Source organism: Miscanthus floridulus, chromosome 2 (genome assembly GCF_019320115.1).
Source record: "Miscanthus floridulus cultivar M001 chromosome 2, ASM1932011v1, whole genome shotgun sequence".
In the NCBI taxonomy this organism is placed as follows: domain Eukaryota; kingdom Viridiplantae; phylum Streptophyta; class Magnoliopsida; order Poales; family Poaceae; genus Miscanthus; species Miscanthus floridulus.
The window spans coordinates 12,888,518-12,955,691 of record NC_089581.1 but is presented as its reverse complement, the minus strand read 5'-3'; the positions used below and the strand labels follow the sequence as shown (position 1 = coordinate 12,955,691).

The window sequence follows — 67,174 nt, the reverse complement described above, 5'->3', positions numbered from 1 at the left end:
TTGGTGCAATATAACATTAAACAAGCCCAAAGTGAAAGAGACGTTAAAATAAAGGGGTCTACACAAATACTTTGTTAAATAAAGATGATCAAACATTACCTATCTCTTTATATGACGACAAAATTCTTTACATTATGCAACAGATGGGATATGATATATCTACTGGCCCGTCTTTATGTGATGGCCGGGGGCAGCTCGCACCTTTCGAAAAGTTGTTGTCTCAGGCTCAACTCAATGCTCTACATCAAGATGAAGTGTTGAAAGAAGAGAAATATGGTTTAGGCTATGAAGTTAATATGACTTCCACTGAACCTCTCGATGCTACTGAAGCCTCTCCACAAATGGAAGGACGGAAATCAACCAACTACTGATGAGTTGGAAGAAATTAATATTGGCACGGACGATGATCCCCGTCCAATCTTCATTAGCAAACGTTTATCCAAAGAAAGTAAGAAAGAATACCATAAATTTCTTTCTGCAAATAAAGATATATTTGCTTGGTCTTATGAAGAAATGCCAGGTTTAGATCCAATGGTGGCTGAACATAAATTGGCCGTCCGAAAGGATGTCACTCCGGTGAAGCAAGGACAAAGAAGATATCGTCCTGAACTTCTCCCGCAAATAGAAGCTGAGGTCGATAAACTCATTGCTGCCGGGTTTATTCGAGAAGTAAAATACCCGAAATGGGTGTCTAGTATTGTACCCGTTAAAAAGAAAAATGGGAAGATACGTGTGTGTGTTGATTTTAGAGATTTAAACAAAGCATGTCCAAAAGATGAGTTTCCAATTCCGATCTCTGAAATCCTTATTGACGCCACTATGGGGTATGAAATATTCTCCTTCATGGATGGCTTTTCTGGCTACAATCAAATAAAAATGTCGCCAGAAGATGAAGAGTTAACAGCATTTCGTACACCTAAAGGCATATTCTGTTATAAAGTCATGCCCTTTGGATTGAAAAATGCGGGTGCCACGTATCAACGGGCGATGGCCATTATTTTAGATGGCTTATTGTATGAAATCGTTGAGTGCTATATAGACGATATTGTGGTAAAGTCTAAGCGCGAGAAAGATCACTTAAAACACTTGGAAGAAGTGTTTACACGCCTTAGAAAGCACAAATTGAAAATGAATCCTATGAAGTGTGCCTTCGGGGTGTCCTCAGGGAAATTCCTGGGTTTCGTGGTCACTAAACATGGCGTTGAGATCGACCCTACTAAAATAAAGACAATTGTCGACATGCCTCGACCAACAAACTTGCACGAATTAAAGAGCCTCCAAGGCCATTTAGCGTATATTAGGAGATTCATCTCAAATTTATCCGGGAGGTGCAAGCCTTTCTCTCGGCTCATGAAGAAAGGAGTCCCGTTCCAATGGGATCAAGCATGTCAAAATGCTTTTGATGATATAAAGAAATATTTAACGAACCCTCCTGTGTTGTGCGCGCCAATTAAAGGGCGGCCACTAATCCTCTATACAGCAGCTATGCCAACTTCATTAGGCGCTTTATTAGCACAAACCAATGATGAAGGGAAAGAGGTCTCACTATATTACTTAAGCCGCACCCTGCTGGGGGCAGAGTGCAACTATCTGGATATAGAAAAAATATGCCTAGCACTTGTATTTGCAGCTCAAAAACTCCGTCATTACATGTTAGAACACACCGTGCATCTCGTATCGAGAGCTGATCCACTCCGACATATTTTAAGTAAAATGACATTATCAGGTAGATTGGCCAAGTGGGCGATGATCCTTTCACAATTTGATATTGTATTTGTGCCACAAAAAGCCGTTAAAGGTCAAGCTTTGGCTAATTTTCTAGCTGCACATCCTATACCTGACGACTTTCCCATCGACGATGATCTACCAGATGAGGAAGCCTTCACCACTACGGTATCTAATCCTACGTGGCAAATGTATTTTGATGGCGCTTGCCGAAAGTCGGGAGCAGGTGCAGGAGTTGTATTTGTCACACCTGATGAGGCGATATTCCCATATTCTTTCACACTCACTTCGGCGGTCTCAAATAATGCTGCTGAATATGAGGCGCTAATTATTGGGCTTGAGATAGCTCACAATATGGGCTTAAACACACTCTCTATATATGGAGACTCCCAATTAATAGTCAATCAATTGTTGGGAACATATACAGTAAAGAAAGAAGGGCTTGTACCTTATTTTAAGAAAGCAAAAGAACTAATGACTAGGTTTGCTGATTTGAAAATTCAGCATGTCGTAAGAAGCCAAAATGAGAAAGCCGATGCATTGGCAAGCTTAGCTGCCAGCATGTCAATAAATCCATGTCAAACTATGGACGTTCATGTGGAGGAGCGAAGAGTTCTTCCCGTACTTGCTGAGGAAGAGAATATATTATCTACTTCGGCCATGACTATAGATACGTGTGAAATCGAGATGGGTGATTGGAGAACACCTTTTCTGGATTATTTGCTCCATGGATATTTGCCCTTGGATTCTAGTCAAAGGTCTAGGATCCGAAAGAGGTCAATTAACTATACGTGTATAAATGATACACTCTATCGACGCTCTTGCGATGGCATTTTGCTACGTTGCCTTGCCGGTGGTGAAATAATTGAAGCTTTGAAAGAAGTTCACTCTGGAGTATGCGGCGCGCACCAATCTGGACCAAAGCTCCATTACCAATTAAAACATTTGGGTTATTATTGGCCTACAATGTTTGTTGATTCTATGGAATTCGCAAAGAAATGCCATGAATGTCAAATACATGGTAATTTTATACACCAACCCCATGAACCGTTACATCCAACCAACATGTCTTGGCCCTTTGAAATGTGGGGAATGGATGTAGTCGGGCCAATAAATCCCCCATCCTCTAAGGGGCACAGGTTTATCCTTGCCGCGACCGACTACTTCTCTAAGTGGGCGGAAGCCATAGCACTAAAAGAGGTTAAAGCAGAAAATGTGGAAAATTTTATAAGGACGAACCTTATATATCGGTTTGGGGTTCCAGCTCGAATCATATCCGATAATGGAACAAATTTTAAGAATCGGCAAATAGAGAAAATGTGTGCCAAATTCAAAATTAAGCACCATTTCTCTACTGGCTATAACCCATCTGCTAACGGTCAAGCGGAAGCATTCAATAAAGTGCTATGCAAATTGCTTAAAAAGGTTGTCTCGCAAAACAAGAGACATTGGCATGAAAAATTGCTTGAAACTTTGTGGGCGTATAGAACCACGACCCGGACGCCAACGAAAATGACGCCTTACTCGCTTGTATATGGAGGAGAGGCGGTCTTACCGTTGGAGGTGCAAATCGCCTCCTTACGCGTTGCTATCCGAGAAGAACTCAATGAGGATGAACCGGCGAAATTACGCCTAAAAGAACTAGATAATCTCGAAGAAAAACGGCTTCAAGCGTTGCAAAATTTGGAGGCATACCAAGCTAGAATGTCTCGAGCGTTCGATAAATGTGTAAAAAGGAGGTCGTTCAAAGAAGGGGATTTGGTTCTCGCAGTTATTCGGCCTATGAACATCACACATAAGATGCAAAGTAAATTCGAGCCTAAATGGGAAGGCCCATATATTGTAAAAGACGTCTACTCTAGTGGCGCTTACAGAATCATATCTCCGGACGGGGAATATTGCCCACCGCCGGTAAATGGAAAATTCTTAAAGCGTTACTACGCGTAAAAACCTCCATTGCTTCATGAGGCTAAACTGAAGTCAAAAAAAAAAAAAAAAAAAAAAGAAATCAATCATATGCTCCATTACTGCATGAGCGTAAACTGCAGCGCCAAAGACTATATAAAGTCCCGCATTAGCCTGACCTGCGAGAAGTAAACATACATGGCCATTGCGTCATAATAAACTAGCTAAAGTGCTAGTAATCAATAAAGTTTATTGTATAAACACCACACAAACTTCAGTGCATAGAGGTGCAGGATATTAACGCACTGATCATATACAATAAAAAAGAAAGGAACAGACAAACAGGTTTCTCAAATGCATTGGAAATAAACAAAGATCCCAATGCATATCTGAATTAACAAATAGTTCAAAAGATACCAACTAATGATTTCAGAACCAAATTAAATATGACGACGCAACGTCCAGCAAATGAAAGCGAATAAATGTTCAGAACTAATTTATTCAGAGTCTGATTCGAGACTTAATAAAGCTGATGAAACTGGATCCATCAGTCGGCTGTAGGGAGTAAACGGACCAAATCACCGAGCAGCTTCTCGGCCTCCTGAGCAGGAACCATTGTCTTCGCCTCAAGGTTTTTCCTAGCCCTTGTGCTGGCCTTTGCAGTGGCGTCACATAATGCCTGCTCCTGTTGCTTCACCGCTGAATCCAGAGCAGATCGAGTCTCAAGAAGTTGTCTCTCTTTTTCATTTAATTCTTGCAAGGCACGGTTGAGTTCATCTTTCTTCTTTTCAACCGATACTATTTCCTGGACTGCGACCTGAAGGGCATGTTCCCTAGCTGAAAGCTCCTTTTTGGCTTCATCAACAGCTTGGTCTACTTGCCCTGAGCTGCTTGCTGCAAATTCGGAATGAGCTTTCTGCAGTTGTTCAGAAAGATCAATCAGCTTGTCCAACATGGCCTTGATCTCAGAAATGCTAGTAAAGTTCACAGGAAGTTTAGCTGAGGTGTTTTGCAGGGCGGCACGACGCTCAGACTCTCTCAATGAAGTGACACTCAATCCATCAAGGACCTTTTTCACCACCTTGCGGGCAGCTGTCAGGAACACTTCCTCAATCTCTGAAACGTCCATGCTTTGCGTCCCCTGAAATTGCGCTTGGCTTGCGGAAGGACGATCAGGCGGCTGCTCCAATCCTAAACAAAAACCGAATGACATATGAATATAAAAAAAAATGAACAAAATATAATAGTTATTAAAAAACATTCATGAATATAGAAACATCAAGTGAATCAATGCTAGAAAAGACTCCCCGAATCATGTTGCAGAGACTTTTATAAAAAAAGAAGAAAAGAAAAGTCCCCACCGGGTTTCGTGGTAACGATAGATGGAAGAGGCTGAAAATTACCTCCCCTTCTCATTATGCCAAAACCTGCAGCAGTTGCATTGTCATCGTTTTCATCTTCTAGATAATCATCATCACTGGGAGACTGATTATGACCAGCAATGTTGGGGGCACGATCAAGAGGGACCTCTCCAATGTCTGGATTAAAATCCTCATTCATATTAACAAAGGCTTCTGGAGCAATAATATCAAGGGATGGCTGCCCTTGGTTCTCTCCGATGATGGCAGCTCCAATGACTGGGTTGGAATCTCCATCCTCATTATCGAAATCAAGCTTCCGTTTGGCTCGAGGCTCGGCACTGGCATCAGGAACGATAGGGTTGGGAGATGGTTGCCCTTGGTTACCGCCCGGCGGCAAGACAGCTTGATTTTCTATCGCCACCTGATTGTTCACTTGGTTCTCTTGAGCTGGTGGACCTTCAACTAAAATAGGCATACAGGAAGAGCCAGCAGCAGGATCGACATAGGAACTGCGTCTTGGCTGCAGAGATGAATGTACAGATTATTAAAAATAAATGATGACTCGTGAAGAAAGAATGAAATGAGATATTAAATTTGCTGATATTTTATTTAAAAAAAAAAAAAAAGGGGGAACGCATATACCTGAAATGGTCGGATGGAAGGAAGAGTCCCCGAACGCAGAAAGTCGCATAGTGCTTTTTTCCACGGACCAGTGAATTCCTCTACTTTTGATTTGATGAACTCAGCATGCTGAGCACGGCGTTGCTCAGGTACCTCATGCACCACAAACAAATCATGGTGCGAAAGCCGACGACTGACAATAACATTGTCAACTGCTCTCTTCTTCCTGTCTTGATATGGTACCTTACCCACAGCAATACCATGGCTCAGGGCATCCAAAATGGAGTTAAAGGGCTCTGAAAATTTCTTGTACCACTTGAGCCAATGCACTGTGCACTGGCCAGTAATGGAGTCATCCGGAAGAAGAGGCAAGTTATCTTGCACAGGACGAAGAATGTGCCTCCAATAAGCATGGGCGATTCCAAAATCTTCTACGGTATATAAACTTGCTAGTGGAAGGAATGGGATCACTTGGTCAAGTCTGAATTGACGAGCCACGCGATCCGGGTGGTATGGCTCTGCAATGCATAGTCCAGCCCGCCTCCAAGGAAGCATACCACGACGGAGAGATAGATAAAATGTGTTGCGGATCCATGCTGGTGGGGGTGCCCTTGCTCGATCTGAGAATTTTGGCTTGTAGGGAGACCAAAGAATGTTGGCATCTTTACATAAAAAATCAAATGCCCCTACAGAATTAAAATGTGTGGGAATTCTGAACATGATGTTCGCCATCATCGGCTTCTTTAAGGCATGGTTATAGGCTGGAACGTGTGCACCCCGCATTCTATCACCAAAGATATTTTTGAAATAGGCCCCCATCCAGCCTATGATATAATGAACAGACCAACTCCTATTCAGATAAGAGGGACCAACTGGGTTTGTGCTGATCAGTCTCAGTGAATAGTACAATGAGCATAGTGCTGGCTGTGCTAGAGCATAGCGACGACCCATAGCCATCCAAGAGGCCATCACAAACACCCCTGGCCGAATCAGAGATCCTCCTCCAACGACAACAAAACTACAAAGCCAAAGTGCCAAGAAAGCTGCTTTGCAGGTAAGCGAAGCATCAGCATCGTCAGAATTAGGGGGTCCTCTTGGTGTATTATGAAAATGATCACACCATTCTTGAAATGAAACTTCTCCTCCAACTTGCAATTTATCCCATACCCTGAGAAGCTGAGACAGACATTTGGGATAACATAGGAGAGAAGGGTCTTGCTCATGCCGAGAAGGAACAAATTCTTCATAAAACTCTCCATCTAGAGGTAAACCCGCAAGCCGAAGCATATCTAAGAGAGTTATTGTACGCTCACCATCAGCGAATATAAAGGTGTTTGTTTCTGGATTCCACCTCTCTAAAAAAGACCTGAATAATGAAAGCGAGATGGAATAACGGCCCAAGGAACAATATATGGCCCCATAGATATAATCAGTACCTTCCCCATCTCCTTTGAGATTTGTACAGTGATGGTTTAGGACTGCAGTACCCCATTCCACATACCCTGAAGGAGTTAAAACATACTCCATGCTATGGTATTCCCATCCAAAACCCTGAGATATCATGCGATTACCCAAGGTGTATGCTTGCACAGATTGAGGCGAGGGTGCATGGGGATAAAAACAATGGCCACGGAAAGTTGACACCCTTCTCCACCCACGAGCACTACCGTCCCTCTCGCCTTTCTTTAATTCAGTTTCTATAATCACGGGGTTGGCCTCATCACCAGATGCTGGGATATATGTGTGAAATTGAGCCACGCAAGAAAGCGGCAGCCTCTCAAATGAACCAGGAGATGGCTCATTCGTCTCCATCTACAACAAAATGCCGATGACACAAGGCATCATACACAGAAACCATCACCATTTCTTTTACCTTTTACGGGGGTAAAACCAAAAAAAAAATGATTGCCGACAGAATTGCGAAAATGTTCCTACCACATATAAAGGTAGATAAATTGGCAACACTAGGGCTCCAAAATACAAGCCGTACGTAAGAAAATAAATGGATATATATATGCAATGAACAGGTTCCGAGGAATTTGTCCACGTCTGTCAGATTGTTAGAAAAAAAGGGACTAGCCTATGACTGATAAATCAAATAAATTCAACTCAAGCCATCTAGGAATACAAACACAAGCGTGTGCTCAAAGCATGATTAAATAAATCAAGTACGACGACGGCCGGATGGAGATTAGAAGAATTATACCTTTCGTCGCCGCCGGAGGTAACGGCAAGGAGAAGTCGGTACACCAGACTTGGAATATCTTACTTGAACGAGCCTCGATGAACTGAAGCAAATCCGAGGAAACTTCAATAATGTTAGGTAGGAACGATGGAAAGATGAGAGAGGAGCTCAATGAAAGGATATATCACCGTGGACTAGGAGAGATTGAAAGAGCAGATATTCGGAGAGTCCTGCGCCGCCAAGCTTCTCGAGTTAAAAGCAAACGTGACTAACCAAGTCCTATTATTTAGCCACGAGCCTTCCCACCTCCCGGCATACTCGGGAGTTCAGGTTTCAGGAGCATTTTTTTCAATATAAAAAAGGGGGGGACAAAATGAAAATGATGAATGAATATATATCCTTCATATATCCGGCACGTACGTAGGATACGGAAGTCCGTTCAAGTGCTATACGACAAATATATTTCCCATATAAAACAAAACAGAGGAATACATAATGAAATATAAAATAGCTCAATTTTCGAGCTCCGGATCCGTAAGCATATATTTTCGCATCCGGACCTCGAGGGGGCATCTGTTGGCACAAATTTTGGCCTACCTAAATACATGTGAATATTTATGCCATGAGAGATAAAATAATAAATAATTCAGATGGTTATATGCCATATACAGAAATCATAAAATAAAACATAATTGAAAAGAATGAAATTAATATATCTAAAAGAGACGCATGACAAAGATGAAAGCCTATGCAAATATATACCCGTCGTATATATTTGTATACCATATATTGTTCATTCACAAAAGGAGGAGAGATGTATATTGTTTATCTACATTCCAAGGAAATAAAAACATATATATAGAAGCAAATGCGTTTGGACACGCACACACGTTGGGTTAATTAAATTATGGCCATGAGCGTACGTGTGTATATACGATACGTATCTGTACACAATTGACAAGCTAGCTAGCCAGCACATATACGTAACACACGTACGTGCATGCGGCCCAGCCCACACAAGAAGATGTCGACTGTACGTTCTCCATAATTACTTTGATTAAAGAATAAATAAACGGCCCAAAAAACCAGTTGTCAGGCAAGGGGTTCAAGAGTTCACAGTTGCGCGCCTTACACGTTCAAACAGGGCTGCGTCTGGTCGACACCGCTCGCGCACGACTGCACGATCTCCGCTCCCGTTGATTCAAACTTTGGCGCCGGCACCGGTTAATCAAAGGAAAGAGCGCCAAAACACCACGGAACTGCTCTTGCTTTAGGCCTATAAATACATGGCCAGTAGTAGAGAGAAGCCCGGCTCCATCTGCATATCGCCTCCAGGCTGCCCCCGCTCCATCTGCATATCGCCTCCAGGCTGCCTCGCTGCATCACTCAACACATAGTGCCGTCAGGCTGCGCTAACCGCCCACCGGAAGTTCACCGTCGTGCTGCTGCCCTCCGGCGTCGTCGAAGCACACATCAGCGGCCCCTTCGCAAGGAGCTGCTACGTCCGTCCGTCGGCCCCTCGCAAGAAGCCGCTGCGTCGTCCGTCCGCCGGCATCCCGAAGAAGGTGAGCGGCGTTTCATGGCGTTCTGCTGATCCTCTTCCACGTCTTCATCTTCACGGCTCCACGGCGGCGTCCGGCAACAACTTCATCAACACCATGATCAAGACCTCGTGCGCAACCTTGCTCTCTTGAGCAAGTTGCCATGAGATGATCCAAGGCCCTAAGCCAGATTTGTTATGCAAACTGGATAGGGAAGAGCCTTGTTCTCGTGAACAAGAGCTATCGTCTCCAAGATCAAGACCTCAGATGCGGCTTGGCTCCATCGGGCAAGTTGCTATGAGATGTCTCAAGACCCCATGCCGGATTTGTCGTGCAAACCGGACAGGGAAGAGCATTGTTCTCTAGAACAAGAGCTAAAACCTCAAACATGCAAAGATCTTCATCTTCTGCAGTCAATCTGTGCATGGGTTCAAATCAACAGGAACCTTTGCTCGGAAAGACACAGAGATAGATGCAAACTCCATGCAAAGCGCTGCCCATATGCAGTATATGTGTATATGCAGTCCTCTAGACAGTTGTCTTCTTTGCATTGCATAAGTAGCTAACCAGCGTCTACATGTACATGTGATGTATATTAGAACAGCCATACTTTGTGAACTAACTAGCTTGCATGCGCCTGGAGTGCGTCATCGATTGACTAGCCAGCATATATATATATGTGCACATATACCTATATATCGATCCAGCCATGCATTGCATATTTAGTCCATACATCTGCACGCCGCTAGCAAGTCTCGGCATCAAACCATAGCACAAGCCACATGAACAGAAAAGTGCCAAGCTGATTCATATACCTGATAAATTTGTAAAGATAAAATAAATTAAAATCAAATGATCGTCATCCTAATAGTCGCCGTACTATCCAAAGTTAATAAATGAATTAATATCCCCTTATGTGCTTAGGTGGTCTTCATCCTTGAACCTAGATCCTGCTGTGTCACAAAAATGAATCAAATAAAATTAGTCCTTCCATGCCAAATCCCATGCGTCCATGCCACGTCCATCACCCAGATGCTAATTAACTGGCTGCGGCGTTCTGGCTAAAATAAATAATATTTGTCATAGTTTCCCGAAACCAGTCATACATGCCAAGCATAGACTCTCTATAAATACCGTGCACCATATGGGCACGTCAAATATTGCATCTCAGTTAGACAACATTCATATATGATTGTGCCTAATTAGCTGATAAATCAAAAACCAAACCAAATCAAATTTAAATAAATGAGATTGCACGTGCTGATCCACGGTCAAACACCATGCTATTAGTACGCACGCTGACCTTGATGAAATAATATATATAATTACATAGACCCTGGCCGAGGCCGGTGACGCAACCTCGGCCATAGTAAAATAAACGTCGTCCTAGCTTAAGCCCAAATGAAATATCGCACCATATATATGATGAGTGCATCGTATATGTCAAAATATGTTAATCCATGGTCTCGCACGAGACTATATCAAATTTAGTCTCTAAGATAAATCACGTCCATGTATACGTGATATAATAATGAACCAAGTAAATTAATGTCCCTCCGTCGACATTAGCATATGTCAAAATGCATGCAAGGCATCTATGTCCAATCAACTAAGCAGAAATCATATGCCGGGTTAGTAATTAAGACCTAGCCTTATGTCATGGTCCAAATAAATAACATGATATACACTCAAAATACGCATGAGTTAAATACATGCATACTCAACTAAAAGACCCAAACAAGCTATCCGCCACTCATATATTTAAAAAAGTGAAGTAGCTCATCGAGAAATTCATATTCATCCATCGGCAACTACAAGACTGAAGAATTTGTTTTCTTTTGTAGTTTGTAATAGGAAGCCATATGATGTAATCTTTATTCATCATGTAATCATGTTGGAACTCTTAATCAGGGGTTTTCTCTTCGGAGATGTAATTAACATAATTTTTATGAAAATATAAGAATTATGGAAGTATGGACTCGCATTACCTGTTCTTTTATATTTGTCCCGTCTAAATTCACCAAAATTAAATTTGTCTCTGCTGACGTGGAGGCGGGTCGTTAGCCGCCCGTTTTCCCGCCATCAGTCCGACCAGTTGATCGGTGGAGAAGTTCGAGCACCAGGTGGTCCGATCACCTAGACGATGACCCTAGAATACAAACATGTAGAACGGGTAGTACATGATGTAAAAATATATGAACTCCAGAGAAAAAAATAGTGTATGTAGCTCGGCGATCAGTTGGAGCGAAGATGTATTTATATTTAATATAAACCGTCCAACCAGTTAGTGTGTAGTTGAGTCTCCATCCCTAGCTAACCCATTAACCATAATGCGGAGCGCGAAGCCCATGCACATGTAGGAGGAACAGACATGACCAAGGAGTCACTGCCGACCACCCATAACGTAGAGCGCGGAGCCCATAGCACGTGTAGGGAGGAGCCAGAGATAGGGTCATCTCTGGAGGCATCCGAGCATCAACATGATTGTTCGGGGGTTTGGAAAATCATTTGAAGAGCAAACATAGAGGAAACAGGTCAGAGAAACATTATGGCGATATACAGAGATTAGAGAATATTTAGAAGAATATTAAAACATGACTTTGCTTTAGGCAAAAAGTCTAGTCGGCGACATATAGCGTTATTTGGTCGGCGAGAGGATGGACGTCTTTAACTTGGTCGGCGAATCTACCCCTCTAGGCATGTTAGTAAGTGGTGGCAGCGTTGGTGAACCCAAAGGGTAGGGTCATAACCCCTAGAGTTTCCCGAGCAGCCTCTGATAGATCTAATCGATTGATGCAATCAGATCATCGTTGTTGATCTGCCTCCTCTGGTAGCAAGGAAGCGGGCAGCGAGTTGTTGATGAAGGTGACCTCGGAGGTGGTTCCAAGATCGGATCTACAGTCACAGGTGTTGATGTAGCCAGCGATGAGTCATAGCCATGGACCGACATGGATCTCCACGAGATTGATGACGAGAACGCGCTGTTGATTTGAGGTCCATCTGGCTCGCCATAGATCAGCACGCACACCCCTACCTGGCACGCTAACTGTTGACAAAAGATGCTCGGTAGCCCATCGAGGGGTATCCCGCGATGGTAGATTGATCGGTGGAGGTGCGCGTGATCAGGAACCGGATGGTGACATAAGGCGCAGAGACAACAATTTAGACAGGTTTGGGCTGTCTGATCGACGTAATACCCTATGTCTTGTGTGTTTAGTGTATTGTATTGAGTATGAGATGTATCAATTGTGGTGTCCACTCGAGGACCTCTGCCTCTCCTTATATACTCTGGAGGGGCAAGGTTACAAGGAAAGTAGCCTATTTGGTACTATACAATATCTTATGGTGCACGCCGAGCAGCGCCGTGCACGCCTGCTGGGCCACCTCCGATGGTGCGGCCTATGTTTTGTCTTGTGGATACCAGGGGCCATACCCCCACAATTACCCCCACGGTTCTTTTCCACGGTAGCAAATATAGCCAATCGTGCTTCTTTATTCACCTATATCTCGCAGGTGACAAAAAATCACCCGACTTCTACCGATCTAAGCATGGCTAAGCATATATTTGATCCTGAACCTACACAGGGTTAAAGGTATATATAACTGGATAAGGTAGTTCTATGCATCAAGTGTTTCCAATCAACTCTTATAACCTAATGCATCAAACATAAAGGATTCAAGTAAAGTTTTGTAAAATATAGGAGACTTAGAATGCTTTGGGGCTTACCTTTGAGGAAAGAGATTGGCCTGTGATCCAGGCACTCAGGGAGGTCCTCAAGAGTTTGCTCCTCTTCTCCTAGTGCTGTGGTCTGAGGCATCTCCTACTGATCCCCCTCTTCTTCTTCGTTGAACTCCAAAAGGGTTATCCCTTTGGATGATCCTATATGCAAGAGCATGAAATAAGATATCATGAATGTATATATAATGACATGTATAATATGATATGATGTGACGAATGCATCCTCATAAGTGTTTTCAATAGCCTTGTATTAAGATGATAACAAGTTATATTTTTCTTTACTTAGTATGTGCATATCTCTTCTCTAATAACTTAAACAAACACTTATGTAAATTATTTTCTGGACTACAAGATAGCAGCCACTTGTTTTGACCATAACTGGAGTTATACACATCAAAATAATATGATTGTGGACATTCTGGAAAGCTTATGAAATTGCCTACAACTTTATTTTCATCATATTAATGTGATTCAATAGTTATCTAGGTCAAACAATTCAATTATTTAGATCCATCTAGAGAGCAAGCATTTCTGATAGTAGATTTCTAATAGACATAATTCTTAAACCATACGGCCTATGACTATAAAAATTTAACACAAGGTAGATCAGTAAGTTATCTACAACTTTGTTATTAACCATATTTACAAAAAAGATTATTATCATCATGAAATCATCACTACAAGAGAAACTATACATGCAGCCAACCTAGTTAAATTATAAGACAATAATTAACTAGTTGCATACAACCAATTACTTCTAAGCCTAACTAATAACATCAATAGATCATATGCTTCACATGCACCGCAGAAAGCATCATGGTTAAACATAACTAATTTATTTATATTCATTTATTAATTTCCTTAGATAATAAGGTGATTTAAAGGATAAATATTTCTGGTGCTTAATAAATTTTGAGAAAATGACAATATCCTACAAATGACCTTAATAGTCCACTGTACAAAGTTTATGCCCTTTGGATAAGTGCAGCTGCCTCTACAAAAATGACAAGTTATATAGGCTTATTTTAGCAAAAATAGTTAAACATAGTGAAAACTGTCCAATAATAGATTTAATATTTTTCGTACTTTCCTCCTAGCATAAAAATATTGTGCAAAAAATTATATAATCATATGTTATGTATTTTTACCCCAATTAATTTTACTAGAAACTAGCAAATAATTAGGATTAAATATGAGGACCATATTTCAAGTATGTTTACTGTAGGTTTAGTATTTTTTTAGCTATAGCATGGCAACATAAGACCAAAAAATTTGGAATTACAATTTTATCACTTTCCTAGCTCAAGTTATGTCTTTTACAAGATATGAACTACTTTAAAAGTACTTATTTTGCTCAATTTAATTCTACCTAAAAATACCCTAAACAATAGATTTCATATTTTTATCAAATAGTACACTTCAAGATGAAACCAACAAAATTTGGTTCACCCCATTTGGACACACCTAGCTCTAGATATGAATTTTGGAAGTTTGCATTCAAACCTATGAAAATAAATCTAGAAAACAATTCAAAAATCGACTGACAGCTGGGGCCTGCGAGTCAATGGGACCCACATGTTAGCGACACAGAACAGAGGTGGGGCTTGACCAGCGAAGAGCTCATCGACAACGAGGTCACCGGCGACGAGGTCGGCACCAACGTGTTCCCCATCCTATTCCACACCTATAGGTACCCTTGGTTTGCTCGAAGGATCACCGGAGCTAGCTCATCGGTAAGCATGGCGGCTCAGTGGCGGTGTGCGATGGTGCTTCGGCCATCCTCGGCAACGGCATGGCTAGATGAGCACGTCTAAGCGTCTACGAACCTTAGCGGAGCTCTACGGTGTGGATTGAGCCACAGTGAAGTGCGATGAGTTTCGACCACGTGCATGGTGGCATGGCGGCGCATAGAGCACTGCGGTGGTGTCATTGCTCTGATGAGATGGTGGCCAAAGGTAGGTCACCATCATTAGGGAAGGTGCAACACCTCTAAGCGACATAGTAATGGGTACCAGAGCGGGCTAAGGGCAGTCAGTGAAGTGAAGTCGGCGGCAATGAGCACGTGCTAGCAGCCATGGTGGATGCGCATGGCGGCGTCGCGTGTTCCCACATGACGGCGGTGGTAGCGGTTAAGCAACATTGATGTGAGCATCTATGGCCTAAGGCGATGACGGAACCATTAAGGAGGTAGGAGGAGCGGTGGAAAAGGTTGGCCACGGTGAGCTCAGAGCTTGCTAGCGCTCCGTGGCCATGGCGGCGACGACGACACGTAATGCAATCTTACCCTTACTCAAATGGTGGTGCTAGCGGGTTGGCAAGGTGGAGGAGGTGGTGGCAGAGTTGTGTGCATGAGCTATTGAACAATGGCATAGTGGCAGCAGTGAGCGAGCTCAGCGGAGGTGCGGCGGTGATGGTGGCACTATTTTTCCACTTGGTGAGCGCGAGAGCGAGCGAGAGAAGAGAGTGAGGACGTGAGTGAGGGCAGGGACGTTTGGCGGCCTCTTGAGTGCACACCCAGCCGCTACATGGCCTAGCCCCGGTGCGTGTATGCCACGCGGCAGCCATAGTCTGTGGTTGGTCGGCCACGACACCGTGCTACCCCGACTAGTTTTAGGCCTACCACCCATGACTGACAACGCAAGTTCGTGTACCTATAACTCCTAATCCGTGGCAATTTAGCAAAAACTTCCTTAATAACTATTGTAGAGCTACGTGAGATCTCCAACTTTGCTTTAGGAACTATCATCTAATTCTCACTGGTTTACAAACTACATTGTTCTATAGTGAGGTACTTTGAAACTGAAAACAATTTCAACACTTAGAAAATTTCTTGTCACAAAACAACATTTTGTTGATACTTGTAAGCTCTATTTGACCATGTTAGACACTGAATTAGCTCATGACCCTTAAATAAAGTTTATTACCCATGATAAGAACTACAATTTTTATTTAGGTCACACAGCCATGTAAACAATCTAAGCTATTATTCAACTTTGGTCAAACTAGTATCATGAAAATAACATTTCAAATGAAACCAACACTTAGAAGCAAAATTGGCCCATGTTATGAATACAAACAGTATTCCATTTACCATCCTAGATGTGTCTAAAGTGTTTTCATAACCTCACAACTATCTCATATATTGGTCATACATGATTGCAAGCATAAATGTATATATATAATCAACATTTCATGTGATAATATATAAGAATGAGATGAAATTTCATATGCTCATGTTCATGAATGCTTGAATGATGCTTGTGCTCATGAAATGTAGGTGCCAATTGCAAAGCTTAACACTAGGGTGTTACAAATTTGATGGATACTGCAGCAAATCTGACCTAAACTGTTGGTATTAGCACGTGAGAGCATTGGACTCGGGTAGTTGGCCTTTGCACGTGTGAACCTTTGACTCAAGCTATCGCTAGCCTTCATGCTACATCCGATGCGAAGTCAGGCCTTTGGACAAAGACATAATTGATTCGGTGTATCTTAGTGTTTACACTAGAATTTGGAAGAAGAATCTCAGAAGCTCGAGCGCTCCCAAGATCATGTCAGCAAGGGACCAATTGCGTGTAGATCGAAACTAGCTGATTTGGATGCAGCACTAGAATCGACTTTCTTCAGATAGCGCCAGCAGATAACAACAGAAGCAATGATTGGCGCTGGGACGAGACATGCTGGACTCTACAAAAAGGGAAAGTTTAGAGTCCAAGTTATCTTAAATTAGGAATATTTTCATTATACCAAAGATTGTATTGAGTCATACTTGAGTAAGGTTCGTTTTAGGCTCCGGGTATAAATACCAAACCCCGGCTATTGTAAATCATCAACCAATCAAATACAAAGTCAATTACTTTTTTCGGCTCCGGCCACCACTTAGGAGTAGGAGTAGAGTACATCTCGGTGAGTCCTTCAGCAAGTATGGCTGCATTGATCCGGTCGACCTCCACTGCTTGTCTGTAAGTACCGTCGTGGTTTATACCTCTGTTCGTATGGCCGCATCAATCTGGTCGACCCCCACTACGACTCTTCTCTAATTCAAGTATGTCCTGTGTGATTCTACCTCACACCCCACTGCTTGAATTAGATCAAGATCAAGTTATCGACTCTACCTTAGCATGACAGTCTTTGGTAGATTCATTAAGTTACCGATATTGCTTATTGCTTTCATTGTTTATCTAATTATAGCAATATCATTATGCTTGATTGAGATTGATCTAGATCGGCCTTATATCTTGCTTAACTCATTGTTTGCTAATTTAAAACTGATCTAATCTACATCTTAAGTGATGAGTTATGTTTTTATTAGCTATTTTGTGTCAATCCTAATCGTGCATAGCGTGCGGTTAAGGCATGTCTGATCTTGAGTAGATCTATTAGCTAATGAAAACTGTTCCATGGCCCGTCATCATGGCCTGTGGGATTCTGCCTCTCACCCCACTGTTGGCACCGTGGAGCGGGGATCGTTAGTTGGTAGACCCGTTTCTGAGAAGGCATGACCTTAACTGTGCGCTATGCCTGAATCGACTGTTTAGCCGATATCGAATGCTTTCACGAACAATTCGCATTACGAGATCATTGAAGTAGAGATAAGTTGAAAGACATGTTAGCCCCATGATCTTGTTATTGTATTACAGCCTGCATGATTCTGCCTCATGCCCCACTAATATTAGTAATAAGTTAGGGTCGTTGAGTCTATTATTGTTTCTACGGCCTGCATGATTCTGCCTCATGCCCCATTGGTCATGACGATAGATGAGATCTAACATGTTCATTAGATTTATCTTTATTAAACGGTTAAGTGATGTCGAATTGTTTCTTTATATAAAAGGAGTTCGGTTACTTATAATCATTGGCTCAATACAAACCGATCACCGCTGATACCTTATTGCCATTGATTAATATTTGCTTAAATAACATTTATCTTGAATGATAACCGATTCTTCTTATACAACCCCATGAGCTTTAACTGATTCATTCTTGTAAATATGCTGGGATAGACTATTTAGTCGATCTTCTCTCATATCGGCTCTCAGAGCCGCACATTCAGAACTGTCTGGCAACACCGGCACGTTCCGCCCTTAATTACTGATGAGCTTTCTCTCCTTGTCAATTGCAGGGTCAAATTGACTGGCACATCTCGGGAGGATTGCGCAGGATCGACCACCCTTGCGCTAAAGATAGGCAGATCTGCTCCATCGAGCGGACCCTTCCGGCTTGCTGTGTGTGTCCTCGGCCCAGAGACGAAAATTTTGTGTCGACACATGTTTCTGGCACGCCCGGTGGGACACCACAATCGTCATGATGGTTCACAACAACGACAGCATCCTTATGGTACATTATGAAGACCTACCTGACAAAGATAAGGATACCATCAACAAGGCTATAGAAGAATTTCAGAAAAAGTGTTTGCTGTCCTACACCAAAACATGTGACAACATAATTATTTAGAAATTTCCACTACCAAGAGTTCTACTACACGGGCAGACAGATATGGTCGAAGCTGAAGACAGGCGTTTCTTTACAAAAGCCATAGACAAGTCTGTTCGTGATGCCATATCAAGCTGCAATGAAGCTTTCATTGACGCATTTCACGACGCCATGAAAGAGGCGATTCATGGAATTCCAGTTGGTCAGGTTGGATCGACTTGGTATAATATTCCAGATCTGTCGACTCAAGGGACTAATCAAGTTGGTACCAGCCATCAAGACGCAGCACCAGTTGGTAATGGTGACATCCGGACACTTCAAGGTTCATCTGAACAAACTTCAGGTACAACTATAAATCAGATACAGTACAATCCTAGACTATCAATTTAGCATGTGCAACAGGCGACGGGGCAAAGTCAAAACCAGATGATCAATTTTGGCACATCAGGCCACATACCATTATCGACTCAGAAGATAGCACCATCAGTTCAAAGGATTCGTAGAGATATAGATCCTTATGTCTAAAATCAGAGACTTCAAGCAGCAAGCCAGCAAAGGACCCAACAGATTGAGATTCCATAAGGCTATCACTATGGCACGGATTATAACACCCTCCACATGATACCAAATCTAGGATATCAAGGCACACGGTATTTCAATCCACAGATGGGTTAGCAAGTACCGAGAAATCCAAATCCGCAAGCTGACGAGTTGCTGCTCAAGGTGACTGAGATGATGAAGAATCAGTTCGGTCTGAAGCCAAAATGAATGACTTTTTCGTATAAACGCCCATATCCAAAATGGTATGATTTGGTCACTCTTCCTATAAATTACAGGCTCCTAGAATTCGCTAAATTCACTAGTTAAGATGGTACAAGCACAATAGAACATGTCAGTCGGTATCTTACACAATTAGGCGAACCATCAGTTGAGGATGCCCATCGAGTTCATTTCTTCTCTTTGTCCCTATCAGGGCTGGCCTTCACTTGGTTCTTATCACTACCAGTCGACTCCATTGCCAATTGGGCTGACCTAGAGAAAAAATTTCATACATATTTTTACATTGGGACTAGAGAGAAGAAAATAACTGATTTGACAACCATGAGATAGAGGACTAATGAATCGGGCACTAAGTTTTTTCAGAGATTTTGAGAGACTAAGAATTTTTGTTTCTCATTTAGCTTGGCCGATGATCAGCTAGCTGCTCTAGCCGTCTAAGGAATGCTGCCAATGTGGAAAGAAAAGCTGCTAGGATAAGAGTTTGATAACTTGAGACAATTAGCTCAACAGGTGGCAGCGCTCAATAGCCAATTCTAGAGTATGCACAGAGATACCCGATTCTAGAAGAGCACCACAGTAGCCAAAGCTTATGATCCATACTCAATTGAAGATGGCTATGAAGATGAAGAAGAGGAGGTTGCTGCAGCTTAAATCAATTGGGACAAGAAAATAGTAATGGTGTCAAATCCTTGGGGAAAAGGAGTCGAGGAGAGCTATGACTTTGATGTCACAAAATCAGACAAGCTCTTTGACTTCTTACTTGAGAAAGGCTAGATCAAATTGCCGAACAATCATGTTATGTTACCCCCTGAACAGTTGAAGAATAAGAAGTTCTGCAAGTTCCATAATGCTACTTCTCATTCCACTAATGAGTGTAGAATTTTCCAGCAGCACATACAGAGGGCTATTCAATAAGGGAGGCTCAAGCTCGATATGCCTCGAAAGATGAAAGTTGATGATAATCCTTTCCCATGAGATCAAAATATGGTTGATGTTGGGATATTCAAATGAAAGACTAAGGTCCTAACATCGGCCAGATTGAGAGAAGCCAGAATAGTTGATCCCAAGATGCAAGTATTGGCTGATGAATACAGAGAGATTAGAAAACATCATGATCAGTGGAGGAGCCGATATGAGCAGGGGGAAACATCAAAGGATGGAGCGACGAAGCCGCGAGTCACGTCTCAAATCCTATTGAATAAGTGGCGGCGGCAGAAAGAAAGAGATTATCAGTGATGGCTAGAGGATCAAGAATACCAGCGTCAATTGGAAGAAGAAAGGTATGAAAGGAAGTAAGCTGAATCGCACTGGAATTGTTCTTTCTTCAGATACTGCTGGAACAAAGGTTTGAAATTGCCTACCAGACATGATTGTCCAGAATGCAGCAATTAATATTGGGAGTTTAGGCAATCTCAAATCAACCGTCGGTCTATCCATACCCAGGATGCATATCATCATAATAGCATGTATCGGCGCTTAAAAAATAAAAGTATTTATGATCAGCTGGGAAAAAGAGTTGTTGACCAAGACTGGGCTGATCATGAAGAAGGAAGCAACCAGAGGGAACATGTCTGGCAGGAGGATCAATGGTGCCCCAGAGGATTGACAAGAAGCCAGAAAAGAAGGGTACAACGCCTAAGGAATAAAGAGATGGAACATGCTCAGCCATCTGGTAAAACTCAAGTGTGGCGTACCAAGTAAACAGCCGATAGAAAGCAACCATCGGCTAATGTCCAAATGGCTTTTCTGTTGCCATCAGAATTCAGAGCTTCAGCAGATCAGGAAGTTTATTCAGACTTCGATGAATCAAAGTATGAAGAGATAGTTGCCAAGTTAACGATTGTGCAGCAAGCAATATTTAATAAGCCAATCATGCATCAGCACTTAAAGGCTTTATATATGAAAGGTTTTATTGATGGAAAGCCGATGAACAAGATGTTGGTGGATGGAGGTGCTTTTGTCAATCTTATGACTTACACTACTTTTTGTAAACTTGGCAAAGGACTAGGAGATCTGTTTGAGGCCAACATGATGCTTAGAGACTTCAGAGGAAATACATCCAAGACCCGGGGGGCAATAAACGTTGAATTGACAATCAGGAATAAAACTCTGCTCACCACGTTCTTTGTCATCGATAGAAAAGGCTCATACAGTTTACTCCTCGGTCGTGACTGGATTTATGCCAACTACTGCGTGCCATCAACCATGCATCAATGTTTGATCCAATGGCATGGGGATGGTGTCGAGGTGGTTCACGCTGATGAGTCTGTGAATATCGCAACAGTCGATCCAGTGTTTTAGAAGCTAGGAGACTTCGAATGCCTTTCTGGCAAAACATGGGAAGGAGGCTTCATCAGGATTAATAATAAAGGCCAACAGCCGGTTCAAGCAATCGGCTTTGAGAGTTTGTTTTGATCAATAGTCGTGGCGTTGCGTCGGTCATTGAGTTAAGGAAAAATAATCATTGAGTCTTGGAGATGGGTTTAGGCCGACGCACGTGAATGCTGAGTTAAAGTGTAAGTGCGATTCAAAGTTAATGGATTTCTTAAGAGAAGTTCTATTTCACTTAATAAGATGCTTGACTTGGATTGATCAATCATTTGATCTTTTAGAATGAAAAATGCATGGAGAAATGTTATCCTAACATCTGGATCTGATAGCTGATTCGTTCTCGGCTCCAATAGCTGATACTAGGAGTATCGCCTCTAGTTCAAAAAAGTGAAAATCTTTAAAGACAGCGAAAGCCGATACGATATGTATCGCCTATAGAGCAAAAACAAAAAGAAACATTCACAATCATGCACGAGGACATTGCAATGAGGCGCATTTATGAAAGAGAAGTCTTTGTTCATTGGTTTCCCTAAGTACAAACTAATCAAAGACCTTGTTCACCACATCCTGAGTGGATGTGATGTTCACTACAGCCTCCGCTGCCATGGTGAATTCTTCAAGTAGGTCCTCATGCTCCTTAGGGCCATCACCTACTGGGAAACCAATCTCCATGGCGTGGAGCTTGTATCCCATCCAAACCTATGCTGTGGTCAGCGCCACTGATGCGCCATGGCAGACGCCGTGGAGTGCGATTTCCTGAACCCGTGCCGGGATGTCTTGAAGACGAGCGTCGATAGAGGAACCCCGAGAATTGACGGCATCCACAGCCGCGCTCACCGCTAGTTGGAGAGATTCCAACTACGCCGTTAGGGCTGGTGATCATAGAAGAAGAAGAGCTATCAAGATAAAAACAATCGAGATCAAAATAAAGACGTTCCTAAGGCTCATCATACCTGCCACCACGGCATCCGATTCAGTCAGCCATGCTTGAGCGGCGTTAGCCTCTTCCTCGGCCGCATGAAGAGCGGCCTAGGAAACCGCGAGGCGGATCTTCAGTTGGTCGGTCTCCCAGGTCGCCTTAGAGTAACGGTTCTAGGCCATCCTCCACTCATGAAGGTAGCGCCAGGCGTCGTCGTCGTTGTAGGAATTAGAGGAGTCCGATGACAAGGCCAGCATAGAAGATGCGGCGTCAGAAGGCCCACTGGCCCTAGGAAGGGGACGGAGACTATCATTCACAACAAATCTGTAGGTGAGTCAGAACTGTTCATCATCATAAACAAGAAATGTCAATCTCACCTCATGCACCGGAGACGCTGGTTCATCGGCATATTCTCTACCAGGATTTCCTCCACCGCACGTTTGCCTCGGTGGTCTTCGCCAGCCATGAAGAGTGATCGGATCTACGAAAGGGAGAGAGAAAGGGAGAAGAAAGAATCGCTGCAGGGTTTTTAGTGGGCGGAGAAGAGTAAAGGAACAGTTACAGATGGAGATGTGTTCGAGGTAGAAGCCATTGACTGGTACTTGAAGACATGAAGCGAAGGGACGGACGCCTCGAAACACACAAAAGGCAACCACAATTAATAGGAGGCGAAGCGCCACTTCACCAATGTCGAAGAGAATACAACATCAGATGACCGAGGATAGAAGATCGAAGGGCTCTTTTAAATGAAAGTCGTGTTTCCAGACTTAATTAAATTAAGATCAGGAGTCTGGGATCGACTATATCGAATCGGCTCTTTGGTCGAAACAAAAAATGCAATTGAACAACAGGGAATACGGTCGATTCTACACAAGCTGATGATCTCGAGGCTGATTTAGATAGTTCAACCTGTTCTGACCTTAACCAGCAGTTCCCTTTTCTCTTGTTGGATGACATCAGGTATCTTAGCTAGACTGGACTTGTGACAATCAATGGCAGTAAAATTCTGGAAAAGACCTGGCATGGACTATGTTTGAGAGCCAAGAGCAGAGGTGCCGAACGATTTATCAACCGAAGACTACAAGAATTTTGTAATGGACAACTCAGAAGATTTGAATTACTTTTGGTTGCGCGCTCTCAAAAACTTTGAAGCCGATAAACTAAGGATTGAGGGCCAAAATTAAGCAATTTTATGAAGGAGACTTAGTCTGGAAAATAAAATCGCCGATCGAGTCAAGGGGCAACAGATTCGGCGAAAAAGTCACCCAACTAGGAAGGACCTTATCAGATCAAATGTTATGCGCCTAGTAATACTTGTATTCCAAAGATACTGAGAAGGGAAAGGAAATTCGGTAGAGCAATCAAATGGTAAATATTTAAAGGAATATTACCCTATCATTTGGATTCACACTTAACAATTGATTTGCTCGGCCGTTAGTCTTAATAGCCGATACTGGAAGGGTATCGTTGCTAGCGAGAGGGTAAAACCAAAGGGGTGAAAGCCTGTACGATGCGTATCGATTATGCCAACAGAGTGATGCGTACAAAATGAAGTGCGAAATAAAGGGAAATCACTCAAAGCAAGAAAGTTGTTTGCTAAACGCCAACTATTACAAGCCACAGGCTGGAAAATACTTTGCCAAATATATCATCGGCCAGGTTATTGAAAGTTACAGAGTTGGCGGCGCTCATGAAATCCTCAACCAAGCGCTCGTGCTCCCCAGGGTATGTTGCGTCTGGAAAACCATGGGGAAGAAGCCGGAGATTATGACCCGAACGGGCTTGTGCAACAGCCAATGCCGTGGTGGCTCCATAACGAACTCCATGAAGGGCGATCTCCCTGACATGATTTGGGATGTCGTGCAGGCGAACCACCAGAACGGCGCCCCTAGCATTTACGAATCCCGCTGCATGATCCATGGCGGATCGAAGACTCTCCAACTGAGCGGTTAAATCTAAAACATTCAAGAAAAGAGTAATCAGAAGTCTTGAGGACAAAATCAAGGGAAAAGAACAGAGAAGTAATGGCAGACATCTCACTCATGATTCTAGCTTCGGCCCTGGCCAACCTTTCTCTCATAAGGCTGATCTCGAGGGGTGATCGGTCTTCAATCATGGCCAGAGCTGATTCCGCTAGGGAGAGGCAGTTGGCTAGATGTTGGTCGGTCCGATCAATGGAGGCCAGCAGATCATCGTTACTAATCTATCGCCTCGAATGATGAGGAAACTGGCGGCAGAATGATACTAAAGATGACCCTGAGGGCTAGGCGGAGCTCGCCCTTTGATCCGGAGTGATAGGAGCACCCCAAGATGCATCCTCTTGACGATGAGGGCATTGATGTGATGATGTGGATCTATTGAGGGCTTCTTCAGCAGACCTTTTGTTGTTCTCCATGACCTCGAACCCACGGAAAGGCAGGAGATGTGCTAAAGACGAAGAAGGGTTGAGGCGAAGAGGGTTGTTTTTCGACTAACAGCCATAGGCCGTATATATAGCCCGGGAGAGCGAGAAGAAAGATTTCAATGGAGATATGAAATTGAAATCAGAAACGGAAACGGATTAGCACTCTAGAAATTTAGGGGACGGATAATGAAGAGATAACGGACTAAAATTTATTACTTCTCCAGATTACAGAATATCGTGGGGTGGATGCATTGACCATAGATTAACTCACCAAAACTTCTTTGGATTGAAGGGAGTCTGAATTTCCACAAGGCCAAAACTCATTGTGAACCCAGTTGCATCGGCTCATCAATAAAGTTATATCCGAGAGAAAGAAAGGTCTCCCGCCTAACATATGCTCGACAGATTTCTCAATAAATTAGGGAATTATGGGAAAGAAGCCTGAGGCTTTCCCGGTGGGTGTTTGGAGGAGCAACAAGGGGAAGGTGATCACACATTCTAGCCCTCGCACACACTAAGAATAACTTTGTGAGCATGGAGAGAAGACCCCGGTGGTATCACAAGAATTCTTCTAACCGCAATAACTGGTCTTCTTGCTCAACGAGGCGACAGGATAAGTAACACAATCACCCTATGCATAAGAATTCTTCTAGTCGCTCAAAGATCTTCATAACAAAAGGGTAGACCATGGAGGGTCTGGCGGAACTAGAGGCACTCGAGAAATTAGATGAAAACAAAGCATGGCTGAATTGTTGAGTTGCTCTCACCAAAGTCGGATGGGTATTTTATAGCCGGCCCGAGAAGATGAATCCAAGTACCTGTGAAACAGTGATGCTCTTGTAAGAAGTTTTGAGGCTTAGGCTCATGAATGGACGCAAGCAGCGACAAACAATGGGCCCCGAATCAAGGTTCTCTACCCGTGACTATGGACCAATCAGGGATGCAGACATGATAATTTTGGAATAAAATTACTTTTATCCTAAAATTGGGGGGCATGTGTTTACACCAGAATTTAGAAGAAGAATCTCAAAAGCTCGAGCGCTCCCAAGATCATGTCAGCAAGGGACCAATTGCGTGCAGATCGAAACCAGCTGATTCAGATGCAGCACTAGAATCATCTTTCTTCAGATAGCGCCAGCAGATAACGACAGAAGCTATGATTGGCGCTGGGACGAGACATGTTGGACTCTACAAAAAGGGAAAGATTAGAGTCCAAGTTATCTTAAATTAGGAATGTTTTTATTATACCAAAGATTGTATTGAGTCGTACTCGAGTAAGGTTCGTTTTAGGCTCCGAGTATAAATATCAAACCCTGGCTATTGTAAATCATCAACCAATCAAATACAAAGTCAATTACTTTTTTCAGCTCCGGCCACCCCTTAGGAGTAGGAGTAGAGTAGATCCCGGTGAGTCCTTCAGCAAGTATGGCTGCATCGATCCGGTTGACCTCCACTGCTTGTCTGTAAGTACCGTTATGGTTTATATCTCTGTTCGTATGGCTGCATCGATCCGGTCGACCCCCACTGCGACTCTAGTATAGACTAGTTATCGACTCTTGTCTAATTCAGGTATGGCCTGTGTGATTCTGCCTCACACCCCACTGCTTGAATTAGATCAAGGTCAAGTTATCGGCTCTACCTTAGCATGGCACTCTTTGGTAGATTTATTAAGTTACTGATATTGCTTATTGCTTTCATTGTTTATCTAATTACAGCAATATCATTATGCCCGATTGAGATTGATCTGAATCGGTCTTACATCTTGCTTAACTCATTGTTTGCTAATTTAAAATTGATCTAATCTACATCTTAAACGATGAGTTATGTTTTTATTGGCTGTTTTGCGTCAATCCTAATCGTGCATAGCAGTGCGGTTAAGGCATGTCCGATCTTGAATAGATCTATTAGCTAATGAAAACCGTTCCATGACCCGTCATCACGGCCTATGAGATTCTGCCTCTCACCCCGCTGTTGACACTGTGGAGCGGGGATCGTTAGTTGGTAGACCCGTTCCTAAGAAGACATGACCTTAACTGTGCGCTATGCCTAAATCGGTTGTTTAGCCAATATCGAATGCTTTCTCGAACAGTTCGCATTACGAGATCGTTGAAGTAGAGATAAGTTGAAAGACATGTTAGCCCCATGATCTTGTTATTGTATTACAGCCTGCATGATTCTGCCTCATGCCCCACTGATATTAGTAATGAGTTAGGGTCGTCGAGTCTATTGTTGTTTCTACGGCCTGCATGATTCTGCCTCATGCCTCACTGGTCATGACGATAGATGAGATCTAACATGTTCATTAGATTTATCTTTATTAAATAGTTAAGTGATGTCGAATTGTTTCTTTATATACAAAGAAGTTCGGTTACTTATAATCATTGGCTCAATACAAACCGATCACCGCTGATACCTTATTGCCATTGATTAATATTTGCTTAAATAACATTTATCTTGAATGAATAACCGATTCTTATTATACAACCCATGAGCTTTAATACGATTCATTCTTGTAAATATGCTAGGGATGAACTACTTAGTCGATCTTCTCTCATATCGGCTCTCAGAGCCGCACATTTGGAACTGTCTGGCAACACCAGCACGTTCCACCCTTAATTACTGATGAGCTTTCTCTCCTTGTCAATTGTAGGGTCAAATTGACTGGCACGTCTTGGGAGGATTGCGCAGGATCGACCACCCTTGCGCTGAAGCTAGGCGGATCTGCTCCATCGAGCGGACCCTTCCGGCTTGCTGCGTGTGTCCTCGGCACAGAGACGAAAATTTTGTGTCGACACTTAGCTAGTTGTCTCGGGACATGAGTTCTCAGTTGCAAGCTACCTAGCTGTGAGACACCGAGTTGTCGCTGAATCCGAATTGTTGTTGGATGCCTTACTAATGCGCCGTTGAAGAGACGTCGTCGCAAGGATCTGAATTGATGTTGACTTGATGTAGCCGATGAGTTGACCATGTAGGATGGACGAGGATCAACACTGGGGAATCCGGGTGCCGCGGACGATGTGGAAGATACATGTTGATCCCGCCGGAAAAATCATGCTGTCGAGGTCCGTCAAGCTCTTGATCAGCGTAGTCGCCGAAAGCCCCTACCTAGCGCGCCAGCTGTCGGTGTCTGATGACCGGCAACTCGTCATGGGGTTACTCGGGACGATGTTCGAATGGCTTCGGCGTAGATCTTCTCCCTTCCTTACGGGGTACCCGAGGACTATGTCCCACACCGATCCGCCGCCCCACGCTCGCCGTTGCCAGATCCACGGAGAGGAGGGAGCCTCTGAATCTGCACCGTCGTTGCTCCGCTCGTCGGTGGGAGAGGGAGGCGCGACGGTGGTCCTCCTCGCCTCCACGCCGGAGAGGGAACCGCCCACGCCACCGTCGGAGTATGGAGGGAGAGGGGCTCGGGAGGGAGAGTGTGAGGGAGAGAGAGAGAGAGAGAGAGAGAGAGAGAGAGAGAGAGAGAGAGTTGAGGGAGGGAGAGAGTGGAGGGGCGTCGTCAGCCTCTCCCTCCCGAGGGGCGCGCGGTCGGGCTCTCCCTCTGCAAGGGGTGCGTCGCTCGGCCTTACTGTGGGATAGGGAGACATAAGTGAGGAGTGGAAAACCCTAACCCCTGCATTCATATATTGGTGATAATAGTGGGCTAGTGTGGGCTAACGAGCTAGGCCTGATTTACCGAGGCGGTTGAGTTAGAATGTCCGCCTCGATTAATGATTTGCCGAGACGGTTGCGTTAGGATGTCCGTCTCAGTTAATAATTAATCGAGGCGATTGCTGGGTTGGTTGTTTGGCCACCTAATAATGGAGACGGGCAACCAGCCCGTCCCTGAGGTCATTTGGCAAATGCCCTGGAAAATATTTATTATAGTAGTGTTATTTTTTCTTCTCGTCTGATGATTCGGTGGATCTCCTGACGCTTTGCTTTTTGGGTGATGTTTCCTCTACAACTTCGCAGGTCGATTCCCTCGCAATGATGGTTGCGGGCAGAGGAGCGGAGCGGTCGTGCGTGTGAGGTGGTCAGGTGGGTCGTGCGCTCTCCTATAGCGCGATGGTTGTGCGTTATCTGTGTCCATTGTAAAAATAAGATTCTAAAAAAATGAATAGTAACACCACGTCACCTTACACTAAGCACTTAGGCACTACGTACGACCCTTTCTAGTTTCAAGCACTGCGTATCACGACTTATGAAAATTCAAAGGTAACTGGGGTAAAAAAAACATGTGCTTCCTTTGTCGCATTTTCCCCCTGTCCTTCAACGTTCTTTGTGTACAATCAAAGGCGAGCTGTTCTCTTATTTGGTATATGTCTCACTATCTCATCTCTTTCGAAAACAAAAGCTTTGTAGAAATGTTTGGCTTCCCTGATGAAAAATGCTTACCCGTACCCGCCACACCGGGAACTGAACTTAATAGTCGGTCCTTGTTTAAATCTTGGGTGTAAAATTTTGAAGTGTCATATAGGATGTCACATAGAGATATTGTATGTGGTGTTCGGATACTAATAAAAAATAAATTACAGAATTCATTAAAAATCCGCGAGACGAATTTATTAAGCCCAGGTAATATAGCATTAGCACCTATGTTATTGTAGCACAACATTATTAAAACATGAACTAATTAGGCTTAAAAGATTCGTCTCGCAAATAAGTCGTAAACTATGTAATTAATTATTTTTAATCTATATTTAATACTCCATATATGTGTCAAACATTCGATAGGATATAAAGTAAAATTTAGGAGGTGGAACTAAACAAGGCCTCAGCTGACTTGGGTGTCGGGAAAGCAGAAGCCAAAGCCTGGGGCTCAGTCAAGCCTGTTCGTTTAGTCGTAAACGATCGTAAATTTCCAGCCAGAACAGTATTTTTCTCTCACGCCAAACCAGCCATAGTAATAATCCACGATCGTATACGATCGTTTCAGCCCCAGCCGAACAGGCTTAAGAAAGGTTCGACGTATGTGTCCTCTGTGAAACACCTGACGAACACGGAACATCTCTCGGTCTTGTTTGGTATAGCTTATCTGGGAAACGCTTCGCAGATAAGTTGCACAAATAGAGTAAAAGCGGCGGTCAAAATAAGCTAGTCTGATTCAACTTCTGCTTTTTAGTACAAATGAGAGCTGTGGGAATAAGTGTGACCATAATAAGCTACTGAAAAGTGTTTTATTTGGCTGTTGATTTCAGATTATTTTAACCATAAGCAGGTTGTAAGCTGTACCAATCAGGCCCCTCGTTCTGCGCTCGGCGGCTACTCCTTGGACGCGCGCCTGTTGTCGTGTAACACATGACGCCGGCCCCATCCCAACCCAACAAAACTCCGTGGCCTATAGCTGCTTGCATTGCCTGGCTTCAATCAACTGACACCGGAGTTCGCCTATAGCAGCAGTCCGTCGCCCCTAGTGGAGAGATCATCATGGATATCCGGGTCGTGGTCCGAGACCCAGTCATCCCCGTCGACGGTCGACCATCCGTCCCCGTCCAGCTCCAGGCCACCCAGCCGGCAAAACGTAGGCTGAGGGGAAGTCGCAATGATCGCACGGAGAAAGGCACCGATTTCCCACCGAAACGGCCGGGAAATCACCGCGCGCCCGGGGGCCACCTCGCATGGCTGGTTGCTGGGCGCGCCTCCGCGCCGGAAACCGCGGCCGGGCGAGGTCATTGCTGGGCCGCCAGCCGGGCCGGGGCGTGGCCGATCAATCATGCGCTCCCACCGCGCCGTGGCCGGCCGGGCACATGCGTTCGCCGGGGCTACTACTCGGCGCGGCAGGCAGCTTTTGGAGGCCACCACCACGTCGCGCTCGACCAGTACGTGCCCACTCTGCCCAGTGCCCAGCACCGACCACTGCAGCCACTGCTTCTTTGGAAGAAAGGAAGAAGGGGGGATCACTCTAGCTAGAGGTGCACGGCGTGAATAATTGGGAGATGACGGGCGCGTGCAACATGGTGCGCCCTTCATTCAATTCCTTGGTGGGAATGTTGCAATGGAAGCGTGCAATAGTGCAACCTTGGGATCTCATGTTGTAGTGCAGCATGCTGCATGCAGGAGTGGTCTACTATCAGTCTATGGACTGGAGATGTCGTCTAGATTGCTCTATACACACAGCGACGCAGAGTTTCGAATTAGTCGGAGGAGACGCGGATTCAACACGAGCGCCACTCTCTGCTTTTGGCCCTCCCACTACCGCGCGTCGTGCCAGGCTCTCAGGCAGGTGCGTACACTTGCTTTTTGTTGCGTCTGCCTCTCTGTAGCCATCAACAGTGTCCCGCGGGCATCCATCATGCACGTAACACTAACACGCATGAGCTTTTTTACCTAAGAGATGCCGGCAGCGGTGAGGCTCGTCGATCGGGCCCGCGGGACGCTGTGGCGCTTTTCAGTACTAGCGACTTTTGACTGCTGGTCTAAGCTCGGAATAATGCTGTTTGCCCCGGACATGCATGGCATATTGACTATTATTATTGAGTTCGCAAAGCGTGCAGCTGGTAGGAGAGGACGACGACGTGGTGCCTGTACCACGCACGTACTAAACGTATCCATCGGTTGATTGGCGACATACGTACGAACGAACGTGTTCCAGGAGACAGCATAGTACTGTACCATACCAATTTCCCGTGACAGCTAGCGTAGACTAGCTGGAATATACACAGTACATCTGTACATGCCGTACCACGTACTGGCAGTACTCCACTAGACACGACCATCACACGATGGACACGGGCGCAGCAAGGAGGCAGACAGGGCTACCGACTCGCAACACCGATTAAACAAAAAGGCAAGCGGACGTACCCGCGGCGCCCCGGACCAAGAAGACCAGGGCACACACGCACGCACACACATACGTACACGACGCCCACAGGCGCATGCATGCGGCACAGCCAAGCCAAGCCAAGCCAGCATTAACGCGCGTGCACGGGGACCCGCGCCAGCAGCATCGGCCATCGAAAAGCCGCGCGTAACTTTTTGCGAGGAACACGCCGCGTTAGGCGCTGACCCGGGCGCTAAACAACGCGGATCAAAATTCCCTTGCCCTGGCCGCCTGCCCAGTTGTTTAGCCGCCTCGAGAAGTTCCTCGCGCTTGTTGGCATCTCCGCGGCCGCGCGTGCCGCGGCGCTACGGCTGAGCGCGGCGCGCGCCCGGCGGTCGGGATCGACGTACCGGCGCCGCGGGCCGCGGGCTGAGCGCGCGCCTTAATTTCCCTTTGTGCCGCGAGGCCAGGACGACTCCTTGTTCTCATCCGCTGTTGCTTTCCGTCCTGGGGGGGCTCATTTCATTGGGCGATTATGTGAAGACGACGACGAGATCGGAATGTAGGAGCCGTACTTTTGCCCCCCTAGCTAGCTCTCTTTGTTTATGCTGGCTCTCCTGGGCGATCGATCGGCCGTAGTATAGTATCGACCGGCCGGGCCTTGCGCTCATCACGTGACCGCCACACGTGCGTGCTGATTCGATCGGCCTGCTAGCTTCTGTGGATTGTATTGCTTGCCCGTGTCGGCTATGATTGATATCCTCAGGTACGTTTTTTTTTTTTGCGAATACATCTTCAGGTACGTTGGAAGATAGTAGATTCATGCAGCAATTATCGGGCTGTGTTCAGATTCGTTCTCAACAAATGCCCTGTTCGCTTGTCTGATAAGCCATGACTGAAAGTACCGTTGGTTAATTTGTTGAGAGAAAAATATTGTTCGTTGGCTGAAAAAGTACGGCTTATAAGCCAAGCGAACAGGACGAAATGTTGCAGATGCATGCATGTTACACAGTTCGTTCCACCAGTAATCAAAACCATCGAATCATCACTGTGCATTCCCCATCTAATCTGAGACATATTTGCAAACGCTGCGCAACAGGTTTTGTGTAGTAGCGAAAGTTAGAGCGACTTACATTTGGAATCGATGTCAAAACAATAAGTTATCATGAAAAAAGAAAAGTCAAAACAAGATCTAAGCTAGGGTTATTTTGTTGGATGTCTCATAATTAAGCATCACCTAGGCATCAATCCTATCCCCAGATGTTCAAAATCAAACACTTGGGGGATGCTCCATGTGAGAGGCAAGGTTGTCTGGTGAGCAACAAAATAGACCCTAACAATTTTACAAGAACAACAACTTAGTTATTGTAGTAATTATGTGGCCAAATCACTCCCTCTGATCATAATAAGTTTGGTTATGTTTTGGATAGAAGACGTCATCTAATTATGACGGAAGAAAGTACCAAGATTGGGCTTCTTGTTTTTCTTTTTATTTTGCGAAATGCATGGATAGTATTTGGCGAGAAAAATCTAGGATATTGTTTTGAGTCACAAAAGAATCTACTGGAAGTCACGAACCACCCTATGCTACTCTTTTATTGATAACCCACCTAAGCGATATGGAGGACAAATGCCCCATATAGCCAATCCTAATAGGCGGGTGCGCCATATACCCATTAACATCTCTAGTCGTGTTAGGAAGTCATTACTTATGAAAAACATAAAAGCCAGCCTATCTTCAGTGTGTCACTTCTAAAAGGGCATCACTGGAAACTTTTCTCGGAAGATGAAAACATCGGACAGGAAAAATGTAGCGATATACAAGGTGCGCAAATATTAACCTTGATGGAGTTCAATCTAAAATAACCTAACATAGAAAATATAATGAATAAGTGACATAATTTGTAACAATGGAACGATTAAAGTGAAGAGGTGTGCAGGTCGTGAAACATCCCAAATGCCAACTCTTTAGAACGTGTCATCGATCAAGTACCCAAGACACATTCCCGCGACCGTGTGCATCTCGTTGAATGTTACTTAGATGGTTACACGTATAATATAGGACCAAAATTGATAAAAGTGGTGTTTTTTAGTCCTACAGTCCTGCTTTTTTCGGACATGTGATGCTACTTGAGCTCTACTAACTACACCCTCCTTGATATGTACCTAGAAAAAGCTAGAACGAGAGGAAGTAGTAAGGTAGTAGGCCGTTTGCAAGCTTATGGAACGACCTAGCATGAAAACATATTACGTCTTCTGGCAGGGATTTTTTTTTAGATGTGGAGATAGTACGTATTCTAAACAAACATTTGTTTTGATTAGTTGATGATTGATTGCAGCACCAAATAATCTGTTTTTAGCCTTCCACGTAAAGGTGTTCACTTTATTAGCATCTACTACATGATATTAATTTTACCATGATTTTTAATGAAATATGTGTTGATAGTTGTTTGAAGTTGTTGATGTTAATATTTTTGAAAAAGTTTGATCAAAACTAGAAAAAAAATGACAGAATAAAATTGAAGTGAGTTAAATTTGAAATATAGGGAGAGTACAAAGTACAGAGTACAGACAGTTGTTTTCCGGTTATTTTCCAGGAAAAGACCCATTCTTTCCCGATTTCTAGTCAACAGATAGAGTATAAATAAAGTAATTTATCCACCTGAAACATCATGACACGAGAGACGAACTACGTTTTGAACATTCAGACCATGCCCACCCACATACCGCTACAGTACGTACGTTCACTTGTCAGATTGCACATGCAGATCAGGAAGAGTACCTGTAGCCTTCAAGCACCAGTACCTTCAGTTTATACACCCTGCCCTGCAAAGTTTACATACCCATTTGCTTCGCTGAAAAAACAAACCGAAACACTGTTTTGGCTGATTTGTTGTAAAAAAAAACCATGTTCCGGCTGAAAAAACAAGCTGAAAAAAACGAATTATAAGAGAAACGAACAGAGCCGTACACCCTTGTTTAAGGGATTATTTACATATTTACCATCATTATGATGTGAGTGGTATAAAAAGTACCATGTCAGTGACTCATATGTCAGTGACACAGTGTTATCCCATCCGTAATAATGGTAAATATGTATTTACAAATTTACCAATCATACACCACTCATGACCTAATCACTACATCTTCTTTTGCCCCTCATCACTACGCCCCAGGCTCCAAGCCTCTCCTTCACCCCCCCCCCCCCCCCCCCCCCCCCCCCCCCCCCCCCCCCGGCCCTTTTCAGCTGCCACTTTGCTCAAATCCACCATCCGCACTCCTCTCTCTTTCTCTTTCTCAGTGACTGTACCACTGTCCTGACTTTGCCTTCTCCTTTCCTTGCTGGCTTTCTCTCTCTACTATCTTCTTTCCTCTTCTTTGATCACCAGCCGGACCACCGCTGATATAACTCATCTCCCGATCCTCCCCTCCATGAACTCCGCTTGATTCGACAAGTATACGACCACTCGATCGATCACAACAGGTAGCGGATTGCTAGCTAGGAACTTGGCGTCCGTGCTCCATTTGATCGTGGAACAACACACCTGCAACGCCGTGACTTTCCATTTGCTTGATCTCCCAATGCTGCAAAGGAACCTACCGAATCTCTCCCTCCAGATAAGCCCGCCAGCCGCCTCGTCGGCCGCTGCATCTGACGCACCGGCGGTGGCGAAGCCTCCGCCGACAGAACCAATAAGCACGGCGAAGTACGCTGAAGGAAGCGGCGAGGTAGGGTTCTTTGCAAACCCTAGCCCCGGCGCGGAGCCCCCGGGCCTCAGCCTGGGGCTCGCCACGCCGGCGCGTGGCGACGACGCGGCCGGACGGCGAGGCCACCACCTCCAGCCGCAGGGATGCGCGTTCAAGCGCGCGGCCGCCAGGGCTTCCCTGCCCGCCGGATCCAAGCGAAGCGCCCGGGCGCCGCGGATGCGCTGGACCACCGCCCTCCACGCGCGCTTCGTGCACGCCGTCGAGCTCCTCGGCGGCCATGAGAGTAAGCGTATATATATGTCATTCACGTGCGCTGTGCTAAACACTCGGCATGATCCGATATGCTTGCATTCCCCTTCCCTTCTGCATAAGCTTATATATTATTTGTGCTCAATTCTCTGACGATCTTTTCTGGTGGCGCGCGCGATCCGTCCTTGTGGCGGCCGCCCGTCGCTGACTCTGCCGGCAGGAGCGACGCCGAAGTCGGTGCTGGAGCTGATGAACGTGAAAGATCTAACGCTCGCGCATGTCAAGAGCCACCTACAGGTACCTGCAGAAGAAAACATTAAGAAAAAAATGAACGCGATACATCATATTCATATAATTTCATACAAGGAAGCTACCACCATATACACAAGCAAACTAAAGAAAAAAAACTCGGTGAATCTTGGTGCATGGTGGCTCCTTTTTGTTTTTTCCACCACTTTTGGTGGTGTTCTTACTATTGGTAAACTAATTTGTCCCTGGTAAATCTTGGTCAAGTGCTAGGTGACAAACAAACGGCATCTAGGTAGCTTGCCCGCAATGGAACGACGACAAGTCACAAACAAGACACACTTTCACCCTGCACCTTCGCACATCCACGACAGAAAAAACTAACCAGAGATCATCATGCCACAAGAACATCATCACACAACTAACCGCTGTTATCCCCTTGGTTTGCAGATGTACAGGACAGTGAAGAGCACAGACAGATCGTTGCACACAGCTACAGGTATATACATCCACGCAGCAAAGCTAGCTAGCGTAGATCATGGCCTTCGTAGTCCTACCTATTTCATGGCGGGCGCGGGGCGTGCAATGACCGATCGTTCCAACATTGTGTTCACAGGCGAGGCCTTGCCGCTGCACAGGACGGCGGCCACAGGGATGGAGACGGCGGCAGCGGCAGGAGGAGGTGGGGTGGTAGTGGTACCAGTGCCAGCAGCATGTGACGACATGGTTGGGATCTGCAGCTCTCCTTCGGCGGGCTCTGCGCCGCCTGCTACGGCGACTACTTCCGCTGCTCACTTCCTCTGTGCGCCAGCAGCAACTGCTCCACTGGCGGCAGCACCGTCACCTCCTCCACCCATTCCCCCGAGGTCTGTCTGACTGTCTGCATGTCAACTTCATCGCTTACTGTACTTATCTGTTTGTTGTTTTTACTGTTATCCCATGGTACGGTTATACAGTTGCGCTTCTGCTGCTGGCTGACCAAAAGATAACATTGATTTGACCGTCTCTCAGTATGTTCCCAGAGTTCAAATTCAACTGTTTTAAAAAGGCAATGCATAAGCATTACGAACTCTCTAGTATAAGAGTGAAAGTACTTATAAAAAGAGTGAAAGTGTTTAGAGACTTCGCTAACATTGGTCAAATTACATACTTTTATTGAATTTATCTATTACTAGTATACAGCTCGTGAGACACTATGTCTATGTGCATGAAATGTGATTGTGTTCGCCATTCTTTTCTTTGTTTTTTTTAAATACTTGACATTATTTTGTCCACAAATAAATCACGTCACAGTTTTTTTTATCATTTGTAAATAACAGAAGGCCTAATTAAGGGCAAGTACATTTGTGTTCTCATATACTCTATAGCCGATTCATGTAGTCACATAACCACAAGACGTACTTTTTTTTTAGAAAGGACGGCAAAAGCTTTGCCGCGATTTCTATTAGACGAAGAAAGAAAAAAAAGGCAAGTGCTCGTCCAGTTTTTTGAATGGAAACTGGGTCCAAAAACCATACAATTGAGAAGAGTGTTTCACTCATCCTAACACGACTTTGTTACATCCACCGGACAACTATCATAACTCATGCCACTACTTACTCCAACTTGGTCAAAATGACCCAACTAAAACAACTCAAACACAACGACCTGCCAGACGACACCAAACCACACAACTTGGGGCACCACCATGGACAACCGGTAGGAGCAACTGCAGAACTGGAATGCCTAGCCATGCCTCCAAGGAGGAAACGACGCAAAAAACACTGACAAGGTAACCCGCCATGGGAAGGTTTTCACCAGCAACATCCGGTACGGTAGGAGGAGATGTAGGAAAGGATGCCTCCAAGAAGGGAACGACGTTCGCAGACATCATCGTCCAAGCTTTCGCCCCAATCTCAAGAAACTCCAAAATCATCATCGCCGGAGGCAGAACCCTACCAGGTAGGGTGCGGCGATGGATCTGCAGCAGCCCCGCCTGGCCACTGCCCCTCGAGACACCGGCCAGGAGAAGCGTCGGGAGAAGCCTGCCGAAGAGTCCACGCCCCGCCAGAACCGGCAAAACTGGCCAGCAACACGTGAACCCAGTCTGCTTCGCCGCAGAAACCAACCCAAGAAAGGGGGAAGGCGGATGACGGGGAGAAGAGGGTCGGGATCAGAAGAAGCCCCAGTCGCCCAACCCACCAATGTCCTGACCCCTGCCGAGCCAACCCCACATCAACCACGTCGCGCAGGCCCCTAACAACCTCCTCCGACCCCTCGCCGCCCACTACGCCATGCCACTAAGTCGCCGTTGATGTCGCTGAATTACGAGAACCTGGAGTGGCCCACTCGACCGACGCCTGCCTCACCACCTTGGCACTACAAACGCGAAAATGAGCCGGCCGCCGCTGACCACGCCACCACGACCCCGACGCCGACGCCGCATAACCAGCGCAGCCACCCACGTCACCACGATGTTTGACGGCGCCCGACCATACCACCACGCCACCAATCCGTTCCGACGTCGATCCACCTTCCTACCGTTGCCAGCGTCGGTGCCAGCCGAACACCAGCGCCGGCAGCCTCTACCACCGTAGGAGAACCAGATCAGTCCCGGAGATGGCCAGATCCGGCCTCCAGTGCGCCGGATCTGGTGCCCAGAGCCGCCGCCGCTGTCGCCGCACCTGCTACAGTCGTCAGCAAGGAATGACGGCAAGCAGCAGCAGCCCCCATCCCGCACCACCGTGCAACGAGCTCCACCTCTATGCCTCCACGTGATCCTCACGCGACCACCTTGGTGCGCCACACGCAGCGCCATCGCCGTGCAGCCCCAGGTGTAGGACTGGCAGATCCGGGCAATGGAACCTAGATCCACCAACACCGGGACCGGATCCGGGTTGCTGCAGCCGCCTTGCGCTCCTCCACCTTCGCCCCAAAGAGGCCGCCACCAACCGGACACGGTGAGCAGCTCCACCGCAGGGCCAGCAGATCTAGGTGTGGGAATGCCGGATCCGCTAGGACCGAGGCCGGGACCGTGTTGCCGGCCGCCGCCCTGCGCCCACCGCGCCTCAGGTGCCAACAACTGCGAGAGGAGAAAGAAAACTCCCTGCCGCCACCATCCTCACCATTCGCCGAACCTCCGGCAGTAGCAGGGCAGAGAAAGCGCGGGGAAGGGGGCTCGGCGGTGGGGGAACCTGGAGCCACCCGAGTCGCCCCGCTGAGGACGACGTGGGGCGTTGGGTTTGTACCACAAGACGTACATAGGTTGTCTTTTATGTTGTCCCACATAATTCAATCATCGATCCTTCATTTGTCCCACACGTCTTTTGTATTGTAAGTTATATGGCAACAACAACTCATATAATGGTGAAAAAATGTCTCATAGTCCCAAATTCTTACTCATGAGGTGGTTGCTTCATGAAACAATGGCCTATATATTTATTTTCTTTCACCTTTTTTTCTCCCCTCCTACACACCATAAAAAAATCTTGTACGGCATTGCATGAGATGACCTTAATTAAGACCACTGATATGTAGCAATATAATTGTCCTAACTGCTTGGTTAAAAACGGGTGGAATGTGTTCGTTTCTCTTTTATAGAAGAAAAAAAAATATAAAGGCTCTTGGATTAAGCCGAACATGCATGCATACAGACACTCTAGCTAGTTGATAATATATATAATAATATATACAATATATACTTACTATATAAGAATAAGATGGATTCCATTCAAAGCAATATTATACTAGCTAGCACGTGGTATATCTATCATCGACGGACGTAAATAAGTCTAGATGTTGGAGCACATCGATCCAATATATTGGCCTATATATATATATCTGGTTTGCCATGCTTCCCGTTCCTAGCTAATAGGTTCACGTCTGATCCAAATCCAAAGTAGTAAAAACGGAGTGCTTAAGAATCAAATCTACTACAGTATTTGTGTGTTCTAAATAAAACAAGATGTATCATGCATGTAAGTGTATCCAATTTCTAGTGTACCCATAACCTTATCCATGAGTTATTATTATATATATTATTGGAGCCAAAGATACCATCCAACAATATTTAGAGGCAGGAAATGGCCCCGTTGTATAGTTAACTCTGGCTGCACACGTTGAGTTGGTTTAACCTAGCTAGGACACAAAGGGCCAGATATAATAAATGTCCAGGCCCCTCTTAATAATACAAGTAGAATCGGCAGGTTAGAGGCTGGAACTATGTTCCGTTATCTTAAAAAAATGATTACCAGGTGAATACGTTAAGTCTAAAAAACTCATTTGTCTATCCCAATATTATGGATTGGTATTAATTAATTAGTTGTCTTTAGAGGAACATATGTCTAGATTTAAGGATCCTATCGGCTGAGCTACAGATGCATATGTATTACCAACTGTTGGATGGCTGCAAGCTGTGGCTGCAACAAGCAGCCAAACGGACCCTAAGTCATTTGCATTGTGGCAGTAGGCCGGGAAGTAAATGGCAAAACCATTCTGCACGCTAGCTAAATCATCTACGGGAAGGCAGCTTTCATTCTGCACAAACACAAAGAAAAACATGCCAGAAATTATCAGTTAACCGACTAATATCACCTGTTCTTTTACTCATAAAGCAAAATCCACTGCTACTCTCTCCACCCAGCCTGGTGAGGCTGTGGAGACGCCACTGCCTGCTGCACCCTCTCCCCCTGCTACGACCTTGGGAGAGGCAGCGGTGGCACCAGCCGGTGCATCTCAGGCCGTCTTGGAGGCAGCATTGTTGGAAGGAGCGGGTGCTACCTCACCATCTCTTGAGGGAGCCTCCAATCCCACACCTGTGGTGGTTCCCATCAAAGAACTACGACGGAGCACCAGAAACGCAACTTTAGCGGATATTCATACACTCCATAAGGCGGAACGTTTGACGGCGAAAAAGAACCTCGAATTCTCAGGTAACTCTTTTAATACCTTTCCAGATTCGAAAATTATTTCAAACCTTGGTAGGGTAGGCATCAACCTAGAATCCTCTACTGTTGCAGTTTTAAAAAATATTGAGGTAGCTAGGTCAGCCTTTTGTCAAAATACAAAAAAAGGTTGTTCTTCCTCTAGGTGCTCTGATATAGAGAGTGATGTTGAGAAAGAGGACCACCTTGAGGGTATTCTCAGCCACGCTTGTGGAGATCTAAATGAGAATATGCCGGTTGCTGAGTTGGATTCCATCATTGATGCACCACCTCTCAGTACAAAGAAGATTTATAACAATGCCAAAATTCGTGGCAAAGTCAAACTTCTTAAAAAGGCCAAAACCCCTTCTAAAATCATTATAAAATGAAGGGAGTTTTCTGGAATAGCAGAGGTCTTGCAGACTTGGCTAAACATAGGTACTTGAGGGAACTAGTTAAGGAAGAGCAAATCAATTTTATTGCAATTTCCGAGACTGGACGTGAATCCTTCCCAGATCATGTCCTCAAAGATCTTTGTGCGGGACATGAGTTTCTTTGGCACACCATGGCCCCCCATGGTAGATCAGGGGGCATTCTTTTAGGGGTTGATCTGAATTTTTTTGATATTGGAGCAATAGATGAGGGAGATTTTTATGTAAAATTCACCCTACGGTGCAAATCTAATGACTTCAAGTTCGTACTATATACAGTATATGGACCTGCCCAAATTCAAAACAAGAATGCTTTCCTGGTAGAACTAGCTAACACTTGCTCTAAAGAATCTCTTCCTTATATAATAGGAGGGGATTTTAATATAATGCGAGAGCGAGAAGATAAGAGCTCAGGGGATTTTGACTATAAGTGGCCTAATCTTTTCAATGCTGTCATTGATTCTCTGGATCTTAAAGAGATTGTCATGTCAGGCCGCCAATATACTTGGGCAGGACCTGGAGATGACCCGACTTTTGAAAAGTTAGACAGAGTCCTTGTGACCACTGAATGGGAGAATCAATTCCCACTCACTACAGTTGAGGCTAGAGATAGAAATATCTCTGACCATACCCCTCTAGTTCTTAGCACTGGCCACTCGACCCACCAGTTAAATAATCACCCTTTCAAATTTGAGAGAGGGTGGCTATTAAGGGAAGGGTTTTATGGTATGGTTGCAAATATCTGGCAATCTCCTTGTTCAGGATCAAATTCTCTGGAGCGGTGGCAATCCAAAATCCGCAGACTCAGACAGTATCTGAGGGGATGGGCTAAACATACTGCCGGGTCTTATAAAAAAGAGAAGAAGACTATACTAGGACGCTTAGAAATTCTTGACAAGAAAACTGAGACTTCTCAGTTATCTGATCAAGAAATTAATTTAAAACATTATTTAAAAGAACGTCTAGTTAATCTGCTGAGAGAGGAGGAACTCAAGTGGTATGAGCGTGCCAAGGTGAAAACACTATTGGAAGGTGATGCTAACACTCGTTTCTTCCATCTAGTGGCTAATGGGAAACACCGAAAGCAGCATATCTACAAACTTGAAAATGATCAAGGTGCTGTAATTGGTGATGATTGCCTCAAAAGCCATATTACAAACTATTATAAGAATCTCTTTGGGTCCCCCGAACAATCTGCTATCACTCTTGAGGAGGATCATATCGTAGATATTCCTCAAGTGTCCCCGGAAGAAAATGATATCTTAATTAGTCCATTCACCGAATCTGAGGTGAGGGATGCAATCTTCCAGATGGAACATAATAAAGCTCCAGGACCAGATGGTTTTCCTGCGGAATTCTATCAGGTTTTTTGGGAAATTATCAAGGAGGACCTTCTTTGTCTCTTTGCAGACCTACATTTGGAGACACTCGATCTCTACAGTTTGAATTTTGGAGTCATTACTCTAATTCCAAAGATTCAAAATGCCACAAAAATTCAGCAATATCGACCAATTTGCGTCCTCAATGTGAGTTTCAAGATATTCACAAAAGTGGGCACAAATAGACTGAATACGGTTGCCAAAACAGTGGTGAAACCAACACAGTCGGCCTTTATGCCAGGTAGGAATATTATGGAAGGTGTGGTAATTCTCCACGAAACCATCCATGAATTACACTCTAAGAAAAGAAACGGAGTCATTTTCAAAATTGACTTTGAAAAAGCATATGACAAGGTCAAGTGGTCGTTCTTACAACAGACTTTGCGTATGAAAGGTTTCTCACCTAAATGGTGTAGGTGGGTTCAGAATATGGTCTCTGGAGGAAGTGTGGGGATTAAAGTTAATGATGACATTGGCCCATACTTCCAAACCAGAAGGGGACTCCGGCAGGGTGATCCTATGTCACCTATCTTATTTAACATCGTCGCTGATATGCTAGCTATTCTTATTAATAGAGCAAAAGCGGATGGGCAGATAAGTGGAATTATCCCCCACCTGATTGATGATGGTTTATCAATCCTACAATATGCAGATGACACCATCATGTTTCTAGACCACGATCAAGAACAAGCGAAAAATCTCAAACTTTTACTATGCGCCTTTGAACAATTATCTGGGCTCAAAATTAATTTCCACAAGAGTGAGATTTTTTGCTTTGGGGCAGCCAAAGAAATGGAATCCTTCTACACTGATCTCTTTGGCTGTAAAGCAGGGGAATACCCCTTCAGATATCTAGGCATCCCTATGCACCACCGGCAACTCCTTAATTCTGAATGGAGAAAAGTTGAAGAGCGATTCGAACAAAAGCTCTCATGCTGGAAAGCGAAATACTTATCCTATGGGGGACGTCTAGTACTGCTTAATTCTGTATTAAGCAGCCTACCCATGTTTATGATGTCTTTCTTTGAGATCCCAAAAGGAGTTATCAAAAAACTCGATCATTTTAGGTCGAGGTTCTTCTGGCAAGGATCCTCAGAGAAACATAAATACCGCCTTGCCAAATGGGATATCATTTGTCGTCCCAAGGATCAAGGTGGACTAGGTATTCTGAATTTACAACTGCAAAATAAATGCCTACTAGCAAAATGGCTAGTGAATCTCATGAACACAGAAGGCATATGGCAAACGCTATTACAGAATAAATACCTAAATTCAAAAAGTTTATCCCAGGTCACGGCAAAGCCAAATGATTCACATTTTTGGAGAGGCCTCATGCATATCAAGGATGAGGTGCTGGCAAAAGGTTCTTTCGATATTAAGGATGGAACCACGGCTAGATTTTGGGATGATGTATGGGTAGGTGCTAGGCCTCTGAAAGTTCGTTATCCATCTTTATATAATATTGTGAGAGATCCTCACGCTACAGTCTCAAAGATAATGAGCACTAGCCCTCTGAATATTTCTTTTAGGAGGGCTCTGGTGGGTAATAAACTTACAGAATGGCTTAGTCTAGTAGCAAGTATTTCTCATGTCGAACTAATAAATGGATCTGATCATTTTAGATGGAGTTTAACCAGCTCAGGTTCATTCTCAGTCAGATCCATGTATCTCAACCTTATAGATACAAATACATCTTTTCGGCATAGGAAGATTTGGAAGATAAAAGTTCCTCTAAAAATAAAAATTTTCCTCTGGTTCCTACAAAGAGGTGTCATTCTTACCAAAGATAACCTGTCTAGGAAAAATTGGAAAGGGAGTCAGAATTGCGTTTGTTGCAATGGGAATGAAACTATTCAACACTTATTCCTGGACTGCCCTATTGCCATAATGATTTGGAGGATTATCTTCTTTGCTACTAGTTTAACTCAACCTAGATCAATCAGCCACATGTTTGGTAACTGGCTGTCTAATCAAAATAAAAGGATTAGAAATTTGATTTGGGTGGGAGTGGCTGCTATGTGTTGGGCTATTTGGAGATGCCGTAATGATGTTGTTTTTAATAAAATAAAATCTAACTCTATTATGCAGGTCATTTTCAGGGGAGCGTACTGGTTACGCTTCTGGGCCCAGCTGCAGCGTGAAGAGCAAGCTAAGGACGCGCTCTCGACAATAAGCAAGAAATTAGAAGTTATTGCTCTAGAGATATCCAATAACGGATGGAAACAATTTTATTGTTTAAGTTAGCGTCTTGGTCATGTTATAAGACCTTGGCTTTCTTTTTGGTTTTATCATTATCTGTAATTTTGGGCTGTGTACATCTACGGATGTAGAGGCCGGATGTTTATCCATTATCTAAAAAAAAGCTGACCAATATTCAATAGTATATGGTAGAGAAAAAAGATGCATGCCTGCATACCTTCCCTTTCTCCTGTGCAAGCATATGTATGTGCATGCCCTCTCTCCAGACCATATACGCCAGTTCTCTATCCATCTCCACCCCCTAATTTTCTGATAGAACCCGGAGTAGGAGTAGTAGTTATCCCAGGCATGGACTGGGCGACAACTAGTGCTCTCGCTGTAGCCGATATGTCCCCCTGCCGACCTCTTCCGCGTGTCGTCACGCATCCACGCACCCTTCTGCTTGTCCGCGTCCGCATCCGTAGCTCCAGCCATCATCGCGCTCCGTGCCGCTGATAGATGTGCTCTCCATCCCTGTCACCCTCTCTGCTTCTCTCTCCAGCTGGTCAGTACCGTTCACCTGATGCGATGCGATCATGGTCAATCCACCCATCTACCTCAGAGTTCAATGGCAGCTTCTGTATATGATTCAGCTGGATGGTATGTAGAGCTCCTAATGATCAGCTTCATCATTACTTATAGAAGTTAATGAGCTAAACCGAGTCCATGATAAGTCAAACTACACCATATATACGTTTGTCGAAGCAAAGAAGGTGCTATTATGTGCTATAGATCTATATATAGGATGCACAGGGGATCGATGGTTGGCAGATCCGCAGATGCATATATATAGACATGGAGGCCTACCGACATTGCTGCTGTCTTGGCTTTGTTGTTCTGGCCTTCTGGGACTCTTGGTTATATATGTTCAGTGCTCATGCATGCAACAGCCTGTTCGGCAGGCCATAAACGATCGTGGATTATAAGCTAGAATAGTATTTTTCTTTCACACCAAACCAGGCAGCAGTAAATAATCTACGATCCAACCCAGCCGGCCGAACAGGCTGTATGGATTGACCGGTCGAGAAACACCGAGACAGTGCTCCAGGTTGTTGACCTGCTGGTGGTGTCCGGCTTCCTGTTCATCTCTGTGTACCGGAGGCCCGGTAGGGACAAAACAAGGCGGGCGCATGTTCCCATATGCTACAGGCTACGTACAGCCGCACAGAGACCCCAGAGCCTTCACACTGTACATTAACACTAGACAGCACAGAGCAAGGCTACAAGGAAATATGGAAGATATGCATGTCTGCGACTGCAATGCATGCGCAAGTGTTAGAATCCAATATATACTTGCATTGCTGCATGCAGTGATGGGTCAAATAAATACCACTCGAAATATTACGTATATTATCAGAAAAAAAATGTGCGTATGCTACCGATAGTATTAACATTTAAACTGCAATCTCTAATCTGCAAAAAAACGCGCACGAGAGATATATATACGGAGTACTTAATATGTTCTGTGTGCAACATGCTGAGACTGTTAACCTGCATCTCTGACCACGGATTAAATGACTAACAGTACTTCCAACTCATAGTTTATTGTCCTGTTAGCTTGGTTGATAAGCCATGGCTAAAATGGCTAAAAGTACTATTGTGTATTTATTGTTGGCTGAAAAAATACGATTTATAAGCCGAACAGGATAATATACGACAAATGTGCTACTATATATACTAGTATACTGCTTTGGGGTTCATGAAATTGATAAGAGCGCTGTTAATTTGTTGAGCACACAGGAGCAGGACTGACCACGCACCAGGCGCAGTGCCAGAAAAAGGTGTTGCAATTGTTGTTGACTCGTTGCACCGGTGTCAGGCACATAATTTCTCACCGCCGCCAGTGCTTCAAGATACTCAGGTACGTGCACATACACATACACATGCATGCAAGAGTTTATCCAAACATATTCGATGCAGACATAAATGAAAAGACTGCGGTAATTCCACCATGCAAACGCATGCCACATGCATGTGACGACTCTTGGCACCTCTTGTTCTGAACAACTTCTTATTTGCACTTTAAGGTAGGCGGGGCCACGAAAACAGTAGTAGATAGGAAAGCACTACAGATAAATATGCTATTCATTCTCTGAAACAGCATATATATAAACCATTGCTCTGAAGTTATATGTTTTTTGAACATGTAATCATATAATGTTATTATCGTGACAATGTACCAGGCAGCTCAAGAAGAGGCAAATGGTCAGATAGCCATGGGACTGCACGGGAATGTTGATCCCATCGCTACAAACTGCTCAAGCCCAGCTAGCTCTACTCCATCTCTGGCTAGCCTGGAGCAGCTGACAGACGACATGTACGCACCGAACCTGGAGATCTCCCTCGGGAGGCAGGACTGGAGCATGGAGCGTCCGGAAGGACTTTGCCTGAAATACCTGTGACAAAAAGAGAACGAGCTTCGCTTTTTTTTTGTTTGTTTCGTACGTTCATCTAACCATTGATCGATATTCATGAAATAGCTAAGGCTCTATGTTCGGCACGGCATGGAATGAAATCGATCTATGATGACTTGATGAGCAGGTTGCGAGTGCTTTAATAGTATCTTGGATGGAAGCACATATATATGCATGAATCATACGTTAGTTTGGACTGAATCAATATCAGTGAATTCTGACAAGTACACATACAAAACCGATGGGTTTGGAACTTGTTACGATAAAACCTGGGGCTGGGATAGATTTGTTCACACACTCCTCCCTCGAGACGATCGTGAAGAGACGAAAGCGAGATGGGTAGCAGACCGGAGTCAGTGGACGGATCGGACTATCGGAGGAACTAGCAACTGCCGCTGAAACTTAGGACGACCGGAGACGAGACGATGGCCGTCGAAGCAGCAACCGCACCGCCGCCGCCGCCGCTGTCTTTGTTTCACGCCACGCACGCTGGGGTTTCCGCGAGTCTCGCGCATGCGTTCTGGGCTTAAGGCAAGAGGCTGGATGGAGCGGATCCGGTCTGGCCCAGTCATGGCATGGCACATCCCAGCAGGCATGGCACACAGCAAATTTCGACGTCACATCCCAGCCCAAGACAACGACGTCGGTCTTCCACAAGGTTCCAATTCCTCCTCCACTGATGAAAAGTCGTCAATTCCAGGAGCAGAAGAAGTGACAGCAACCGCAGAACAGTCCATGACAAAAATGCCGCAACTGCTGTCGCCAAGCCCACGGTACTCGCGCGGCTCCACCCACCGGCTCGGCAGTCGGGGGACAGCACCGGGCTTGAAACTGCCTGCCACGGCCAACTATCGAGCCCAAGCGCGTGTCACGGATAGTAACTGACTGATTATCCTTCTACTACTCCTCCCCTGGATATCGCGGTGGCCTGTTGTTTTGGAGTGGAAAGCGGCAGCGGGTCAGTCATCAGTGACGCTGACGCCAACTCACACCGGCGGCAGCTCCGATTCTGTGTGCTGAGCATGGAAGCATGCCCCGGTTTGCACCGATTCCATGGAGCGAGTACTCCGCCCAAAAGACCACACTATAAATGGCCCCAGCACTCGTGCTACTTTCCCACTCCAAAACATCTCCGGCCAGTTCTTACTATCACCTGTAACTTTCGTTCTCTTGTTCTCTTCCACGATGTCAGGCCTGATCGATATTTGGACGCTGGAGCGGGAGCGGATGGTCCGGACCGGGCGCGCGCAGGTGTTCTGGCCGGTGGTCTCGCTCGGCGGAGGCGCACGGCACGGAGGACGCGACACGGCTCGATCGGAGTCTGGTGGGGGGAGTAGTAGCGGCGCTAAGCCCTACGACGGAGTCGGTGCCGTGCTCGTGGACGCTGCGGAGAAGCAGGCCGCTGCGTCTGCTGGTGCTAGCCCGCCGGGGTTCGTCCGAGAAGACGCTTTCTTGTCCATCCTAATTGATTGCTTCGGCCAGTAGATCTTCTGAACATAGGTATATGTTAGTTGCATGGCCGACTGCTTTTGTGTGGTTCTTGTAGTCTTCTGAAACATCAAATGAATGAATGATGTTTGTATTTTCTGGAAGTCACACTAGCTGGTAGCAAGGTCTGATGTCTGAGACAAGTTCGTTGTACATGCAAGTGGAAGCAAGAAGCTGTAAAGTGTCAACTCATCTCGTCACCACCACTCGGCTAAACGGGATATTAATTTGAACTCAGATACTTGTCAAATATCTTTACGAACACAGTCATGTTACTTGCTAGCTTTCAAACAAGATCTAGAGGTACTAACACCTGTCGGGAACTCAGAGATGACATACTAGATGCAAGAAGAGATATTTGTCAGAGGGTTAGCTCAGCCCTTTGTTTCTTGTTTGAAACATGGGGATTTTTATTTTCTAATAATAATTCCGATCCTGATCCATGATATTTCTATATCATCATTCCTGTGAAATTTCTGTATGTTGGATGGGCTCTTAAACATGAGAACTTGGTGCTGTTTCAGGCCTCCTCCAGCATACACCACGTACGGATCGATTTGTCGCGGGAAATGTGATGCAAACCGTTGTCACGCTCTCGCACCTCAAAAACAGTACATCGTCGTACGTAGGCCATTGATTCCCCGAATCAAATACTCCAAGCCGGCGGACGGCGATGGCCTTTCCCCAACGCTCGCCTTGCGGGTTGCACCTCGCTGGCAAGTCCCTCCCGCCCTCGCGGTTGCGCGGCATCGGCCGCCGATCCGAATCCTTGCGCGGAATCTGGAAATATATCCTTCCGTCCGGCCGCAGGGCCGCGGCGGGGTTAGTTGGCAGTTGGCACCGGCATATCCATCACCGCGACACCGCCCGCGCTCGGATCCCTGAGCGACCACCACCACACGATGGCCGTCACATGGGCGACGGCGAAGGCGTGGCCCCGAAACAGGACAGCAACGACGACGATAAGAGGCGTCTGGCTTGGCTGCCGCCGCATAGTGCCGAAACCGTTTTAACTTTCGTGGAGTATTCCCTCTGCCCGTCCAGCAGAGCACGCCGCGCCTACAGAGTACAGACCCCGGCCAGCCTACGGCCGTGTATAAGTAGAGAGCAGGCAAGTGGCAAAGAGCTAGCTAGTAGCTCAAGAACCTGCTTTCTTTCGAGTGCGTAGAGCGAGGGGACCTATGACGGCCTCGAGTAGTGCAGTGCAGGGATGGCTGGCGCGGTTGTTGTATGGCTGGGGGCGTTCGCCAAGAGTGGCCAACCGGAGGCGGCGCAGGCTACTGCCGAGGCGGAAGCCGCACAGCGCCATCACGGAGATGATGGCGTTGGCGCGGTTGCGAGCGTGAAGAAGGGTGAAGTCCAGGAGAAGAGGACGCGGAACAGCGGCGTGCTCTCCGACTCGGAGACCGTCGTATGCATGCTCACGGACCGCTTCGCTCCGGCGTGACGTGCGGGGCGGCGGAGAGCGCGCGCGTAGCGTCGTACATACAGCTGGGTAGGTGCACGGTACATTCGAGGAATGGAAGTGTTGTTGTATCTTGAACTGTAACGCTGTGGTTAGCCGTGTCGACGGTATCATACTACGGTTTATTCCTTTGATTTAGATGTGAATAATTCCTGCTTAGTTGACGTCGTCTCGATCTGTTCTGACTTCGGCGCCGTGCATAGAGATTATCCTCCTCTCTTTGCGTTCGGGATTTTGGGACTTCGTTTCTTCTGTGCCTTGCCGCTCCTGCCAGGCTGCCACTGCCGGCGTTCCATGGCGGAGACTCATGGCAGAGGTAGAAATCACAAGATACTTTACGACCGATGCCGGTTGGCAGCGCCCGATGTGTCCGACCTAGAGCTACGGAGTAAGCATGCACATCTCACTTTTGGAATTGTGGTGTTTCGGCTTGGACATCGAACGCGTAGCCATGGTTATCTATTTTGTTGCTGCTCTATTTAAAGTTATTTGGATTTTATTTTATTTAAATAAATATGAGCATGACTGCAAGCAATAAAGCAATAGGAACATAAATGTGCTAGTTCCAAGTAAATCAGCATGTTCGTTCGGCTTTGTCTTGTCGTAAACGATCGTAAATTTTCAGCCGGAACAATATTTTTCTTTCACACAAACCAGCTAGCAGTACTTTTTCACGAACCAGCAACAGCCTCCTACCATAACTCTAGTCACTATAATATCTAATCCACACAAGAGGCTATGTCACTACCACTAAGTTAGTGAGCTCTCAAAGACTAACTAAAGAGCTTCACTAACCATTAGACCCGACACAAGCTAACTCTCAAAACTAATTACACTAAAGAGCTTAGCAACACAAAAAAATAAATACAAGGGTGAGGTAGTGAGGTTATACCAACGTGGCAAGCGATGATCAATCAATCACAAGAGAACCAATAGAATTCTCAGGACAAGATGATACAATGATTTATCCCCGAAGTTCACTTTGTAGGGTAGAGATGGCGGACTAGAGGGGGGTTGAATAGTCATTTCTAAATTTAATCGCGCCGACTAACCAAAACAAATGTGGAATTAAAACAATCGGTCTACTCAAAACTACACCCCTATATCTAAGTTCACGAGCACCTTAAAAAGATCATAATCAAGTAACTAAGGTGTCAGACTAGCTAGAGCTCACCTAATCAATTCTAGAGCGATGTCACACAAACCTATGCACTAGTACTTCACACAACCGGGGGAGCTCCTACACAACTAGTGATGCAAAAGCACAAAGCCACCTAAGCTCACTAGCAATGCTCAATAACAAGGCTACACAAGCTAAATTAGAGAGCATAAATTACTTAGCTACACAAACTAAGCAATATGACTAACAAGGTTACTAAAACCAAATTAGTCACGCAAAGGGAACTACTTCTATGCTACACAAGCAAGAAGATAATTAGCAAGCTACACAAGCAAATTAATTACAAGAGCAACTACACAAGAATAATGTATGAAATGTAAATACAAGTTTGTGTTTTGCGGAATGCAAACTAATGGAAAGACAAGGATGATACAATGATTTTATCCCGAGGTTCACGTGCTTGCCAACACGCTAGTCCCCGTTGAGACAAGCTCCAAGGTTACCGCCGGTCCTCTTCCTAGTGGTGACCCATAAGTCACACTCTCCTAGGTGGAGTGCTTACCACGAGCTCTAGCACTTGACCCGGTTGGACCACTTGTCGCCCTTTACGTCTCACTCTACTAGAGTTGCTCTTCGCGACTCCTGCAGGGTGAGCACAATCCCCCTCACATCACTTCTCTAGAGCACCATACAATCTTCTTTGCGTGCTTCGATGGAGACCACCACCAAGCCATCTAGGAGGTGGCAACCTACAAGAGTAACAAGCACCACCGGCTTACAACTCGATCACCTAGTGTCACTCGATGCAACCTCACGATGCAATGCACTAGAATCGCACTCACTTGCAATCGGATCGCACTCTTGCAAGCACAAGTGAGTTGGAGGGCTCCCAAGCACACCTACACAAGACATCAAGGCTTAAGGGTGCTCAGCTACCGGCCTAAGTCCGGTCAATACTTCTATTTATAACACTAAGGGCTAAAATAGCCATTACCCCTTCACTTGGCGTTTTTTGACATGACTGGACGCGCCGGTCATAATGATCGGACGCACTCGGTAGAGTCCGGTCATCCGGATGTGGCCACGTGTTGCCTCCATCAAACACTGAGCGTCGATCTCCAACGGCTAGCAAGCGCGCCAATGGTCAAAAGAACGATCGGACGCACCACTACCCCGAGACCGGACACGCAGGTGCCTGACTCCGATCCTCTCCACGCCATAGCTCTGCACTATCGCACGCAACCACCATGATACGACCTAACGCATGAGCCACCGAGTTCGGTCATGAATAGAGAGTTCCCGAGGGGCCAAAACATGACCGGACGCATCAGGTCCAGGGCGACCTAACGTGCCCTAGCGTCCGGTCCTCACAGCACTGCTGCCTGAGTGCCACGTGTCGTGACGTCAGCGAGACTGAACGCGGCCACTGTGTGTCAGGTCACAAAGTGACCCAGCGTCCGGTCATGCCGTAGAGGTAGACCGAGAGCACCACCAACTGACCGGATGCGCTGGTCCTCCCGAGGCCAACGTCTGGTCACCTCCATTGACCTATTTTGCCTCTATTTCTTCACTGAGTTGATCCATTTTAACTCCAACTTCTTTCTCCTTTATAAATATGCCAACACCACCAAGTGTACACCACCATGTGTATGTGTGTTAACATTTTCACAATCATTTTTAAGGAGTTAGCCACTCAACTTGCCACGCCACTCGATCCTAGCAATGATGTAAAGTTAGATCACACGAGTGGCACTAGATGACCGATATGCAAACAAGTTTGCCCCTCTGATAGTACGACCATCTATCCTAAACCTGATCATCAACTTCTGTACACAGATATGACCGGTGAAATGAAATTCCTTATGTTATACCTTTGCCTTGCGCATTCCATTCCATCTCCTCCATCGTTGATGCAACACATGCACTAACCAATCATGAAATGAAATGATCCACTTCATATCATCATGTGACCTTATTGGTTCATCGATCTTGACCTCACTTGATTTTCACCATTGCCTTCATCTATCGGCACCAAGTCTTGCCCAAGCTTCACTGCCACATGGTCTATCGCTCCAAAGCCTCCGACTTGCCCTTCACCCTTGCAACCGGTCCATCAAGTCAAGTCTTATCTTGATCTTCTCTACCTTAGTCACATGACTCAATGTCATGTCTCATATGCAATGAACTCCTTCATCACATGTGTGAGCCTTGTAACAAATCCAAGCCATTTCACCTATGTGGCATGTATTGCTCACACATATGTACCTATGGACTAATCACCTATGTATCTCACATATAAACACATTAGTTCACCTATGTTGTCACTCAATTACTAAAACCAAATAAGGACATTTCAATCTCCCCCTTTTTGGTAATTGATGACAACTCTTTAAAGATATAAAAATTAAGCTTATTTCAAGCTAGCACTTTGCACAAGTGTAAATTGATAACTTAATTTGGATGTTATGCTACTTATCCAACATTTAAGCTCTATGTCAAAATTTGGATAAGCACCATAAAATCCGACTTGGTAGTAATAACTCCCCCTACATGTGTGCTCAAATGGTTTGGTTTCAAGTTTACACACATGCATAAATATGAAATTTATGGGAGTGTTACCACTACTAAGTGATGCTAAAGTGTATAGAATAACCTTTGAAGCGTGATACCAATCGGAGTTGCACTTTTAACACCACCTTTAGCATCATGAGTAGCTAGACAACAAAAACACTAGAAATCCAGTAAGATTAACATTATAAGTAAGGTTCTAGTACCACGTGTAAAAACATAAGTCTAGCTACCATCCTATGCATGCTAGTTATCATTTCATCATTTAAGTTCTATAACTAGCATACAACACACAAGCAAGCATATAAAATTTAAAAACTTATGCAATGAAAGCAAGCACATGAATATGCACATCTCAAGAATGCAATTAATCAAAGTTCATGAGCTTGCTCCCCCCTACTTGTGTGTTTCTCTTGTCCAAGAATTTTTTATCCTTCTCAATTCCTCAATGTTGCTCCCTCTTTGTCCATTGTCCATGTCCAAAACCCCAATTGTAATATCTTTGTCTCAATATCTCCCAAAGCTTTCATATCTTTGTACAATCTCTCCCTTTTGTCATCAATTTCCATAAAAGGTATGCTTCTTATTGATGCAAAGGCTTGTATTTGGGGTAGATGGTCGACACTTGAATCTTCATTTTTGATGGACACCAGTTGTATAGCTCTTTAGACACCATGTGTAGGATCTTATGACCTTGATACCAATTGTAGTGGGGATTCTCCCCCTATGTTCAAGCATGGGTCATTCTCTTGATAATCTTGAGCTCTTCTAGATGAGGAAAGCGTTCTTCATTTGATGATCACTTAAAATTGAGGATCACTTGTGAAACCATCATCTTGTATGAATAATACCATGTGTAGAGATATGATACCACGTGTAGGATTGATTTGTCAATAAAACCATTTCTTGAACATTTGCTATCATCATGAGTACCACTTGTAGGATATCACTTATGAGTTGATCTAGACATCACTTGTGAATTCTTGATGAAATATTTGAGTCTAGATACCATTTGAAACAATCAAACTAGATATCTATTTGCATTGTTGTCTTGTGCTTGTACTCTTGTCACTATCATGAACTTCTAATGTTGACTTGAACTAAATTAATTTACCTAAGCTTCCAAGTCCGGTTTGAACCAATGACAAGCTTCTTCACACCTCTTACAAGGGTTATCTTGTCAATGTTGTACTTGCTTGTCACTTGTTGGCAATACAAATTAAATCAAGTACTTGGGTTCATTAGACTCATACACAACTACTAGATTCAGCTAATCATTCAAGCAATACTGGTAGGCTATGAATTTAAAATTTTTTATTTGTCATGCATGATCCTAATAGGTGTAGGGTTATGAGAATGCTACGCTAGCCGAAAACAAAAATTTCGACCTCATAAACCAAGATCTACTGCTAGTTATAGATCACGGGATTACCACTAGACACGCAGGTGCAGCGGAAGCGACTCAATGTAGTCGAACGCGTCGTAGCAGTGCTGTGTAGTTGTGAGGTCGTCTGTCCGTCCATCCCCTTCGTGCGGTTCGTCCTTGTGCTCTAGATGCAGCACCTCCGAGGTATCCACACGTACAGGAAGGAAGCGTTGCGCCTCCGGACTGCTAGGTCCGCGAGGAGCAGTAGGCGCGGGCGTAGGATGGGCGGCGGCGGCTGCCAAAAGGCGTGGATTGATTAGCCCTGTTGCCCACCCCACATATTTATAGGCGTCCCTAATGAGCTCCCGAGTTGGAGGCCCATTAGTAACCCTAAGCCTTGTCTAATTCGGATCCAATCCGAACTAGGCTTCCAGCCCCTTAAGCGTGCGACCCTATGGGTTCACGCACACATAGACATGGCCCGAGTACTCCTACTCAACCATTAGTTGATAGTGGCCTCTAGCAAGGCATGCCAACTCCTATGTGTACGCAAAGATCATATCAGATGAACCACCACAAAACCACATACTTGTTATTCCCCTGCCTCACGAAATTTGGTCCAACTCATAGGTTAACACTTAACCCAAGCACGGCCATGCATTTCTTGATCTAATCATTAGAGTGATCTAGTGATATCTCTCTCATATATAGAGAGGGGCAAATTCCATCTTGATTGTCTATGTCTCATAGCATGTTTCCCGACAAACCCAGAAACCACCTTTATAACTACCCTGTTATAGAGTAGCGTTTGATAGTCCCTGAGTAGGTCGTTTCACATCTTGAATACATACAACAATCTCAGGTCTAAGGACATAACATACATGATGTGAATAGAGATAATAACGACATCTCATGTTGGGTCAGTCCAGCCCCATGTCATACATGTGCCCACATTATTAGTTTGACATCTCCATGTCTATGACTTGTGAAACATAGTCATCAACTAATAATGTGTTGATCCATTATTCATGTGTGTCCTCACATGAACTCTGATCAGGGACAACATTAGAATAACCATTCAAGTAAAAGAGTTTCACAAACAATTCACATAATTGCTAATCGATACAGGTTGTCTATAATGGGAATTCAATGAACTCATAATATATCACGGATACAAGGCAATATAATCATCTCTATGATTATCTCTAGGGCATACTCCCAACAATAGGCATATACTATATGTACTAACCGCATACTAGTAAGGGATGAAATGATCATGCATATTACAATGATACATTTGCTATTTTGGAGAAGAGGATAGTCACATAAATTCTAATATGTTTCTCCAATAGCAATGTGAAGTTCAATTATAAGCTTGATGAAGACCAATATCACTATTTGAAATCCATTCTTCACCCATTTGAAATGTGAACCACTTATGATCAAGTGCACTTTCTTGTTGTGGTTGGCTTGCTTCATCATTTATTGTTGCTTGCATGAGAAAACTATTTGGAATATCACTTGAATTGCCATGACTAGCTCTCTTTTGGGTGTTGCTTGTTTTTTTATCAACTATTTTGATTGCTTTAACTAAGCATCTCAAATGTTTTTCGGATCACTACTTCCATGTTAGACTTATAAGTACCAAACTTGATTTACCTATACATAGGCGGCAAGCCCCTACACTAGGGAGAAGTGATCTCTTTCCAAAGAATCATTCTTGATACTCACTTAAAATGTCTTGATTGATTGATCCAAGTAATGGACTTAACTTAATGAGTAACCTTGATTCCTTCTTTAAGTCCTTTTCTTTCTACTTATTTAAGTCATTTTCTTTCTATCAAATAATTTCCAATTGTCACTAGAACTTAAACCTCATCTTTATCTTGAGCTTGGTCTTGATCTTCAATTTGAGTACCAAATGTGTGCTAAATACACTCCACAATCAAATGGCCTTGTACTCTTTGCTTGTTATGCTTATAGCTCATCTCAAAACCAAACTTAGGTACCTCAACCACTTATAAATATGTTTCTAACTTGAGGACCTTTCAATCAAAGTGACTCTCGATCAATCCAATAATTATTACTTTTTTGGTAGATTCTATACTCTTCAAATAAAAATTCATATCTCCCAAAGTACAGATCCAAATAGCACAAAATTTGGTGGAGATGTGCTTAATTAAGTCATATAGCAGCTGTAAAAATTTGAGCTTCATATGACTTAGATTGCTACCAGATTTTAATTCTTCCACCACTGTTATATGCTGAAAACTACTGCACTATAGCTAACAAGATCTACTTCAAAACCGAAGCATATCTTATCCTATTCTCATAAAATTTACACATCATCTTATACCATAAGTCTAGAGAATGTACACCAATTTTCATATGAATCCAATAAGTTTTGATCACTCAAACATGGCTAATATCATAGCTCACTCAGATTTTGCAATATAGGACAGATTTCAATCACTTGAGCTATACTTCATCAAATGTGAATCAAACTTGAAATCAACTTATTTGAAAATTTTCACAAGACATAAATCCATTCAATCCACTTACTAAAGGTCATATCATGAATTTATTCAACATAAATCAATCCAAACTTGATTACTAAGCATTTATCCATTCAATCATCTTGTAGCAAGCAACATTGCATATTTATCTAATTCAATCAACTCATATGCACCTAAATAAAATGATCAACAAGAGATATACCGAGGTAGTTCATGATCATCCAATTAGCAAGCTTCAACTCATATCTTTACAAGCCATCAAATATATCAATAAATCATCCACAATATGAATGTTGCACTTGTATATTGTAGTACTTGGACTTCACTCAATTTGATTTGGCATTGGGTTTGGATTAGCACTAGGCTTCAATGCTTGACTCAATATATCATGAACAATCAAGAATTCAATTGAATCAAACTTCCAATGCCGATGGTACCTACACACATTCATCCACTTTTTGATGGTACTCAAACAAGTTTGGGTCCTCTCAAGTTAGAAGCAATATACTTAGGCATTGTCTTAGTATGAGTAGCGAGATATTATGTAATTGCAATCAATGAGGTACCATTGCCATCCTTTCTAAGCACAAGATCATCATCAATTGAAATAGGCTTAGGGATGTTACCTAGGGGACATGAATGTGCTATGTGTTCCCTTTTCCGACATGAGTAGCACTTTCTCTTTAATTGAGCCTTCTCTTCTTTGCTCATGTGGTGCTTCTCATTGCCTTGATTCTCCTTGTTTGCTTGAGCCTTCTTCTCAAGCTTGATTGGGCAACCTGAAGCTAGGTGACCCAATGTGTCACAACTATAGCACCTTATGTGAGCAATCTTCTTCTTCTTCTCTTCTTTGCTCTTGCTCACTTGCTTCGCATCTTGATTCATCCTTGGACGCATTGCTCTTTCTCTTGCTTTTCCACCCCTCCTTGTTTTCTTCTTTATCATCATCAAATCATCACCATCTTCATGATTAATCTTGATTTGCTCTTAGGGTGTCTTCTCTTCTTGCTCAACTTGTGGCTTTGATTGAGGCTCTTCTTGTTGCTTCACCACTTGCTTGGTTGGGCACATAGAGGTGAGATGACCCCATGTGCAGCACTTGAAGCACTTGACATGCTTTAGCCTCTCTTCTTCTTTCTTCAACTTGAGCTTCTCTTCATTGGGGCAACCATTTATAAGATGACCCACTTGGCATTTGAAGCACATGAAATGAGATAGCTTTATTTGTTCTTGCTTCTTCATCTCTCTTTCATATCTTCTTGTCGGGGACCAATACTAGGGTACCCGAAGAGGAGAAGCTAATGGCCATCAAAATTGATTTATCCAAGCAGACAAGAGCATGACTACAGCTTCAACTGACCCCCAGGTACATGGGCTACGCCTCGCCCAACCTCTAAGGGTGGGCTCCACCTCGCCCGACCTCTAGGGGCAGGCTCCACCTAGCCCAACCCCGAGGCCATAGGCTCCATCTCACCTAACCTCTGGGGGTGGGCTCTGCCTTGCTCGATCCTAAGGCCATGGGCTCCACCTCGCCTGACCTCTAGGGGAGGGCTCTGCCACATCTGACCCCGAGGCCAGAGGATCCGCCTTGCCCAACCTCTAGGGACGGGCTCTGTCTCGCTCGACCCTGAGGCCGTTGGCTTCGCCTTGCCCGACCCCAAGGCTACATGCTCCACCTCGCTTGACCCCTAGTGGTGGGCTCCGCCACCCCTGACCCTAAGCCCGTGGCTCCACCTCGCCTGACCCTTAGGTTTGTGCTCCGTCTTGCCTGACCCCTCAGGTGCGAGCTCCATTGTCGGGGACCTAGTACCAGCATTATATGCTCAAGTGTTTTGGGGACCTCATCGGGTGAACCGTTGAGGCCTACGTGGATGACATCGTGGTCAAGTCAAATGGTCTGACTAGGTCGTAGATGACCTAGAGCAGACCTTTGTGAAACTCTGAGCAAACAACATTAAGCTCAACCCCGAGAAGTGTGTTTTTGGGGTCCCAAGGGGTATGCTACTGTGTTTTATCGTCGAGCATGGCATCAAAGCTAACCTAGAGAAGATCTCTGCCATCATGAGGATGGGCCTGATTTAGAACATAAAGGGGGTACAACGAGTTATAGGGTGCCTCACTACGCTCAGCCGCTTTATCTCACACCTCGGCGAACAAGGTCTCCCCCTCTACCGGCTCCTGAAGAAGGTTAGCCATTTCAAATGGACGCCCGAGGCCTAGGAGGCACTTGACACGGTCAAGCAACTTCTGATGAAGGCCCTGATCCTAGTCCCTCTGATCGATGGGGAACTGCTTCTGCTCTACATCGCACCCACCACGCAAGTGGTCAGCGCCACCCTAGTGGTAGAGCAAGAAGAAGAGGGACACGCCCTCAAAGTACAATGTCCCATGTACTTCATTAGCGAGGTCTTGTCTGATTCTAAGACTCGCTACCCCCAAATCCAGAAACTCCTATACACCATCCTTATCGCTAAGAGGAAGTTGCATCACTACTTTGAGTCTCATCCAATGACGGTCGTGATGTCCTTCCCTCTTGGTGAGGCCATCCAAAATCGGGATGCCACAGGAAGAATCACGAAGTGGGCACTCGAGCTGATGGGTCAAGGCATTTCATATGCCCCTCGGGCAGCCATCAAGTCCCAAGTGCTGGCTGATTTTGTTGTAGAGTGGATAGAGGTCCAAATGCTACCAACAGTCATTGACAAAGAGTACTAGATGATATACTTCGATGGACCACTGATGAAGAAAGGTGCTGGCGCGGGGCTGGTCTTCATTTCACCCCTTGGAGTATGCATGAGGTACAGGGTTCACATCTATTTTCCCTCCTCCAACAATGTGGCCAAATATGAGGCACTCATCAATGGCCTGCGCATCGCTGTCGAGTTGGGTATCCGATGGCTTGATGTTTGGGGCAACTCCCAACTGATCATCGACCAAGTTATGAAGGAATCAAGCTGCCACAACACCAAGATGGCCGCGTATTACTGAGAAGTCTGCTAGCTAGAGGACAAGTTTGATGGTCTCGAGCTCAATCACATTCTGAGGCATCTCAACATGGTGGCGAACGTGCTGGTGAAAAAGGCATATGACCGAGAGCTGATGCCAACAGGCGTCTTTGCCATCGATCAGTATAAGCCCTTAGTCTGCTATGATGAGCTAGAACAAGCCGATGATGGGCCACCTGCCCTGGGCTCAAGGGCTAACTAGTCATCCGCTCCATCCGACCCCAAAGTCATAGAGCTTGACGAAGATCCAACGATAGAGCTTGACCCTCTGGCAAACTAGAGGACGCCTTACCTTGACTACCTCCTCCGTGAGGCACTGTCGACGGACAAAATAGAGGCTTGGCAGCTCACGCGTCATGCCAAGTCCTTTGTCCTTATTGAGGGCGAGCTCTACAGGCGAAGCCACACTAGGATCCTATAGCACTGTATCCCCATTGAACGAGGGAAGCAGTTGTTAGTGATATCCACAGTGGGGTCTGTGGGCACCATGCCACGCCTAGGAGCCTAGTTGGAAACACATTCCAATAGGGCTTCTACTAGCCAACCGTAGTAGCCAATGCTGAATAGATTGTGCGCATCTATGAAGGGTGTTAATACTACGCTCGGTAGACCCACCTGCTGGCCCAAGCACTCCAAACAATCCCCATCATGTGGCCATTCATGGTCTGTGGGCTTGATCTGGTCGGACCTCTCAAGTGGGCGCCTATGGAATTGGAGTCTTCACCCGATGATCAGAGTTATCTTTCCGTTATTTGCTATCTAAGGTTATATTCTTTATACTAAGTACATTATATATATTAAGCATTGTCTTTTGATATTACCCTTATTTGCAGCTATATGTGAGATTTGACTTCCTGAGCTCACATATGGTGTGTATCTGGTTTTGTTCTTAAAACGGATGCTACAAAGTGGTATTAGAGCAATGCTGACTGTAGGACGCAAGCCTAGTTAGAACTGGATGTTTTAGCATGCTCTCATCTCTGCTTAGTTCTTGTTGTCTCTCCAACCTTGTTATTTGCTAAAAGTTATGCTCACTTTGACCTCTATTCTGTTATGAAAACCTTGTCTTTATTTTGAATCCTTTCTCTTCGTCTAAATAGATGGATCGTAATGAGGAGACCACTAGTATCAAAGGTTAGGAGGACCAGGCTACGTTGTCCTTGATTGCATTCGACAAGGAGAAGCTTTTAGATATCAACTACAAGTATTAGAAGAAATGACTCAACATGAGAGTTCTCAATAGTGCTTGCCATATGGTCAAACCAACATACCAAAGGGACCAGTGAAGAGACAAGTGGCAGAAGCTTGGAAGAAAATGAAGTCCAATGAAGGTGCTGGTAGTAATACGCTTGGAAGTCAGTATCAATGTCATTGTTGTGAACATTATGGTTTTCCTTGTCTTCGAAACAAGCCAACTAAGAAGGAAGTCAAGGTGAACCCGAGTTGTGAGGCCAATGTTGATAAGAATAGGAAGGCAAACTCACTAGAGCTAGTATTGAGAAGTGACCAACATTTGAGTTCTACTACATTGTCACATCCAGTTCTAATCCCTAGTCGGATAAATTCAGACTTTAAAGAGTTAGAGGCTTCTCAAGCTAAGACTACTCCACATGAGGTATGCATAGATGCATGGACAATCACCTATAAGGAGTTTCCACCCTAAAAGATCAAGCAAGCTAGAAAGTGGTCCAGTCAAACAAAGATGAACCTTTAGAGTTAGCATGCTGACAACACGCTAAGCAACAATTCTGTGGAGTATGACATCATAAAAGATCCAGCTAAGAGAAAGTGTTATCATTACCAATAGAAAGGACATTATGTTAAATTTTGCGCATAGAAGAATCAACAATTATACCATGCAAGTGGCCAGAGTTAGGTCACTACAGGGTTGCCACCAGTAAGTGTCAGTGATGCCCAACCCGAAAGCAGCATTTGATGAGGATGATGAATGAAGGAGTCATGATGGACTATCCAAGATCAACAAAGTGGAGGATGTGTTGTCCTCACGGTCATGCAAGAGATGCTACCCTAGATGCTCTCGTAGCCACACCTTGGTTAAGGAATAGGAGTTTGTGCCCCTTTATGTAATAAAAATGATATTATCGCAAGTTGAGTCAATGATTGAGTTGTGCACCTTTATTGCTTTGTTGAATTGTCATTATGCTTATGCTTGTTTTGAATCTTTGTAATGAGTGCAATGATCTTATGGGGTTTGCCCATAATTTCATTTAGTTTATAGGCCTAAGGTATAAGGATCAGTGCAATAAATAGTTGGGTTTTGGTTTCTCCTATTTCCTCTATCCCATCTTTTCGGAGTAGCCTGCACTCTTTGGCTTATATCTCTATTTTTTATGACCAAAAGTCATGAAAAATTCTAGATAATATTACACTTCAATATCTTTCTCCGACCATAAGAATCACCCTAATAGCTATTTTCGTTATGGAGTTATGAAAATCACAAGACGATACACATGTGTTGTTTAAAAGCTAGAGCAGTTTCTGTTGTGCACTATTTTCGACTACCTAAACTATAGAATTTGGAAAAGTGTTCTATAAGGAAGTTGTGGAGGATTTGATAAACTTTCCAATGGTATAAACTACAACTCAATTGGATTAATGGAATGATATTTACAGCTGTTTTATGGCACTACTATTTTTCTACTCGTAAGGAATTTTAGATTTCTTGTCCTTGCCCATACACAAGAGTATCATTGGGATGTCAGAACATCTTGATACTAGTTAGATCATCTAGAGGGAGGTGCAAGCTGGCCTTTTGTGTCCCCTAGCTGATCTTTTCTTAATAGAGGTAGCCAAGTTGAAGAATTTGCAAGATGAAGTATCATACGTTCTAGTTTGCGCTGCGGAAGCATGGTGGGCCTATAACCCACAGGTCCTAGGATCGAAACCTTTAGAAGGAGATATGGGACATCTATAGTTGGTTCTATGTGGGCTTAGAAAACATCAATGTGACATCAAGCCTGACAAGTGAGTTCTCTACGTGGATATGTTATTAGGGAGAAAAGGGTACCAAGAAAGTTAATGATGTGATTGGAACCCACTCAAGGATGTGAGAGAGAAACTCAAAGTTTTCAATGATGAGATTTGATTAGAGGTTTAAGGGAGGTTTAACCAAGACCATCAAGATATTGATAGTGTTACTGGAGAAGGTTTTAAGTTTGCTTGGATCAAGAGATCTTAGCTAAGTATTTGAGGGAGTAAAAAAGGGGTTGAAAAAAAACTAAGTATTAGCTTTGACAAATCAGGACAAGAGCTTTATATCTACAATGATGCACCTTGTCAAGGTGTGAGATGTGTCCTTATATAAGAAGAAAAGTAGTGGCTTGTTCATTAAGTCAACTAAGGAAGCATGAGTTGAATTACCTAACATGTTATCTGGAGTTATCCATTGTGAAGCATGGAAGTACTATCTTCTTGGACGTAAAAGTGACATCTAGGTGAATCACAGGAATTTAAAGGACATCTTCACTAAGATGGTTTTGAGCTTGTGACATCATTGTTGGACTGATGCAATCAAGGTTTTATGACTTGGAAAAGTGCTATCACTTGGAGAAGCAAAGTCGTGGCCGACGCCCTTAGCAATGGAGAATTTTGCTAAGAAGGTTCGGGTGACACCAAGGACTAAGAATTGTATTCCAAGTTTAAGCAACTTAACCAAAATCTCCTTCTGATCAAGAGATTCATCACGCTCCGTTGGAAGATGGATATTTTAAGAAAGAGAATTGGTATTATAGGAAAATGGCCTAGTGATTGGAGTTACCTAAGTATTGTTTGGAGTATCTATCAGAATCTTGGAATTAGTTTGACAAGTTACTTGGAGTAAGGTTATCATATGCAAAGCAAGGTAGAATCCTTATTAAGAAGATGGAACTACACGATGAAACTACATGAGGAAGTAAAGAAGAATCCAAAGGCAGAGAATCTGCATCTCTTTTGTCACCATCTCCATGAATCTCAAGGACGAGATTCATCTTAAGGGGGTAGAATTGTAACAGCCTAAAATTTGTACTTTTGAAAATAGGATTAAAAAGATTTATTTATGAATTTTTATGCACATGAAATATAGGAAAAAGAATATTTTTCATTATATTATATTCATCATAAGGAGTAGTAACATGGATGTGCATACATGTCGGTGCATTTGATTTATTATAATGAGTGGTTGAAATCAAAATTCAAATTGAATTCAAATCGCTTTTGGAAATAAGTTTGAAAAGGGCTCTAAAAAGAAAAGAAAAGGAGAATTGGAAAATAAAAGAGTTTTCAAAAGTTTGCAAAAGTTTAGTTTTGGAAACCTCCCAAAAGTTCTCATCTTGAAAAGTATATTTGAAACTATATTTGAATTTGATTTGAATTTGGATTTGAAATGATGTTTAAGAAAATAGAAAAGGGCATTCTAGTTTTTCTTTCCTTCTCTTGGATTTGGCCCGAGCAGCCGGCCCGACCTGTTTCTCTCTCGCGTGGCCTGGCTCCCTTCACTCTCTCTACCAGCCCATCTCTCTCCCTCGGCATGCCTTTGCTCCCTCCGCAGCCAGTGGCCCGTCTCTCCTTTCCCCTCTTCCCTGCCTTGGCGCCAGCCCATTCCCACCAGCCTAGCCAAAACAAAGCTGTGCGACAGCGTCCTCTCTCTCTCTGTGTGATTGACGCACCAGGCCCACCTATCAGCACCGTCCCCTACCTCGAGTCATCATCGTGCTGGACTCCGACGCTGCCGTGGAATTCATCTCTATCTCCGCTACGCCACGCCTGGCGTGACCTGCAAGCTAGCCCCGCTCATAAATAGCGCCCCTGCATTGCACCACCCTCATCTAACTCTAGAGCACCAGCCACCGCCCTAATCCAAGTTCACAACACCGCAACCCTAAGCGCCGCTGCTGCCATCGAGTTTAAGCCGTCGCCACCGTCGGTTCGTTCACTCCCCATCGCTGAGATCTATCTCGGTGAGTTAGTCATGCCACCCTCTTGCTTTTTATGCTCTCGTTTTGCTCCATCATGGCCTATAGGCTTTTCTTCAAGATCGCCGGCGAGCTTTCTTGCCATCATCCATGGCAGTAGTCGCGTCGGCCCTTTCTCCGGGCGGCTGTGCTCTCTCTCCCCCCCCCCCACTTAATCGTAGCCGTCCATCACATGATCAACGTCCTAGATTCAAAGATACCCCTTCGCCTGTTGTAAGGAAAATGGACTCTAATCCCATTTACTTTGGATTTTGGTGTTTGATGACCAACACAACCAAATTGGACTAATGAATTTGCAAGTAATTGTTTTGTAGTTCAATAGGGTGCAAGACGTGACTTGGATGAAGGCAACATGATGATCTCACAATTAACACCATAAGCAAGACCCTAGAAGCACAAGAGAAGACCCAAGATATCAAGTATAGTCCAAGCACGAAGAAACGAGCTCGGTAGAGGTGACCGGACACGGCCTTTATTAGGACCGAACACGGCCGATTAGTTGCTCAGCAACAACATGCATCAGCAGCTATGACCGGACGCTGAGTGAAGCAGTAACTAGACGCACCGATGACACTGTTCTTTGTCATAGTAATGTTTTCAGCGTGACCAAATGCAGCGGCGCTGGACGACCGGGCGCATAAAGTACAACGTCCGATCGAGTCTAGAGACGTTCCAGAGCGGCGCCAGCACGACCAGACATGTCCGATCGAGTGAGACCGGACTCGGCCTAGAGTCAGATCAACGCGCGCGCTCTAACGGTCGGGACGACTAGACACATTTGGTCAGGATGACAGCAGTGTCTGGTTAGTAGCAGAAAGTTGGGTTTCACCCCCAATGGCTACTTTCTCTATGGGGCTTATAAATAGACCCCTCAACCGGCCATTTAAGAAGTGGAGAGCTGAGGAAACATATCAAGGGTGTTGATACACCATTTTAGTGATCTCAACTTGCATAGTGCTTAGTGATTCATTAGGTGATTAGTGTAGGTGCTTTGCGAAGTGCTTAGGTTGATTAGACCACCGCTTATGCGCTTGCTCTAGGTTTAGGCCTAGTGTTTAGTGAGGTTTGCACACCTCTTACCACTCGGTGCTTGCGCGCACCATTGTTGTATATCGGAGAGGCTTGTAGTCTTGCGAGATCACACCAACCGTGTTTGTGGTGTGGCCACCACCGTGTACCGAAGGGAACAAGGCCCACGGCATTTTAGCCAGAAGCTTGATAGTAAAGACGGCGGGGGGCATCTGGGAGAGGCTTGCTGGATGGCACGTCGAAGACCCACTTGCGTGTGGGGAAGGCCCAAGGCTATCCACGAAGTTACTCGACTAGGAGATTGGCCCTTGCAAGGGATTCCTTACGAGGGGCTCTAACAAGGAATAGGGGAAAGCTTACACGCTTTTCGATACTTTCCTAGCTTA

General features: G+C 44.6%; 1 protein-coding gene across 2 annotated transcripts; it reads left to right on the top strand.

The window, feature by feature from the left end:
- Positions 1 to 34,968: 34,968 nt before the first annotated feature.
- Positions 34,969 to 47,423, top strand: LOC136517323 (probable transcription factor GLK2). Of its 2 annotated transcripts, none has more exons than XR_010774260.1 (6): positions 34,969 to 35,683; positions 35,870 to 35,946; positions 36,346 to 36,394; positions 36,512 to 36,761; positions 46,585 to 46,871; positions 47,028 to 47,126. XR_010774260.1 is itself a non-coding variant. In XM_066510877.1 (6 exons), the coding sequence occupies exons 1-6, from the start codon at positions 35,275 to 35,277 to the stop codon at positions 47,244 to 47,246; spliced, it is 1,125 nt and encodes a 374-aa protein (XP_066366974.1). In that variant the 5' UTR covers positions 34,969 to 35,274; the 3' UTR covers positions 47,247 to 47,423. The 2 variants fall into 2 exon arrangements, 1 of the variants encoding a protein (XP_066366974.1); XM_066510877.1 differs by having other exon boundaries at positions 46,585 to 46,705; positions 47,028 to 47,423.
- The last annotated feature ends 19,751 nt before the right edge of the window (positions 47,424 to 67,174 follow it).

What these genes read in the sequence shown, in the direction of transcription:
- LOC136517323 (XM_066510877.1), top strand. Translation starts at nt 35,275, where the DNA reads ATGCTGCAAAGGAACCTACCGAATCTCTCCCTCCAGATAAGCCCGCCA. An exon ending in ATGTCAAGAGCCACCTACAG is followed by an intron (nt 35,947 to 36,345) that starts GTACCTGCAGAA and finishes CTTGGTTTGCAG; the next exon opens with ATGTACAGGACAGTGAAGAG. An exon ending in CAGTGCTTCAAGATACTCAG is followed by an intron (nt 46,706 to 47,027) that starts GTACGTGCACAT and finishes ACAATGTACCAG; the next exon opens with GCAGCTCAAGAAGAGGCAAA.